The sequence below is a fragment of the Xenopus tropicalis genome, chromosome 4 (assembly GCF_000004195.4).
Source record: "Xenopus tropicalis strain Nigerian chromosome 4, UCB_Xtro_10.0, whole genome shotgun sequence".
Classification (NCBI taxonomy): Eukaryota; Metazoa; Chordata; class Amphibia; order Anura; family Pipidae; genus Xenopus; species Xenopus tropicalis.
The window spans coordinates 57929448-57983943 of record NC_030680.2 but is presented as its reverse complement, the minus strand read 5'-3'; the positions used below and the strand labels follow the sequence as shown (position 1 = coordinate 57983943).

Sequence of the window (54496 nt, the reverse complement as noted above, 5' to 3'; positions counted from 1 at the left end):
ACAACTAAACAGTGCCCATTTATCAATTCACAGCTGCTAGAGTTTGCGCTTCACCAAATGATTTTTCCCACTATCATTCTATCTCTATCATCAAATGTAAATCCATTTAAAGAATTGCTTTTTTAATAGAACTCTGTGTCATGATAATGTGGTACTTTAAGATAATGGACTTCTGTATAAAGGTCCCCATACACGGGCCGATTCTAGCTGCCGATATTGGTCCCTTAGACCGATTCGGCAGCTAATTGGCCCATGTATGGGCACTACCGACTGGCCTGCCCGACCGATATCTGGCCTGAAATCGGCCAGACATCGAACGGACAGGTTAAAAAATCTAGTCGGATCGGGGACCGCATCAGCTCGTTGTTGCGGTCCCCAAACCGACTTTGCCTATACCCGTCGTTATAATTTGATCATTTGACCCCAGGGCCACGCGAGCAGATCTGAAGGTGTATGGCCACCTTAACACTTCCCATACCCATATTATCTCTGCCCTTAGAACTGTGCCAAGACATAAATGTCTATGAGCCTAGCTGTTACGTAGGCAACAGTCACACACTCCCATGCAGCTCAGCATGTAGATAAGGCAGGCTGACAGTGCAGATAGGCTACAGTCCCACAATCATTGTGGCATCTGAGAGCTGCAGTACTACAGCTGGAAAGTTGCATCGCAATGATCTCTAAAAAACCACCAGATTTCAAGTTAGCTACTGTATTCTCACTAAGAGAACATGGCAGGGAAAATTCCCATCCCATCCTTTCCCCATTAACACATTATTTGGTTTCAGCTAAGCTAATATTGCCCACATCCACAACATAATCTCCCTTTGTTATTTTATGTTATTTTATTTGTTTTTGCATAACAGTCAAATCTTCTTAATGGAAAGCATTTATATCCCCATAGCCAGATACCCCTTGTTCTTTGGTACCTAAAAAAAGATAGGTGAGTACAGCATGTCTCTAGATGGTTCTTTCCAATTAAACCTTTCGGTGTAACCACGTGGTTTCCATATGGTGTTTTCTGGCGAACAGTTCAAGTCTTTTCGTGATCTACACTTGCTTAGGCGGGATCTGTTAAACAGGCTGTAGGCAGTCTAGTGCAACTCTGCACAAAAGCATCTCCCAACCTCAAGCCTTGCAGTGTACTGCTAGGGACCAAAACTTGTGTTATCTATCAAAATACTTAAAGGAACAGTAACACCAAAAAATGAAAGTGTATAAAAGTAACTAAAATATAATGTGCTGCTGCCCTGCATTGGTAAAAGTTGTGTATTTACTTCAGAAAGTCTACTATAATTTATATAAATAAGCTGCTATGTAGCCATGGAGGCAGCCATTCAAAGGAGAAAAGGCACAGGCACATAGCAGATAACAGATAAAACACTATTGTATTCTACAGAACTTGTCTGTTATCTGCTATGTAACCTGTGCCTTTTTTCCTTTTTCCCAGCTTGAATGGCTGCCCCCGTTGCTACACAGCAGCTTATTATATAAATTTTAGTAGTGTTACTGTAGCAAACACACCAGTTTTACCAGTGCAGGGCAACAGTGCATTATATTTTTATTACTTTAAAGCTCTTTCATTTTTTGATGTTACTGCTCCTTTAAGGTGGGGCATACCAGGAATTAATCTGTTAGTTTGGTACCCAGTGTGTTTCCATTGGCATCTGTTAAACATTACCTTTGCAATAATATAGTACCCCTCAGACACAGTGTTACTGTACTACTCATATCAAGGGCTACAGCTGCTGACTAGTAGCGCCAGTTATCATCATTGCCTTAACCCTTTAAAACTGCAATACGTTAAATGACAAATGCTACATTGGCTGCAAAATTAAGGCATGTAGAGACAGGGGCGTTTGTGGACTTGAGCAGGTCTGAGAATCTAACCAGGCCCTGGAGTTTCAATAACACAGAGGCCCAAGCATCCCTTCTCCAGACCATTACATAGGGACTGTCCATGGCATCTTACAGCAGCCCCTCTGGCATTTGCCCACAGATTGCTAGTCTGAGACTGGCCCTGTGTCGGCAACCCTTATTTAAACCTCAGCTGATGTTCAGAAAGTTGCTTGTCTAGAAGTCATAGTACAATGCCTTTAAAACTGCCCAGACAAATTTTCATTTGCTCTTCATATTAAAGGTTTAAAGCCTAATGTCAGATAAGACATTTTTGTCTCCATCCACACAGAAATTCCTGACACTCCTTTTACCACGTCACAGCTGGTAAAGATGGTTTTCACCCCGGAAATGCTAATTTGGTTTATTTTTTAGTAAACCCCACTGTTAGGTGCTTTTCACTATACTGAATTCTTAGCAGGACTGGAGGTTACTGTTGTGTTCCACCAGCAGAGTTTTGTCTGATGAATCATATTTATCCTATTATAAATAAAACTTGTTTTCTTGTAAGTGACCTACAGCAAAATGTGGGGAACACAAACTGCAGTTAATCATTTATGGGTTCTGCCTGTATTTTTGTAATTTTTGCTGATATAAAAGTGGACAGAGCAAGGGCAATTGTTGGAGGTTTCAATTTTGGGCTATAGCTTTCCAAAACTGGTCTCTCCTTTTTTTTCCTATTTTATTTAGAGTTTTATTCCTGTTGTTAAAGACCCTTCGGCTTTACATTCTGCCATCAACAAACTAGGGCACACATCAACAATTGATGTAATTGCCTGTAATAAACTCGAATGATGTGTGGTCTTTCTACTTAGCAAAAAAATATTTAACTGGCCCGTGAAACTACCATGCCCAGTTTACAAAATCACACCACTTTTTGAATAACTGAACAAAAAACACCCTGTGGCCCCCAAAGCATTTCATGACAGACACAGAAGTGGCCTCTCGTTCTTTCCACTGCAGTCCACACCCACTCCCTATCCAGGTGACCATGCTTTATACAGTATAAGTATGGATGTTTCAATACTTAGCAAAACAATTGGACTTTCTGGGGCCCAAAAAACAGGGCTGTCTTGGGAAATGTGGGCCACTTGGGAGATATGCAAATTTAGCATTTGCTTGAGGGGTGTTGGCCTATAAATTTGCTGCTGTTAGGCCCTTAACAATATCACTAAACAAGAAATATTGTTCCCATCTCTCTTCTGCGGAAGATGTTACCCACAAGAGGAAGTCAATTTTGAACAGCACCATACTTCTTAGAAATTTAAAATGCCCGTATTGCAGATTTTAGGGCATTACAGCCCTGTTACCTCCAAGGCCAGAGTATAATGATCTTTATTAAAGTAAAGTATAGCCACTGGCAGCTAAACCCAGGACCAATTTTTCATGCTTATGAGCTTTTCTACCTAAGATTCTGTGGTTTCACCAAACTCTGGTTTACTTTTTTGTCAAATTGGGAGAAGAGGCTCGGATGGTGGCAGGTATTGATGGACACCAGAAAAAAATGTCTGGGAACCATCAACACCACTATAACAAAAGGAGCCTAAAAACTACAGATTACTGTTGTAACCCATTATATTCTGCTAAATTAGTCCATATGTTGTCCCTAAATTATGAAAAAAATAGCCCATGTCTTCACATAAACACTGGACCAGAATTTAAAATAAATGAAAGCTTGTCAATGGGTAATTGTGGGTGAAGGTCGCTTGGTCTAACTACTCCATGAAACAGGGGAAACCCCTGCCAGAACCGGTCTTCACCGACGCCCTTTTGGGGCCCCGGAACTTTCTGCTGCGGAACTGACAGGGAACCTGCACACATCAGTTAGGACCAGAGGAAATGGAAATTAAAAATTAGTTTTGGTCAATTTCACCCAGTCTTCTCCTAAATAAGCCCTTTATCTGCCATGTGTTTGCAACAACAAAAAAAAACTATTATTTACTTTCACCTGGCTCTAGTTTGCACAAAAGTTTTGGTCAAAATGGGAAACAGGCTCTGATGGTTGCAGCTACTGTTAGCAACAGAAAAAAAATGAGAATAAAAACGAAATATATTATATTTCTCCCGAAATGATGTCCTTGTCTTCACATTTTAAATAAGAAAGTCTGTTATGTTGCTACCCATTAGATTCTGCTAAATTAGTCCATATGTTGTCCCTAAATTGTGAAAAATATTGCCCTTGTCTTCACATAAACACTGGACCGGAATTCAAAATAACTTAAAGCCTGTCAATTGGTAAAGTGGGTGAAGGTCGCTTGGTCTAACTACTCCATGAAACAGGGGAAACCCCTGCCAGAACCGGTCTTCACCGACGCCCTTTTGGGGCCCCGGAACTTTCTGCTGCGGAACTGACAGGGAACCTGCACACATCAGTTAGGACCAGATAAACAAGAGATTACTTTTTTGTGTCAATTTCACCCACTGTCCTTGTTCTGCACACAAATACTAGGACCCTCAAAGTACAAAAAAACCTAACAAGATGACCTGGCCTGTCCTGGCCCTAGTTTGCACAAAAACAGCTTTGGGTCAATTGGAAAAGAAGATCCAGTTTCTGCAGGTATTGTGGGCAACAATGAAAATGTCTTCTTTGGTGCCTTGGCAGCTAAGGTGAAAGGGGGCACTGCAGCCAACTATCACGAAGGAAAAATATATATGTATATAACAAATGTAGAAGCGCACGCAGAGGGAAAATGGGTTTTAAGCGGACCGACCGCCGCACAATGGGCGAATCCGATTGCATAAAAGGTGAGTTTCGCCACCTTTGCTCGTCACTCCCGCAAGAAGGCTACGTGATGCGTCACTGCGCTTGTGCAGTTCTGACGCCGGTCTGGCGTAAGTAGACTTGTGGAGTCGGCATTTGGCGTAAGATGCTTTTAGTTTACTGTGTTGCGCAAAGGTGTAAACAACGATCTGATGTTTCATTCAGATTGCTGTCTTGGCTAAGGTTGCCTCTGTAAGAAAACCCGCAAAGGCAAAGAGAGTTCAGTAAGTACTCCTTAAAAAGTCTTTGCTCCTCCATGTCAGACTTCCAAAAACAGAGCTGGAGAAAGTGCTTCCAGTTTCTAACTCGCTGAGTATGGGCAAAGGAAGCTGATCTTTTCTTGGCATACACTGTGAATGCTCCAGCTTGACAATCACATTTTAATGCAATTTGGGAAAGGGCAACAAGCGAAAATGTCATGGGAGACTTTGTTTTTCTTTAAACAACAGTCATCAGTCAGTTGATAGTATACATAGGCAGCAACAGAGGTGGACAAGGTGGTCACTTTCCCCCCCCTGGAGTTTTTTTCTTCAAGCAGGGAAAATGGCCCACCAAATATTTTTAAATTCAGCAACTTTCTCTGGCTTTTTCCTGATAGCACTTTCGATTGTAAGCTCATATGGGAAGGGTCCTCTGATCTGTTACAGGAGAACCCTAAAATATATATGGCTAGAAATGACATATTTTATATACTGACCTTACTGCACCAACCTAAAGGTTCAGCATCTCCAGGAAAGATCCAGGCCTTCTAAATTGTCACAACAGCTTACCAGCTTGGATTTTATTAGGAAAGTGACGCAGCACATGCACAGTGGGCTCTGAGCATTCGTGAGAAGCTAAGCTTAGGGGTTGTTGCAAATTATCAAGCAAGTGTGAATCTGCTTTCCTGCGTTTGTGAAGTATAGGATCTGTGGCTGTAACAAGTGAATACAACAGATGACAACAGAAGCTCCTCTGTATATATTCTATTTGAAAAACATATTTTTTATTGTATGAATATCACTTCCCACACTTATGTACAGTTGATTTTTTTTTTGTCATCTCAACTATAGTTTGTATACAATGCTGTTTTTTGCATATTGCATAAAAATGCTAATTTCGAGTGATTTTATTTTTTGGGTAAATTTAATTGCAGTTGAAAGCAATATGTGTTTATACCTTTCTATTCTCTAGGCCTGATTTAAAACAATGCAACACTTCTTATGGCAGTTTTCTAAAGGTAATGTTCACCTTTTGCAGCAGCAATCTGTAAATGAAACCCTTACAAATACAGGTATGGGGCCCCTTATCCGGAAACCCGTTATCCAGAAAGCTCCGATTTACGGAAAGTCCATCTCCCATAGTCTCCATTTTAATCAAATAATTTAGAATTTTAAAACTGATTTCCTTTTTCTCTGTAGTAATAAAACAGTACCTTGTAATTGATCCCAACTAAGATATAAATAATCCCTATTGGATGCAAAACAATCCTATTGGGTTTAATGTTTTGATTTTTTTTAGTAGACTTAAGGTATGGAGATCCAAATTACGGAAAGAGCCCTCATCCGGAATACCCTTGGTCCTGAGCATTCTGGATAACGGATCCTTGCATCAGCAAGGCAGGAATATCATGTTTAAGCATGGGTGCAAATATTTGGCTGCAGGAGGAAACTTTGCTCAACTTTTTTGCAAAGCAACTCCTATGCCTTTCCACTGGCGATTTAATTTGTTGTAAGTGAAAAGGCATTTCAGGGAGATCAGTTGCCCGTGGTACCAGATATTTATCGCAGGTGACTAATCTCTTTGTGGGGCATTAGCGTAAGGGCTCTGGCACACGGGGAGATTAGTTGCCCACAACAAATCTCCCTTGTCACGGGCGACTAATTTTCCCGAACTACCATCCCACCGGCGAAAATGTAAGTTGCCGGTGGAAGGGCACACGCTGCGCAGGCGAATTCGGTAAATCGACGAAAATGCTTTGCGAGGCAACTTCAGCGATTTGCCAAAATCACCTGCTCAGCGTGTGCCATCCCACCGGCGACTTACATTTTCGCCGGTGGGATGGTAGTTCGGGGAGATTAGTTGCCCATGACAAGGGAGATTTGTCGCGGGTGACAGGTTTCAGGTGACAGGTTTCAGGCTCAGTTGCAATTACAACATACTGCTATCAAGAGAAGTTTCCAATGAAACTGTAAAGGGCTGCTGGTTCCGTACATTATGACAAGGAATTTTAAATGAAACAACTCAGATGCAGTTGAAGTGCAGACTTTCAGCTTTAATTCAGTGGGAGGCAGCTAAAGCTTTTCTTTTAACAGAGTAAAAAAAAGACTATAAAATAGATGACTGTCTGGAAAGTATACTATTCCTTCAGGAAGTGGGTCCTTCAAAACTTGCGTTACACAATAAAGAGATATTTGATGCCCCATATCCAACCTACAAACAAAAACAACAATCAAATATCTAAATACTAACAAAATCCCTGGTTCAATAGGATTGTATTCAGAAATATATAATATGTTTGCCCTGGAAGTTCCCCCATCCTTCTGAATCTCTCCAGCTCTTTTCTACAGGGCAGCCCATTGTGGAGTAGAGCTAACAAAGGTAAAATTAGATTGATTTTGAAGATGGGGAGGGTCCCCATGGAGATCCTCATACAGGCTGATATATTTGCTAAATCGGGACATTAAATCTTTGCATACATAATGACTGATGTTTTATAGTCTATCTTTCCGTACTTACAATGAATCAGGTAGGTTTCCTATGAGGTAGACATCCCCTTCAAGCTATTTGCACAATAATAACCGCACTATACTACTACAACCTGAAAAAGAAAACACACAGTTTCTTACTAAATCTAGATGCATATAATGCCTCAGTCAGATATTCAACACACATGTGGGCAGGATCTTAACATTCCAACATTTTGGCATTCGGGTTTTTAATAAAGAGAGGAACACAACAGGGATGCCCTTTCTCTTCATTACTGCAAATGTTTGCTATTTTGCGAATTTGTTTCCAAAATGAGGCAGATTTGCTCATCATTAATCAGTAATCTTGCATATAATAAATACATTTGTGGCTATAGCTGGCTTTGAAATATATTTACTCAAATATGAAGATATCAGCTTTTATACTGCTTTAAAAAATGGCTGGAAAGATAACCTCTGTTCAAAAAATAACATACATATCAAAATACCTATGAATCACAAAATCCATTACTTATTACCTTCAGTAGAACCAGAAATATCTAATGGCACAACACCTGCTTATCTATTTTAAAGAAAGCCTTCCTCTTATCAAACTTTTATAACTCATTACCTTTGTCTGAAAGACCTAAAGCCAATCAATAAAATATTTATAACTTCTGATCTGGGGAGGGGTGACAAATAGGGGTCTTCTCTTCTCTGATGAATGCTTAAAACCTCATGCCTCCAAAGCTACCCTAAAGCATTTCCTATACACTTGTCCCCTTTGTAAAAGAAATTTGGTTAGAAGTGAAAACATATTGGGAAATCATGTCTGCAAATGTCTCAGGAATGGGCAATATTTAGCAAATGCAATCAGCAGTTTAATTCAAACAAATCTGATAAAATTCCAGCAGAAACATTAATAACAAAATTTTCTCTATTTCATTAAGTATTTGCCCAGTGCTTTTACATTCCCTATCTGATCCCCCATGTCCCTCTATGAGGGGGCTGCCATATTTGTACAGCAGGAGGCCGTTAGCATTAGAAGCTATAACTGACAGGCTGAGAAGGGACAGTCAGGTTGGCAAAACAGTCAGGCTTAGGAACTTTAAGTAACTGCATTTCTCAAGTTTTTGCTGTTTGGGGAATTTTCCTGAAGTTTCACAAATTTTACAATTGGACAGTGAACATTTGCTCATCGCTACAAAATAGCATTTCTCTTCTTACAGGTCAACTGTCAATCATCTATTCATAAATACATGCTAAGTATTTTAATTCATTGCTGTATTTTGTACACTGTGAGAAGAGGAAAGAACTAAAAGCTTCCATTTGCATCACCTTGTGTACAGTATAACAGTTTCCCAAATACTTTCCATCAGCCGTATCATTTTGTGTGCTGCAGTGATTTTCATTGCTGCTTCATTTACAGCCTTGTCAAATGCTTTCTTTTATTGCCATTGAAAACTACTTGTTTCCCTTAGGGCTCTGGCACATGGCGAGATTAGTCGCCCGCAACAAATCTCCCTTGTCACGGGCGACTAATCTCCCCGAACTACCATCCCACCGGCAAAAATGTAAGTCGCCGGTGGGATGGCACACGCTGAGCAGGCGATTTCGGCAAATCGCCGAAAATGCCCCGCGAGGCAAACAGCCCTCCTCTAGAACTTCTGGTTAAGAACTAGTCTAGGATCTTGTTTGGATACTGTAGCATTGGGAAAACGTTTTGTTGCATTAGGCGGCAGTGTACCCATGTCCCAGTGATATAATGTCCTTCCATCCCCTGAAGGACAAAACAAACTAAGCTATGGTGCACACCAAGAAAAGAGTGCTAGAAAAGATCTGCAAGTGAATTCTGAAGGAGGACATACTTGCACATGTAAGATTTGTCCAAAATGACAGTAGCTTTCAGACCTTTCAGAATTCCCCTTTAAACACTACCAGTTAATTGAGGGCAATGATCTGCCAGTACCCCTCCTGAAATAACTACATGCCCTCAACTCAGAATATACGATGAAAGTGGTTACCCAAAAGTAAGGGAGGATGGGTCGGACAGAAAATAATGGACTAGAGATGAATGCTTATTTTAGGGTTTCTAAATACAGGCATTTCTCATGTGTTTCCCTGTTATGGATTTCTCCTGCTTCCTACAGGGTAGCGCAGGAAAAAACAGAGCCCATTATTTCCTATAAGCCTCATTCAGGCACATGCAAACACTGAATGCAGCTGGAATGCACCTGCGTTTTGCACCTGCACGCACCTGAATGTGTACAGGCCGATATAAAAAATGAAATGGCTGTATTTGTTCCTGTGTGTGTAAAAAGCCCCAACCCTTAATAATTATTAATTCTCAACTGTGTTTTTGCTTTTTGACCAAGTTTAAAAAGATAGACAAACTGCTAGGTATTCAGTGTGCAGCCTGTTACAAACCTAGTACATTACCTTCCCATTGATGGTACCACACTGCCTTATTAGTATGCGAGTGCAGACATAAGTGGGAGTACAGATAAGTAGCTTACAAAAAGGGTATTATTATTTTAACATGTTTCGTGCCACCAACAGCAACGTGTCCTTTCTCAACTGTAAATCTCTCTACTAGAGAGAGGGCATTTTGGGTGCCTCAGGCATGTCATGTAGGCACAACAATCAAGGCGTATGCTGCTGTGCTCCGCTTACATTTGTACATGCATGCCATGGAGACACTGCACTGAAACTGGACACTGCAAGTGAAACTGAAAAAGAACTTGTGTTATTTTAAAGTCAAAATGATGCACATGTGGAGGAGCCATGCTTTAAATGCAGACACTTGTGATTTAATAGTCTCCTGTGTGTGCTACTGAGCTTGCCTTACAGATTTCTTCAGAGGCACTTCCCATCATTTTGTCTGGATGTTTTATTTTCCTTTGGAAAAGTCTACACTTTTCTCACAGATATTTCCTCTCTGTCCTGGTGTATTTTTCCTTGAAAATCCACAGACCAAATTCCCATGGTGCCTTTCTATTACAGAAATGAGATGTACAGGGTTAGCAATGCTGGGGATTTCTATAGCTATCAGTGAAAATAGTGGACTTTGCCTAGGGTAGGGTGGTTACATTTCTTGCCATAAAATATATCCTGCCATTTAAGTTATCTGCAAAACACACCAGCTTTGAGTACACAATTGTTTTGGAATGGAATTTAATTTTGCCAAATTTTCTACTTTAGTCAAACTAACTTTTATAAACTCAACAAAATACAGAGAAAACACACAAAATTTGGGGGAGAAGTAAATTCTTTTTCACATGTTTATACATAGTCCAAGACTATATTATTATTAATATTTATTTATAAAGCGCCAACATATTCCGCAGCACTGTAAAAGTGTTACTAGTTAGAATATTTAGGCAGAGACCTCTTGTATCTCTTGTTTTAGTTATAGGCTGTATTTAATAATGTATGTATGTAATAACAACAACAACAGCAATAATAATTATACAGAAATATTTGTGAAACCTTCCCCCCCCCCCCCCCCCCCCAGTCAGATCTTCATGACCGGGAGCCCTAAAAGAGGTAATGCTGTGGGGCCATTAATGCTGGGAGAATGTGCCCAAAGAAGTTACAAATAAAATCCCAATATTCAAACTTGACCATCCAAATAATAGAATTTGCCTTTAAACATGGGATTAAAATAACTGCCATATACTGTGCTGTAGGGCAATGTCCACTTTAACAGCCAGTGTTTCCAGTAATGTTTTCCCCATTAACTGCATGATAAGTGAATGGATTTCACAGCAGAACTAACCCAGGGGAAAGCAAGAAACATACCATCTCTGATTTAAACAAATGGACATGTACTGTACGGTTTAAGGTTACTATAACTCATTCCTGACCTTATAGTTACATTTACTAATGTTTTCTTTCTGAAATGTAACTCAAACCTCCTTTAAAAATTAGGATTGCTGGGATTCTAACAAAAAGATTTACATATCCAAATAGGAGTTTTTTTTTTTAATGGTACAATCTTCTAACATATGCTAGCTAGGAGCAGATGGGGATTTAGTGCTTCATCATAAACACTCAGAATTGAGTGTTCTTTCTTTGTGCCATGAGCATGACCTGCATCAGTTTCATGTTCCCAATTAACAACAGGTTGGAGCAGACTAGATAACAGAGTTATATTGGACACCTGGCACCGGACAGACTATAGGACATAATTCCCTGGGGTCACGTTATGACAGAAGAGCTGAAAGAACCTCTGGTAACCAGATACACGTCTGGTATTTCACTCTGAAGAACAACATATGTTACAGATGCGTGGCTCTTAGGGAGCAGAGAATAAACACACTGAAACTGAAGATACTGTCAAGATATTAAGAAATATATTTTGAAAAATAATGAGCCTGATTATTCTGATTATATACCCTGTAATAGAAACACAGGACCTGTGTTATGGGCTGAGACAACATGTTTGCTAAATGAGCAGTTAAAATATTTTTTGCAATTCGTAGTTTGGCTCAAGATCAGTTTTATTCTGACTCCAATTGCTGTGATAATGGCTGAGTTTCTCCTGAGACCCCTCTCCCTGGGCCTGTATGGAGCTGGGCACAGTCACTGTGGGCAATCTTTGCCAGATAGCAGAACTCACCAGACACTTGGGATCCACAAAAGGTTGTTTATTTGTTGTGGGTTAACAAACGTTGGGGGTGGATGGACAAATGCTGGAGGTCAAAAGAAATATGCTTTCCCAACCCCTGGAGTAGCTCCTCACACATAGAAAGCAGGAACATGAATGGCATGATGGGAGGAACTGACATCACACATAAGGAAGGGAATGGGAGGGTATACAGGCTTAGAAGTAAACAAGTTGTAATGCTACCTTGGTCACTAGGTGGCAGCATAACAATGAAAACACATATAACCCATTAACTTTAAAACATGATATACATTATTAACTGCTGGGGCAGCACACTCCCCGTCTGGTATCTTTAGGTACCACTATATCATAAACATTACAGTAGTTATGAAATTGCAAAATAAACATAAGTGCAATTTTGCTTGAAGATCCTTCCTGTGACCTGGAAGACAAAAGAGAGAAACAAGCATGCAATGCAACAAACATGGCATTTTAAACTGTATGTCACAGCAGGTTCCCTTGGGTATCAATGTAAGTCTCTTACTTCAAGCACATTAAGAGTTCAATGCTCAAAAGGTAAGAGCAGTATAAGTTCAGTGATGGGACGACTGAAAGTCTTTATGGTACCATCCTTGCAACTTGCAAAAAAATGATGAGGTGAGGCTTTGGAACCTTGTAATAGCATGCTTAAGTCTTGTCCGCTTGGAGAAGCATTTAAATAGCTGACAACCTAAGTTGAATCCTTGCTCAGCTCTTGTAGCAAGTGTTGAAACTTCAGGTCGAATTTCGGGGTCTCTGTCAGGATCTAGGAGACTGAAGACATCTGCAGTAGTTGTAGCCTCTGAGTGATCCAGTAAGAATTCAGGACCCATTAGCCAGGAAGTACCTGCAAAGACAGCTGTGGACACTGGCCTGGTTGCATGGTCTGCAGGGTTAATTTCAGATGGTACATAATGCCACTGTTCAGGTTTGGTAGATTTCCTGATTCTTTCTACTCGATTGCTCACATACACATAAAAGCGTCTTGTCTGATTGTATATGTAGCCTAGAACAACCTTACTGTTTGTGTAGAATTTAACAGCATCAATGTGAATATCCAGCTCACACAAAATAAAGTCTGCAATCTCAACTGCTAACACAGCTCCGCAAAGTTCAAGTCTTGGGATGGTGTGCTCAGGTTTTGGTGCTAACTTAGCCTTGCCAAAGAGAAAACCTATATGAGGTTGACCACAGGTGTCTCTTACCTTCAGGTAGGCCACAACTGCTATGGCTTCAGTAGATGCATCTGAGAAAATGTGGATCTCTCTCCTCTGACTTTCAGCAAGGGAAGTTGAAGTGTAGCACCTAGGTATGTGGAGTTCCTCTAGGTCCTTTAGAGATTGCTTCCAAGACTCCCATTTTGTTTGTTTATCAGTTGGTAAAGGAGTGTCCCAGTCTTTAACAGTCTCTGATAACTGTCTTAGTAAAGATTTACCTTGTATGGTGATGGGTGCTACAAACCCCAGTGGGTCATACAGGCTGTTCACTACTGACAGGACACCACGCCTTGTAAACGGTTTGTCTGCAGTGGTAACCTGGAAACCAAATGTGTCGTTCAATAAGTCCCATCTTAAGCCAAGGCTTCTTTGAATGGGTGGATTGTCTATTCCCAAATTTAAGTCTTTAAATTCTGTGGCATGATCATCAGTTTGAAAGGCTTTCATTACGGTAGTGCTGTTTGAAGCAATCTTATGGAGTCTCAGGTTGGCCTCAGAGAGCATGCTTTGTGTCCTCTTAAGCAGGTCGATAGCCTCTTCATCGGTTGGTAAAGATTTTAGGCCGTCATCCACGTAGAAGTCTCTTTCTACAAAATGCTGTGCATCTGCACCATACTCATTTTCACCTTCGCAAGCAGTCCTTCTTAGGCCATATGTTGCAACAGCAGGTGATGGACTGTTACCAAAGACATGCACTTTCATGCGATATTCGATTACTTCACTGTTGATGTTATTGTCGTGGTGCCAGAGGAATCTGAGGAAATTTCTGTGATCCTCTCGTACGATAAAACAATGGAACATCTGCTGGATATCAGCCGTGATTGCAACTGGCTCCCTTCTGAACCTCATGAGCACTCCCACAAGGTTGTTAGTTAGGTTGGGACCAGTGAGAAGAACATCATTGAGAGACATACCTTGATACTTGGCACTTGAGTCGAATACCACCCTGATTTGTTTTGGTTCGCGGGGGTGATACACGCCAAAGGAAGGTAGGTACCAACACTCATCATGCTCTTGTAGTGGTGGAGCTGGTTCTGCGTGATCATTTTCAAATATTTTCTTCATAAATGCGACAAAGTGGTCTTTCATTTCAGGCTTGCTCTTAAGAGTTCTCTGTAGTGAAGCAAATCTGGAAATGGCTTGCTCACGATTGTTTGGAAGTTTGGTTCTGGTAGTACGGAATGGTAAGGGTGCAACCCAACTGTTGGAATTGTCTTTGAAGAATTCATTGTCCATTATTCTGATGAACTCTTTATCCTCAATGGAAGGTGCAATTTTGTTGTCATCATTTGTAGTATGAAAAACTGTAATCCCAAAGCTGTCATCACAAGAAGTAGGAGTGACACTGGTTGCTGGGATCATATCCTTAGTATTCTCTTTCACCTCAAAATGATGAGGGCATGGTCTGAAGTGAGTAGTGCGTCCGCTTCTCAATACATGAGTTTTGTAGGAGTCTACTTCAGATGGCCTGTGCATTTTGTCAAGGCACACATCACCCACTATTACCCAGCCTAAGTCAAGTCTTTGTGCATAGGGAGCATCATGAGGACCATTGCACTGCTGGCGTACCTTATGGACCCTAAGAATGTCTCTACCCAACAAGAGCAGGATATCAGCATCTTTGTCCATGGCAGGAATTTGGTTGGCCAGGTGCCTTAAGTGGGGTTGGTAGTATGCAGCTTCTGGTGTAGGAATCTCCTCCCTGTTGTTAGGGATTTCATCACATTCAATTAAAGTAGGTAAAGGTAGATGAATGTTACCTTTGATTGAAGAGACGACATACCCGTTAGCCCTTCTGCCCAGAGTCTCTATGCGACCGGCACAGGTATTGAGGGTATATGGTGATGCATCTCCCTTGATGTTGAAAATCTCAAAGAACTGTGGTCTTGCAAGAGATCTGTTGCTTTGGTCATCAAGGATGGCATAAATCCTGATCGCCTTCTCTGGTTGTCCTTCAGGATATACTTGTACTAGGCATACCTTGGCACAGCATTTGGCACTGCAACCTTCCCCGCAGACTTCAGTGCATGAAGTTGAAATCTTTGGTGAAGCTGGAACATGCCCCTGTTCCTCCCCGCCATGAGTTGAGGCAGGGGTTGGAGGCTGCAGATTATCAGGAGGAGGAGTTGGATGCATTGCCGCAACATGCTTGTCACTATTGCACTCTGCACACTTAATAACCGCCTTACAGTCTTTTGCAAAATGGTCTGAGGAAGCGCAGCACTTATAGCAGACCCCACACTTCTGGAGAATCTCCTTGCGCTCCTGTAAAGACTTTGCCCTGAACCCACGACATTTTTTAAGCGGGTGTGGTTTCTTGTGAATTGGGCACTGACGATTGGGATCCTCAGTTTTCCCAAAAGAGGAAGATTTGTCAGTGTAAGAGACTGTGGTTGGAGGAACTTCTGTCTTTCTGACTGACACTGTTCTCCGCAACTCTTTGTGTTTAGCAGCTGCATTGTCGTGCTTTGAAAATGATGAAGCAGGAGGGTTAGGCTCACTGAAGCTAAAACTGGGATCATTCTTGGTCCAGGCATAGTCACTGATGAACTTGCAGAAATATGAGAATGGAGGAAACGATACATTATATTGTTTCTTGTACCTTGAGCCCGTTGTGGCCCATTTCTCTTGCAATCCATAAGGCAGCTTCAATACTACTGGGTTTACACCATGTGCAGTGTCCAAGTAGCTGAGCCCTGACAGGCGAGGATCTGCCTTAGCTAACTCTAGCTCCATCAGAAGGTCACTAAGTTCTTGCAGCTTGCGATTGTCTTTGTTAGTTATTTTTGGGAAGTTTTGCAGTCTCTTAAACAAGGCATTTTCTATGGCTTCAGAGCTCCCATAGGTTTGCTCAAGCCTTCCCCAGGCCGCAGCAAGGCCTGCATCTGGGTAGTCAACATGTACAGCTCTAAGTCTCTTTACACGATCAGCAGACTCTGGACCAAGCCACTTAATAAGTAAGTCAAGTTCCTCCTTGGCAGTGAGGTTGAGGTCAGCAATAGCAGCTTTAAAGGTTGATTTCCAGGCTCTGTAACTCTCTGGACAATCGTCAAACCTTGAGAGACTGATATTTATGAGCTCACGACGTATCATATACCTGGCGAAGTCAGATAAGTCTGATCTCTCACTCTTTGGTGCCTGAGTAACTTGTGGAACCCTGGGGTTGTATAAGCTTTCTGGCGTATAAAGGTGAGATGAACCAGGATAGAATGAAGTGGCATGAGCATTCAGCAGTGGTTTAGTCTCTAAGGCCTTTGCTGGCTGTAGCTTACTGCTGCAGTCCACCTGAGTGATGGTAGGAGGCAGTATTTTGTGCTGTGTGACAATGTCTGTGTGGCTGACCTGTTGCTGTGCCGGCATTTGCAGCTCTGCAGGTTGGGCACTGTAAGGAACAGCGGTATTAGAAGTGACAGGTATAAGAGACTGACCTGTACTGTGGGTTGCAGGGGTTGTCCCTGGACGTTGCAAGCTTGGTTCTTTGGCATTAGATGCATCCTGGTTTAGTACATATTTACTTGTGCGTTCAACAGGATCTTCAGACTCTGTTGGAATAAGGCAGTCCTGATCATGTACTCCTCCCAGTGCTTGTTCAAGAACCTTTAACCTCGCAATAGCTGAAGCCTTTTCTTTCTCCATTTGAAGAATTTCTAATTCGGCTTCCATTTCTGCCTTTTTACGGGCAGCTTCTGCTTGCTGGCGTGCGGTCTCAGTTGCAGCTTCAGCCCTAAGACTTGCCTCTCTTTTAGCAAAGGAAACTTGCACCTTAGCTGCTTCTGCATTGGCGCGGGCCTCTATAAGCTTGTCACTCAGTGCTGATTTCCTAGAGTGAGAGGTTTTAGAAGATCTTGATGTAAGCTTTGATGACGTGGATCTGTGAGACCTGGTCTCTTGCAGGTGTGCAATCCTGAGCTCTGCCTTCTCTTTAGCACTTAGCACCAGAAGGTCTCTCTCTTGATCTAAGGCCTCAGTTTTGCTCAGCTCTGCTAAGGATTCCACTATATTAGTGTCCTTTAAGAAGGAAGTATACTTAGCGGACAGACGCTGATAACGCTCATAGGTGGAAGATAAGCGATTTATACAGTCTCTTAAATCAGCTGCGTCATTATTAGAATATGAAAGAACTGACATGCAGCGTACAGTTCTATTCCATAGGTCTGATAAACTGCTTGACAACTCATCCCTTGTAGCCTCATAGTTTTCTCTAGACTTTTGAGATGGTTTTATTATACGCTTGGATCTAACACTTTGCTCTGCAGTATGTATGGGATTTTCTCCCTGGATGTCTGTGAGCTCTGGTTCATGGGGTACTTGCTCAGATTCACCTGCAAACGAATGCACAGAGCCTTGCTGGGACATTTTGCACTTTTGGTGAAAAAGGTTACTGTCTCTTTAAGATGCTTATAGCAGTGGTAGGTGTGCAGGACAAACTGCAGTAGTGTTATAGCAGGACCAAGATAATGTGTTTAGCCAGTTATAAAGGATATACGGCACCTTAATATTCACAGGGTACAGACTGCGCTTGTACAATCAGGCGCTTGCAGGGAGTTGTGAGCTGGCATTAAGCTTGGGTGCAGACTGAATATAAACAGCTGCCTGTGAGTGGGGACTTGATGGAACAGGCACTCTGACAGCAGGTTATGGAATTCTATTTCTTTTGACTATTCTGACTCCAATTGCTGTGATAATGGCTGAGTTTCTCCTGAGACCCCTCTCCCTGGGCCTGTATGGAGCTGGGCACAGTCACTGTGGGCAATCTTTGCCAGATAGCAGAACTCACCAGACACTTGGGATCCACAAAAGGTTGTTTATTTGTTGTGGGTTAACAAACGTTGGGGGTGGATGGACAAATGCTGGAGGTCAAAAGAAATATGCTTTCCCAACCCCTGGAGTAGCTCCTCACACATAGAAAGCAGGAACATGAATGGCATGATGGGAGGAACTGACATCACACATAAGGAAGGGAATGGGAGGGTATACAGGCTTAGAAGTAAACAAGTTGTAATGCTACCTTGGTCACTAGGTGGCAGCATAACAATGAAAACACATATAACCCATTAACTTTAAAACATGATATACATTATTAACTGCTGGGGCAGCACAAGTTTGTTAATTCAGACAGGCCCATCCCATTCCAAATCTCTAAGGATGTTATTGATACTAAGCAACAAGTGGGGCAGAATGAGAAACAGGGAAACACCCTAACAGCACCGAACCTGAATGGCTTGTATTATACAAAGGGAAATAAAGGTTCTTTCCAAGGCGAGTGCTTCCCCCCCCCCCCCCCCCTTCTTTAGTTCTAGATTTGAAGGATATCTTTTCATATCTTCCCACAAGTGTTTAATGAGATTTACATCTAGAATCATTGTTTCAAACACATGATCTATGATGGAGACACTGGGTTCAATATTGTGATCCAGAATGCCTGGGTAAGCTCTTGATTTCATGATGCCCTGCACAGACACCCAGTTCGAGGTACAGCAAGGCAACCCCAAAACATGAGCAAACCTCCATGTTTGACTGTGGGAATGTTTTTCTTTCCACTAAAGGCTTTTTTATTTCTGCAAACAGATGTCATGTGAGACTTGGTGAATGCTAGTTAGCCTTTTTTTGTGATTTTTTTATGTTTCTCTGTGAGGAGTGGTGTCTTCTTGGGTTTCCTATTAAGCCCCTTTGGTTAATAAAGTTGAAACTGTTGTACCTTGAGTCTAACTGAGATTGGATTGACTTTTTCATCACAACTTGAACAGACTTTGTCTTTTTCTCTTGCATCCATGCCTAAGGAGATTGGCTACAATGCCACAGGCCACAAACCTTTTGATAACATTGCATATGGTGGACACAAAAACTTTATAGGTCTCTAGAGATGAACTCGTAGCCTTGAGATGCTTTCTGTAGCCTTGCTTTCTTACAACACAAGCATGAAGACATTCCTGGGGATTGCCAAATAAGGGCTGTGATTGGTTCTTTGGTAGCCCTATGTCAACAGGTTCTGTTTGGCAGTACACTTGGTTTCCAAGTGATTGGTGAGCAATGTGTTGCTTGCAAGCTACTAGTTGGGGAACACTGGCTTAGACAGTTATCTGCTTTACCTTTCCCAGTCTGTTCTCAGTGTGTTGCACAGGCACAATACCACATAATGCCGGTTAATAACTCATTGAATGTGTACTTCTATTGCGCGCACCACATCATAGATGAGTTTACATACAAACTAAATGAAAATAACCTTTGAAATCCAAATATTTCTTACAGCTTCTAAAATGTGCCACAAATCATGCCCAATTGATTTTAGGATCTTTGCGTGGAACAAGATAATTAGATTTAGTACTTTCCAGCCTTTTGCAGAACTGGTGCATTGTTTGAAAACAGTGCCAATATTTTTGGCTACGTTTGTACATGTGGTATATTCATGATTTTCAACTTTCTATTCTAGATTTCTCTAGAAAGTTTGAACAATTTTATCACATGACAGAGCAACCCAACACTTTATGTGTTGTCACCATTGTTCCTTAAACATAATCACACTTTCTGTAACCGTGAAGACATGATACAATCACACAAAGGGAGGCTGTTTGCAAATGTTTACTTCATAAAATCTGGAGATCAAAAGAAGCACCAATTAGCGGGAGAATTAACAGCTAAGCAAGGCGTAATGAACAACGCACCTTCATTTTTCACTTAATTCACAGTAAACAAATTTGATCTTTTTAATAATCACACCGAAACTGTACGTTTACAAGAGTTCTATAGATAAATGTCTCACACTTGTCTGTGACAGTAAGTGGTAAAAATACACATTACAAAATAGTTGACTGGAGAGATCTACAAAACACTGAGATTGTAAAGTAAGAAATTCACAATATACAGACTACTCCATTTCTTTGTATGTTTGACAAGTGCAGATTCCTATGAAAGGCACACAAGGTGGAAGAAACAATTATTATTTGTTACATAATGTTACAGAGTTAGCAATGGAAAGAAGCCAAAGTTTCGGAGAGACATAATTTACAAGTTGCAGGGCAATACAAAATCACTATGGGGTATATGATTTTCTAATAAGAATACAAATGAGAAATGCCCCGATGCTTCCATTAATGCACCTCTATATCATCTTGATAATCAGAATGCAAAAATTTAAAGAATTTTACTGAACCCCACAGTCTTCTAGGTTTATGGCTAATTCCCCATGGAGAGATTAGTTGCCCATGATAAATCTCTGCTACAGCGGGCGACTAATCTCTCCAAAATGCCTTTCCATCGTCGGCAAAGTAAATAACCTTTGGAAAAGCATACACGTCACCTCATTTTCCAAAGTCACGCAAAGTTGCCAGCAGGAGGAAATTTGTGGCTTCGGACAAACAATGCGATTTGTATGCCTTTCCAACGGCAATTGGTGGTGGAAAGGCATTTTGGAGAGCTTAGTCGCCCACAGTAGCAGAGATTTATCACAGGCTACTAATCTCTCCATTGGCATTTGCCTAAAACAGTAATTATAATCCATACAGTGTTGGGGATTATCAGACGACTACATGAAGAAAGCCCAGTACAGGCTACATGGGATCTATTATCCAAAAACCCTCTGTGCTGTATTCCATCTGAAACACAGCACTGTCATTTGACATAGAACCATATTTAAAAAGCCAATCCTTTATTTTTGTATGTATTTGCTATTTCTACACCTGACCCCCCCATGCCCACTTAGAGTGCCTTGTACTTAATGATAACTAAGCTGCATATATTCCTACTGATAACAAAACAATCCATTTTTTGTTTTAAGACTTTTTAGTAGCTTTAAGTCATGACTACAGTACACCCCTCATATCTGGAAATCCCCACATCCCAAGCATTTGGCAAATAGATCCCAAACCTGTAGTCAGCTGTCTGCCATATTCAACTCCTCTCTCTTGCCATATTCTGGACAACTCCCCTACCTACTGTTGGTGGTAGAAATTATCTTTGGAGACAAACACATAGATTACAGAGCAGTGCAGTCCATCTTTCTTCATTATTACAATTCCTTCATGTATATAGTGCCAAAATGATATACAGTGCTTTACATAGATTGTTCGATCACTCACGTAAATCCTTGCCCCCACTGGAGCTTACAGTCTCCCTACCATGAACTCTATGGTCCATTCCACCAGCCAAACCTACCAATTTCTATCTGGAATGTGAAAGAAAACAGGAATACCCACATGCAAATACACAGAGAACTACATGCAGATATTGGGGCTATGTGTAATACATTATTATGAAAAGAAAGTCTATGTAAAATGACTTGGGCGCTGCATCCCATCAGTGGGCTTCCAGCTGTACAGAGTAATATTGACAATTTACATGAAGGGAAGGAGTGACCAAATATTGGCTGGTGCATAGGACACAGGTTTCATGGAACAGTAGGAATGGAAATAGTTTCCTATTGCTTTAAAGCCAATCAAAGCAGCATACAATTCAGCAGTGTATAGCTTTAGATTTAAGGCAAATATAAGTGTAAAACGGCAGTTTGCATCCTTAGTATTAGATACTATATTCCTTTAATGCTTGCTTTTAACATTGCAAAGCTTTGACACACGTATCTGATGTTAAATACTTGAGATTATAACATAATAAATGACAACATAAAGTAACAAAAAGCAAAACAAATGAAATTTGCTAAAAAAAACCCCAAAAAGTTAGCCATCTCCAGCCTGAACACTGGTTTGTACCATCTGCGACCTTCCCCTTTAAAGAGAACAGACTGATGCTCTAAAACAATAATAAAGAACTACATACCATTAAATAATTTGTGCCTTTAGAATCCTTAGTGACTAATGGTACTTTAAATATGCTTCCACTGTATGTATAATCACTTATACATTGTCACACACACATGGGGGAATTAATATTAATCTTCTGGCCTAAATACCTACCAAGCAATCATACTAGGAGACCAGGCCTTCCATTAACGGTGATATGTACACTACAGCTTCTCGGTAATTGTAAAGACTGCAGCCTATATTTGCCATTAAAGTCTCACAATAGTTAACCTTAAAATAAATCTTAGACAAACCAGAAGCTGAGGTGCATTAAAAATAAAGAACACATACAAATTGCTACACAGGCTGTTGAATTGCAGATTTCATCATGCATCAGGCTATAGGGTAAGCTACACAAGCAACAGTCACTCCAATATTTACAGCCTCCACTGATTTGAAGCTGTTGTCTGTTTCGCTCCTTTTCACTGATGCAATTGTTTAGCTAGCATCACTCTAGGGAAATGGGGTACCCACCCAGTATAACAGTATATTGTTAGGCCAAACAGGTCTGGAATGGCAAACTGTGGATTCTAGCAAAAGCCAGAGGGGTTGCTGCAAGATGCCATAGACAGTCACTATATAGGGGGCTGCTGGGGGCAGTTTAGGTTTCTGTGTACTTGAAATGCCAGGGCCTATTTTAAATCCCAGTCCAGCCCTGAGCCCAAAACCCCCTGACCCAACTCACACACTACTACCTGCTACAGTCCGATCTGTTGCAACTTGCTAGTCCATAGCTTGCAGCACAGCTTAATAAGCATGATTGAGCCTCTATATCTTTTTTATGGCCTGGGTAGATACTAGCCTGTGTACCATCTCTCACAAGATGCTACGGCCATCTTAGAAGTGTTTTTTGACAAGAATTAATTGCACCACAAAAGTCAACATTTGCTATAATTCAAGATCCCCACTGGAACTTGGTCCTTACAATGACTCGATTAAGTGCTGTAGTGCTATAGCAGATATTTACAGAAACAATAATGTGGAAGCAACAATGGCTGTGGAAATTTGAAGCATCGCCTTATGCTCACCTTTATGGACCATATGTTAACATATAAGGACATTGTTTTATCAGTCCTTCAGCCATAGACTTAAGACAATGTAGGATATAATTTGGACATTCTCCCATGCTAGACCTTCCTCTAACTAGAATTTAGGTTCCCAAAAAGGCCCTGAGCCATAGGAAGCCAGACCCAGTTTGGAAGCCACTGCAGGGTACAGACATTTAATAACCTTGAACAAATTAAATTATGAGGTAGAACATATTTTAGCAAGGGGTCTTTGATGGAGAACTAAAGCCAAATATGTCTTCATTTGTTTGTACTTTATTTTCTAAACTTACAGCACCAGTCTAGAGTTTCAGCAGCCCTATAGCAGTAAGGATCTAGGCCTGTCCTGCAGCACCCACCCCCCATCTAGTGATTTTGTTGTGCCAGTGGCACTGCACACGCTCAATGTAACCTGTGCAGCAATAAGTTTAGGAAATAATCAAAACATAAAGCAGAAAGTGAGGGAACATCTGTGATAAAAGCTCATGTCACTTAATCAAGCCTGGCGTAGAATGCACTGGTTTCTACCTGTATATTCTTGAGTAAGGAACCTGCACTAGCCCTGCAATAATTGCACACAATGCTAATACAACAACAGTTAGTTATTGCTATGATTCCTCAAGGGAACCATATTAAAATCAATGTTCCAACCTTTAAAAGGATCTACTTATTGTGATAGAACCCTAGTTTTAAAAACAGGTGCCTTTAATGCTTCATCCCAATTAGTTTGTCAGGACCTGTATGGCTCTTCCATTATTCAATCAATTTTGGATGTATACTTTTAGGATCATCCTTTCTCCTCTTCTTCAGAATAATGCCTCTGTTGCTAGATAGGCTAATGTCACTCCAGCTTGCAACATGTCATTATTGTTATGCAGGACTTCACTAAGGCCCATGTTAACCAAAACAGGCTTACTGTTATGTGCCACTGAGGTGCCTTGCTCCAAAGTGGGCAATTCTGAGCATCTTCCATTGGAATTTAATTTAGAAAGGAAACTAAACTAAAGGGAATTGAAGGCTGGTGGCCTACTTCCTAGCCTATATTAGGCTATATTTGTACATGAATTGCATTGGTGCAGTAAGTGGACATTTAGATCAGTTCCAAAACTCTAAACTGATAACACACACAAGGCTTCAGGCCAGGGTTTCCCCATACAGACGGTTGCCAGGGCTATTTGGAGTAGGTGGCATTTTCCTTGCTGGTATGTGTGACATTAGCCTTAAGACAACTTCTCCCTTCACCCCACTGGGGTGTAGGGCCCACTGCAGTTGGCCCTACACCCCCCAGTCCGACCCTGTATTCTGCTATTGTAATAATAGGATTTCAGTTAGATTTTACTACTTTGGTGAAATTTACATCAAAAAACGAATTTTTACAGAAACATTTTTAAGCTTTATAAACAGGTAGTTCCAATATGTGCTATTTGTGTTAATGCAAGTATTACACTGCTGTTCTGTTGCTCTAATTAATATACCTCATAAAAAAGATAACCACACGCAAACACACGCTTCCTAAGAAATGTCACAATAATAAATTGGCCAATGGTCTAGGAATGTTAAGAAGAACCTTTAGTGAAATGCATAGTTTAATAGTAAATAAGGTTAAGAAAGGGCATGTGTCCATCAAGTTCAAACTGAAGTCTAAAGGTGGCCATACACGGGCCGACTATAGCTGCCGATATCGGTCCCTTGGACCGATTTGGCAGCTAATCGGCCCGTGTATGGGGAGAGCAGAGCGGCCTGGCCGACCGATATCTGGCCTGAAATTGGCCAGATCTCGATCGGCCAGGTTAGAAAATCTGGTCGGATCGGGGACCGCATCGGCTCGTTGATGCGGTCCCCGATCCGACTGCCCCATTGCCGCCCACATAATCCGATCGTCTGGCCCCATTATTATTTTTTTTACCTAAATGGTCCCCGATATCGCTCACCCGTAGGTGGGGATATCGGGGGAAGATCCGCTCGCTTGGCGACATCGCCAAGCAAGCGGATCTGCTCGTGTATGGCCACCTTAACTAGTTTATTTCCGCCGCACTTCCTAAAAAGGCAACCAACTTCTCCTTGAAACTACCTTTGCACTGATGATCATCATCAGTGCTAGAAACAAACATCAACGGTGATGTTGCCCATAGCAACCAATCAGTAATAATATTTGAAGGGTCACCTACAAGTTAAAAAAACAAGAGCAAAAATCTGATTGGTTGCTATGAGCAGCATCACTAGTAATATTTGTCTCCAATGTTAATGAATATGCCCCTAAGTGTTGAAGGTGAAATCAGTCTCAATCATGTGGTGGGGATTATACATTGCATATATATTCTGTGGTGTGATATATTGCTAATACAAGTGATACACCAAATTAAAAAAATCTTTAAGGGGATGCAGCTGTAACCTAATCCCTAAAGTCATGACTTTAAAGTACAAAACAAATATATGTTTTCATTTATATTATATAAAAAAAACACATACGATTTCCTTATTCAAAGACCACGGGAGGGTTTTTAAATAAATTAAGAATTTGATGAAACAGCCTTCTTCAGTTTCGCCCCCCCTCAGGGAGATTGTAACAGTTTTATTGCCTTATATTGTACAACGCACAGCTCTGAAATGGGTTATTTTCTCAAATGGTTAAATTAAAACAACAACCCTGCATAATTAAGTTAAAGTGATTTTTACCTTACTATTTACTTTCTCTTACCTAGTATATCACCCTCCATGGCCAATGCATAGTCCCAACAGCAAAAGCATGTGCTTTACGATCACTAAAATTGCTGTCTATGGAGCACGCCCAGCCAGGAGAGGCAATATAGCTGCAAATACCCTTACCAATAGATTGCACGCAAATTACTTTCTAATTAAAGAGGGATTTACAATTAAAGACCATAACTAAAATTAGTGTCACTTTTTCATTTCACATAAAGTTTCAACAATGATTAAAAATATTATGTTGTAAAATTAGTGATAAAACTTAATTCCCAGTCTTAATTCTAAGTACATTTCCAAACAAATGAATGTATGCAAAGTCATACTTGCACACGGTCACTGTTAGTGATGAGTGAATCTGTCCCGTTTTGCTACCTGGAAATATCTGCAAAACGGCGCAAATTTGAGTAACACATTAAAGTCAATGGGTGTTTCTTTACAGCGACTTCTGCACAACTTTTTTTTTTTGCACCCACTGAAGTCTATGGGCTTTTTTTGTGTGCAAAACCTGGCAAAGAGATTTGCTAATCACTAGTCGCTGTACAATTCTGCTCCACACACAGTCTATGCCTCTAGTTGTTAACATTCACTGACTTATAGGGTACAGTTTTCTGGCGGATCATCTCCTTTTGTTATTGACTGCATTAGCACACAGATGGCCTTGACAATTCCTAATTCCCACGAATGAGGGCAAATCCAGATATGATCACAAACTCAATAGGAAACTCAATAGAAAAGTTGTGGCCCCTCGTGGCAACATAACTTGCACAACCATGGGTACTGTCGCACAGCAACCCTCTGCAAGTGAACATTCCTAAAAGCAAACATTTTTTGTATCTTTAATTGCCTTTAAAATAATCAGAGTGCAGCTTTTCCTCTGATTTAAACCCATACTGGACCCATAGAGAACTACAATCCTTACAAAAATGTCCTTGTTGCTAATAATTGCACCAATCAATAAATAACTTCCACATAACATATTTTTGGGAATGTTAAAATCAACTTGCGTTACTTAGATATTATGAAATTGTTCCCAAATATAGATTATGAAATTGTCCCCAAATATATAACAAAATGTTTTAGGATTGCCCAAAGCGGGACACACAGAGAAGTTGTAACATGGAACCTTCCATTTGTAGAACATGAAGTGTATCCAGTAAATGTCATAACAATTCATGAAGGGATGCTCCTCTTTTAAACCACTGAACTTTCGGCCCAGGGTTAAATCTTCTGGTTGTCTGACCCTTAAAAAACAACCAGACCAGTTGGGCAGGAGGCCATTTAATTGAGATTTATGTGTGCAGAGTCCTCTCTAGGCGCTACATTTCAGGGCGGCAGTCTACATCACGGGATTCACTGCGGGCTCGAATGTAATCACTTGTCTGACGAATATTCTGTGATCTGTTACCAGCTTTCCACTTTCTAAGTGCCAAGGCAGCATTAATGGCATAGGAAAGAGTGGCTAGGAAGCCAAATACCTTGAGAAAAAGAAAATCACATTAACCTTTAATGCACTCTGCATACTTCTACAAAGCATTGTCTCAAATTACAACATTGTACTAAAAATGTGACTCGCAGCAAAAACCATCACTGATGAGTTTAGAATGCTCTGTCTAAATTATAGCTACACTAATGAAACATGGTTATAGCAACATACATGGTTTGCACATGTGAGTGTATGCAGGTTATATGCTCTGTTGGTTATAGAGTTACCCCATGTGTTTTGACCACTCCAAAAGATACTAATTGTGTAGCTCTTTATTTGTATGTACTGACTTTACACTGTGGTGCTTTGAGCAAGACAAGCTGAGAAGGCAGCTCCCTAAAAGTAAAGAATCCATGTTTAAAGTAACAAAATACTACAATAATACTAAATAAGTGTACCTTTTATAGTGAAGTACCAGCAGAGGGCAGTGGAACTCAGCATAAACTGTGTAGTATGACCCATTTAATGCTCTGGCACTATTTCCATACATTTCCGCACCCTTTCCCAATATAAATGATTACTTCCTCTGCCCCTGTAACTAATTAACTGGTATTGATATAAGACTGGCACAACTGTAATAATTCCAAAATAACATTGTGTGGCTCAGTTATTAAGGAAAACTGGTGAATATATACATATATATGTGGAAACAGGACTACAAATAAGTATGTTTAATTACCTATTACATATTTAGATAATGTGTTCAATATTATGGAGGTAGCACTTCCATCAATAACAATTAATGGTGCCTTATCCATCTGCAGCTGCCGGTACTGGCAGTGTTATGTGGGTCCTATTACAATGAGGCCCTTAAGGCAATTTTCTGGGGCTGAAAAACTAAATCAGAGAAACTGCCCTGTGTGCGCCACCAGCCCAGGTTAAATGGATTGGGAATAGAGAGGTAGGAGTGTTACAGAGACACACAATGCATGTGATTATCATGTAAGGCGTTATATGTATAAGCCTCAAACAAACCAAAAAGCATATTGGCACAAAACACGAGTATGAGTACTTTCTTACCGCTGCAGAAATTTCTGCCCCAGATTTGTGGTTCAAGGAAGCCAGAATCACAGAAGCAATGAAGAAAAACAAAGCACTTATAATTGTGTTCCCCAGGTCCTAAAAAAAAACCAAACAGTTATATACAGTGTTATACACTCCAATATATATGTTTTTGAACGTTTTTGGAAATGGTCCCTGCGACTAGTGATGAATGACATTTTTTTTAAGGTTTTTTCCACAAACACAACTGGAGGCACTAATAGCTGCAAAAAAGAGACTGCATGGAATGGAAAAAGTCACAGCGAAAAAATGGGCAGATAACCTGAGGAATCAAGTATGTTTGTATAAAAAACAGATATATTCTATACTGCGTAATATACTGGTATAGGATCCATTATTAATAAACCCATTATTTTTTAAAAAATTATTTCCTTTCTCTCTATAATAATAAAACAGTACCTTGTACTTGATCCCAACTAAGATATAATTAATCCTTATTGGAGGCAGAACAATCCTATTGGGCTTATTTTATGTTTCAATTATTATTATTTTTTTTTTTTGTAAGTCTTTATTGTTTTAATGATTTTTTAACAGAAGTATGGAGATCCAAATTATGGACAGATCCCTTTTCCTTATATCCCCAAGTGATAAATATTCTGGTCCCATACCTGTATATTTCAAATAGTGTTTATGCACCTATACACACAAACTTGCATATGTTTATATAAAAAAAAAAAAGAAAGGGTGAGCTTTCCCTTTATCTATCATTTCATGGAAGTACCTCTAAACATATAAACGTTGGTAGTAATATCATTTGCACCAGTTTTAGATAATGTCTTCCAATGAATTGTTTATGGAATAGACCCAATATATATATATATACATATATTTTATATATCTTAAAGGGCTGAACCCCTTAGTTTCAGATCTGTGCTGACAAATACACTGGACTAGAGTACTATTTTAGTGAGTGCTGTGCTGCCATATTATTTCTGTCCTGGGATTTTTGCTGCAGCCCCAGACTGGGTGCCTTAGCAGTAGAGCAAAAGTTCTGCTTTTCATATCTAAATTCCAATCTACACAATTGCACATGTATATAGCTCAGGGCAGCTGCAAGGGATCCCTGGGACAGGTAATAGAGGCTTATGCAAAACTTTCAGAAGTAGACCAAATTGAGTGGTGCAGCAGTGTAGAATACAGTTAAAACCATGAGGAAAAAGACATGCAAATGTAGTAAACCTGCATAGATACTGTCAGAGATAGTAAAACTGTGTACGATACTCCTCTTAAAAATGTGAAGGATTGTTCAAAATGGGGGCAGATCCCTTTGCTCAATGCCAAATAGTGGATGTTCTGGCATTCAGTAGCCGTGACAAATAGCTGCTATTTAGATCTTGCTGTGCTCAAAGAGCAACACAAAAACCTAAAACATACAGCGCTGGCAGTCAGGCCATTGAGAGCAGGCTTTGTGGTTGGCACTATCTGTAGCAAGTAAGTTGTTAAAAAAGCATTTCTCTCTCTCTTGCTTTATAAATATTTAAAATGTATATATAGTATAATATATATATATATATATATATATATATATATATATATATATATATATATAATTAGTTTTTTGATTAATAGTCCTTGTCTCACTCTAACATGGAAAGTGTTCCTGATTCCTCTGCTGTGAAAAGGAGAATGTGAAAGGAATGGAGCAGTGCAAATCCTGCTTGGTGTGCACCTCTGTGTGTGTTCCTAGGGGCTGCAGCCGGCACATGGTTTCAATCACATGTCTATCTGCAGGCAACAAAGGCAATATTACACTCTCATTCCAGCAAAAACATCAAAATAAAAGCCCACATCACAGGGACTGGGCACTTCAGTTTCAGCTGACAATGGGAGAACCAAGTCAGCAGATTTTCTGAGCCTATTTCAGGCTCTGCGTTCTTAACTCTTCTATTGCCACAGACCAGCAAAACTCAAATATAAATAAACACAGTAAAAGTGAAACTGAGAACTGCCATAGCTGATTATTAACCTACTAGGAAGTATGTTACTCTAATACCAGGTATTGGCAAAATGTACTTGTATTGTTAACACTGGGCTAGTACAGTGAAAAAATGAAGTTCTACTCTTAGAATTCAAACTTTTTTTTAAAAAGTAAATTAGAAGCAGTGTCATAAATACTAGCTGCAGTGAGCTTGTGACCTATTAAATACTCATGGCCTACCCCCTTTTCAGGTGCTGTGTATCTGGGGCAGTGTTCTGGTAAACATGTATAAGCGGTGTTTGCTACTGAAAGAACTGGAGTGCAGTTATCCTTGTCATCAATCAAGGCAGCACGTCTGCATGTCTTCGCACTGTCATTGTATCATGGTCCATGTGCAGTGAGTCTAGGATCTAAAATGTTCTAGAAGTCCAGTTTTAAGTTGGTAGCCATGATGCCCAAGAATGGGTGCAACACTTAAGACATTCAGCAAATTTATGCAAATATTTTGAGAGGTTTTATACATGCATTTAAAAAAAATGGTGGTAGCAGTAACACCTTACGAAAAATTGCTGAAACCACTGTCTTTTCCTTCTATTAGATTTTAATGGAAATACTGAACTTGTATAAGAAAAACATCTACTTTGAAGGAATACTTCAACTAAAAAAAACCCTAATTTTCCTTGCAAGGCCTGCCAAGGCTGCACAAAACTTCCTAATAAACCTAATACATCCTTTTTCTGCTATTTCACATATTCCAAAATGGGGGAAAAAAAGAATTGTCCTATATTTCCTATGCAACAATACCCACACACTCTTACCTTCCAATTTGTGCCTGTATGTTACCCAACCCCTTAGATTGTAAGCTCTACGGGGCAGGGACCTCCTTCCTACTGTGTCTCATACCACATGGCACTGTGCATTTATATATTTATTGTATTTATTTATTATAACACTTGTCCTCCCAGTGTGTAATTTTGTAAGATTGTACAGTGCTGCGTACCCTTGTGGCGCTTTATAAATATAAAAGTTATACATACATACACAATAGAAACAGACAACAGAATAAAACTTCACCCACTATTACTAAATTCTGTAGTGCCAAGAAATTGTGTCAAAAATTGTCAAATTCTAGACTAAATCAAAATACACATCTTGACAAATAACACCACTTTAACTTTGTAGGAGATTTTGTCTGATGGTTATAGAAATGGCTTAAATATAGGATTAAGGAGAACACTGTGCTGAGGTGCTGAAACAAAACTAAATGGGCAAAAAGTATTCTTGGGATTTAGTTCTCCTGTAATGTTGTTGTATCAACTTTCATATCAAACATAAATATCACATCTGCTGAACATATTTGTATAGGACAAGATAGACCCCATGTGCTAGTCAGATGGGCTCTTTAAAGGAGTTGTTCATCTTTCAAACACTTTTATCAGCTCAGTTTTCTTCTGACAATAACACAAAAATAAAGACTTTTTTTTTTTTACAATTGCTTCCTATTTTTTTTTTTATTTTGAACAACCCCTTTAAGATATGTATTAAGAGGAATATATAGATCTGGGATAACCTCTTTATGCTCATCATGCCTTGAGGTTATCATCATCATAGCCACCTAAGTACACAAGCAACATTAGTACTCACAGTCATGCTCCAGTTAATGTGAGGGATCCTGGTGTGCAGACTAAAACTGAATAGGAACAGAAGAACCCCAGTGACCACAAATGCACTGCAGCTGACAAACTCAAAAAAGTAGAGGCCTTCACAAGGCGAACACTCCATGATAGTCTCAATGCTGATGAATGCAAAGAGAGACAGGACCTGTAAAGTAAATTGAGAACATATTATACAGAAGCCACTACAAAAAACAGTATCAACCTATACTATGAGCAATTAAAAAAGAAAACCCACAGTGGTCAATATTGTTACCTTGCAGCTCTGGAGTCTGGTTTTAGAGTCACATTTTATGGGGCATCTGTTCGACACCCGCCAGTGACTAATAGTTAACGACTTAAACCAGGCACATACTCTTTCTGGGTGCTTTCCTGTATCTGCATCTTTCTGTTTTCTATAAGTAATGTCTTTGGTCTAAATTACTGTACTGCCCATGTGCCCACCTTCATTAAACACAGGAAATACCCTGGGTCAGAGTTTGCCCACACCTGATGCCCCAGGGAAAGTAGTGGAGCTCCCCCTGACCTCCTACATATTGTGTCAAAGAAAGTATAAGGTACAAGTCAAGTTAGAGTAAATGGTGTATGTGTGTGGGGGGGGGGAGCTCTCATTTGCCAAACCCTAGAGTGGGACTTTTAGGGAATTTATACTATAAACTTCTCTGGGGAAGGAGTTAATGTGAGTGAACATCCTGTATAAAATGCTATTTAGTATATTGGCAACGGTATTAATAGAGGATGATAATACAATTTAGGTATTTTAGGGAGTAAAGGAGAGAGTAATAAGCAAAAAAGAGGAACATGATCATTTGTAATTTCTGCTGGAAGATTTTTGCTATTATGTGACAATATATCTAAACTTTATCATGGCTTACACATTCATTTGGAGAAACAACACAGTGCACTAGAATCCTTTGTATGTACTGTGCCTTCCAAGGATCTTGTCACCTTCCCTTTTGAGAGAGAGGGCTTTATATTTGAGAATCATTTATTCTGGGCTGGCAGCCAATCAGCCATGAAAACAACTAATGGTTTTGTGTTGTCTTAAAATGTTACTGTATGAGCATAGGCGAAAGTGTTAGTGAAAGAACTCATGTTGTTTGCCATTTTTCTCTACCACTAAAAAAATAAATTGGGCTAATTACATAGAAGGAGAACAGATTTAAGGTTGGATGCCACCTTTAGGAAGAGAGAGTGGCACCGGGTAGCACAGAATTTAAAATGATGCCAGTGCGGCAGTGTATAACCTATGTACCACCTTCTGCGAAATATAATTGGAAGGTACATGTAATGGTCCTTCTAGTATTATATGTTGACAGTTTGATTATAGATAGTTTCGAGTTTCATCTCATTTACTATATTTTGGTATGGAGATGCTTTAAGGTATTAAGCATACACTTGTGGTGTTTGCCAATATATAGAGAGGGTCAGGTTGACAATTTAGCGTTATAGACATGGGCAAAAAAAAAATGAAAACAAAACTGTGCCTAGACATCAGTCTAATAAGGTTCACTTTTCTTTTGCTGGTATAAATTCTCCTGTAGTTCATCTGTTTAGTAAGAAAATGTAGATTTCTAAGCTGTTGTATTTTCTTTTTTTGCTTCCAGCCAATGCCCAGTGAAGTACACGCAAGTAACAGCAATGTTTGACAAATCTTCTCCCAAAGATAAACCAACATAGCCTTTTATAAAAAGAACCCTGTTCTGCCTACTTTGGTTAAAGCAGCAACATTAGTGAAGATCACAGCCAAATAAGGGACAGCGAAAAGATGAACTAAAGTTAACCATGAACCAAAGTGAAAGTACTTCTTCGATTCCCCTGACCTAAATGTTAATGCTTGCTTATTTATTAAAATATTCTAATATAAAAAACATCAAATGAATATTCTACCCATCATTTTTAATTGGTCTACAGACTAAAATAAAAACAAGCATACATTTTGCCTAGGACAGCTTCCATTGATTTTTACATGAACTCACAAGCTTTTAAAAGTCGAAGTTTTACATTTATGTTTTTCTGATTTTTTGGCGCTTAATAGATGTCAAACTTTCTACTTTTTAAAACCAAAATATAACAATATAAAATGACCAATGGCCGAACACTGTTCCTTAATCTATTAAATAATACCGCAGGTAACAATAGGACAGGTAGTAAACCCTTGATTAGTCACAAGACTAAATGATAGTTTTACTAACTAAGCACAACAAAATGAGGCACACCCATCTTCAAAATAAACAACCTTGTTATTTCACCACTATATAAGGTATACACCCAAAAATTAAGAAAACATATAATCCATTTAAGTACAATGCATGCTAAGGGGCTGATTTACTTACCCACGAACGGGTCGAATGGAGTCCGATTGCGTTTTTTTCGTAATGATCGGTACTTTGCGATTTTTTCGTATGTTTTGCGATTTTTTCGGATTCTTTACGAATTTTTCGGATCCAATACGATTTTTGCGTAAAAACGCGAGTTTTCCTATCCATTACGAAAGTTGCGTAAAAAGTTGCGCATTTTGCGTAGCGTTAAAACTTACGCGAAAAGTTGCGCATTTTTCGCGTAAGTTTTAACGCTATGAAAAATGCGCAACTTTTTACGCAACTTTCGTAATGGATACGAAAAACTCGCGTTTTTACGCAAAAATCGTATTGGTAACGGAAAATTCGTACAGAATCCGAAAAAATCGCAAAACATACGAAAAAGTCGCAAAATGTTCGTTTTTAAGTCGGAACTTTTCCAATTCGGGTCGGATTCGTGGGTTAGTAAATCAGCCCCTAAGAGTAGTTGCACTTCAGTGGAATAACAGTACTGAATCAAGAACATAGGGATAACCAATCTGCTGTAATTGAAAAAACACATTGTGTACTGGTGCTTAGATTCTGCATATTGTATATACATAAATCATCTGCAACAACATAAAGCTGCAACAGTTGTAAGCCAAATTACGTTCTTTAGAATCATAAATGCAATGGCAGAAAGACAGTAAAGTGATTAACATAAGCAACATAAATAGGACTTGTGTTGAAAATGTATTCAACCTGTTCTTTTAAAGGGCTCTTGTCAAAGCAAAATTGTTTCCCCTACCGGAGGAGAGGGCTAATAGGGCCTGGCTTGGGTAAAACCATACTATTTTTTGCAGAAAATGACCATAGCAAGCACTATTTCACCCACACTAGGAAGGGAGCTTCCTGTGCGGACAGCCATGTTGGGAAGATGCGTGTACATAATGAGTGGAGCTCAGAAACGTACCCATTATGCACATGACCCAAACATGACCCAAGCAGCGTTCTATTAGTCTGCACCTCAAGTAGAAGGAAACAATTTAGCTATGATAGGTGCCTCTCCTTGGTGTTGTAATTTGTTGCCATAAAGCACTAATGGAAAACAGTCTTGTTTTTCACTGAACTCCCTCTCTTTATCAACATGCTAATTTGTTCAAATATAGATAATAAACTCTGTGTAAACAAACTAACAAGAACTAAAGCTTATCAAAGAAATAGGGTAGAAATGGTGCACATTATGTTTTGGGCTTCTGTACCCCAAGGCACCCACAGCCCCTTAGCAGGGAAGATCTGTTCCAAGTGCCCCAGTAGCTCCCCATCTTCTTTTCTCCTGATTCACTGCACATGCTCTGGCTGCTGTCAGTTATCTGAGTTTAGGCTTACCGTAAATATAGAAGATAAGTGTTAAAATATAAGGCTGTTTAAAGGACAAGGAAAGGCTGCTTTTACAAAATTGCTAATTTAATTTGTCTCATTTACCTCTCCCAGATTGCTAACACCATTGCGCATGTCTCTTGGTCTCTGCGAAACTGATTATGCCACTAGGGCACTGGCAGGCGCAATGAGGTACAGCTTTCCCTGGACTTGTAATCTCATTTACACTTTCCTTGTCCTTTAATAAATAATACAGATTTTTCGTGGATGGAAGCTATGAAACCACTGCAACTGGCATAAAAATTAAATAATGTAACAATTTGTTTACTTGATTATTTGCAACAACCCCTAAGCTGATCTTCTCAACAGATACCCAGCAGAGCACACTGAGCATGTCATTGTTGCTATTGAGATGCTGACTCTTTAAGCTGAGGCTGTAAGTTCAGCATTTAAAAACAGCCTTTCTAGTCATATTAATTTTTAGGGTTAGTTCTCCTTTAAACAGTTCTAAGGTGCATTTTGTACCGAGAAATGTTACCAATTTGGTACACCTATTTGTTTGGGATGTATTACCTTGAATGCTTGTAACCTTGGTAACCTTTTCCCCATAATTTGTATCACCATACCTAAAGGTTTGTTTGGCGAGGTCACCAAACTAGTGGATCTTTCCACCGATATGTTCACCTAAGGTGGGTGATATAGAAGTAATCCAGTAAACTGAGCCTAGGGCCAGACAATCAAATTACAATAACGGGAATAGGACCCATTGGAGAGAGGACCACATTAATGAACCAATCCAATGGAAAATCAAACCTGCTTGATCGATATCTGCTCAATTTTAAGATCAGATATAGTTGGGGAGGCCTGTCGGGGGTGCCCATACATGGGCACCTTTAATATGACTAAAACATATTACAACTGGATTGTTTTGTCTATGGATTCATGCAGTTTAGTTACCATAAAGTACTGTTTTATTAAAGAAGAAAATAATTTAATAGAAGAAAAAAAAATTAGAATTATTTGCTTAAAATGTAGGTGGTTTTCCTATAATTTGGAGCTTTATGGATATCAAGTTACTAGATAAGCAATCGCATAACTGTAACAGGTTTTTCATGAGGAGATATTAGAAAGAAAAAATGTTTTTTCCACACTAATAAGGGAAAATTATTTTTTTCTCTACCTTTACTAAATATGCCCCTCAGAGTACCAGTCACTAGAAAATAATTTGCAGGGTTTACTAAGGAATCAAGCCCTTGTGTTTTCCCAAAAAATATTGCTTTTGGATACATTGCTATGCCCCAGTAAGTCTATATATAAACCAGAGCACAGACTTGCTTGCATAACCCTTTGTCGGTCTGAAGGGCTGGTAAATCACTTAACGTTTAACCATATTACCGTACTATAGGAAGCATTTGTATAAAATGCAGGAACTCAAGAGTTAGTAGGCACACAAATGATATGTTTCTGATATAATTATAGGATTCCTTCCCATGCTGATAATTACCCCAAGCCCACAATGGAGGGAGCAGGAGGTGTTAAACAACCCATCTGTTTGCCTCTCCCAAAGCCCATAAGACAGAGTTAACTCTGCTTTGACCAGACAGACCTTAGTACAGATTAATACATAAAGAGTAGTGTCTTCATCTGACACTAAAAACCACAAAGAAGTGCAGAAGAGAAAGGGTGGGGGAAAATCTGTCATATGAAACTCTATAGGATATAAGTCAGTGCTGTTCAACTGTGGCCTACATGGTGGAGGGTTGATAATGGAAGCCAGTTTTGACCACTCCCCTTTTATAAACCACACCCACTTTTAAACAACATCCATGTTATCACAAGAGCTTTAAAGACCATACCCACATTAATGGTAGTAGCGCAGCAAAAACCCAAATGGTTGGTGCTCACTGCAGGGATATCACCATTCATATTTGAAATAAGTTTATTATGTCATATTAAGCCACATTTTAAAATACATATTCCTCCTCCTGCACTGTGGATAGCACAGCAACCCCAGCACATAATTAGGGACCATATAATAACTATTTCCAAATGCTATCAACTCCCAGAGCAAACCCCTGCCAGGTTCACCTCCCACAGGCAGCATAGGGCAGGCAGAGTATGGCATACACAGGCAGCATAGGGCAGGCAGAGTATGGCACACACATGCAGCATAGGGCAGGCAGAGTATGGCACACACAGGCAGCATAGGGCAGGCAGAGTATGGCATACACAGGCAGCATAGGACAGGCAGAGTATGGCATACACAGGCAGCATAGGACAGGCAGAGTATGGCACACACATGCAGCATAGGGCAGGCAGAGTATGGCACACACATGCAGCATAGGGCAGGCAGAGTATGGCACACACAGGCAGCATAGGGCAAGCAGAGTATGGCACACACAAAGGCAGCATAGGGCAAGCAGAGTATGGCACACACAGGCAACATAGGGCAGGTAGAATATGGTACATAGGCCGTATGGCCAGTTGGACAGCGCTTATATAAAGGTTTCCAAAACCATTAATTCCATCCCAGTTTAACCATGCACACAAAACATAATAAGATGTTATCTGCCTGTGGGCAGTGGTCCTTTAGTAAATTACTAAAAGCTGAGCTGATATGGAAAGGTAAAGAGATAATCATTTGCATGTGTTTTTATCTGCTACTTTGTTTAAACAAATTCAGCTACACAGGAGAAGAAAATACTCAAACTCTGCCTTTTTTAAGCAAAATGGGCCTACAACTTTCAGGTGGCCATACACATTAAGATCTGTTCATTTAGCAAGGTTGCCAAATGAGCAGATCTTCTCCCGATGTGTCCACCTAAGGCAGGCAATATGGGGCTAATGCCACCTGTGGCCAAACGATCAATTTACAACGGCGGGCATAGACGTTGTCGGGTTGAAGAGCAATTCAATGAGCTGATTCAATCGCCGATCGGATGGAAATCAGACCTGCCTGATCGAGATCTCTCCAATTTTAGGCAAGATGTCAGGTAGGTCTGTCGGAGGTGTCCATACATGGGCAGATAAGCTGCCAAATTGGTCTGAAGGACCCGAATCTGCAGCTGAAATCTGCCTGTATATGTCCCCCTTTAGGCTCCAGCCAGACATGGCTGATTCTTAGCCTGTGGATAAATACAGGCTGAGAATCCACCCCTAAGCTACAAAAAAGTTTATTTATGTGCCTGCACCTGAAGGCATTCCACCGGCCTGGGTGTTAAATAGGTACCCGGGGTTGTTACCTTCTCTTGCCTGGACCAGTGAAGGCCTTTTACTAGGGCTGGGCGATATACCGTTTAATACCGAATACCGGTGTTTTTTTTAAAAACTATATTCATTTTTCAGATACCGCAATACCGGGGTGTCAGGGTACTCACCCGTGCGGCCCGGTCTCTTGCGCCTCCTTGCGTGTGCGCACGCGCGTCCAGGTGCGTGTGCGCACGCGCGTCCAGGTGCGTGTGCGCACGCGCGTCCAGGTGCGCGTGCGTCAAGGCACACGTACATGTCAAAGCGTGCACGTCCGCGACGCGCTGACAGCGCCGGTTCTGCGCATGCGTGGGGGGTATTTAAAGCTATCAAACGCCTCCTCCTGTGCTATGTTGTCTGCGGCCTTGCCTGGGAAACTAAGCCTGCCTGATTTACCTTACGACTTTCTGTTGCCGATCCTTCGCTTGTCTGACTCTGATTTTCAATACTGCAGTAATTATTCTCTAATTTATTAGGAAATGGGGTTAACACCTAATCATGCATGAAAAAAAAAAATACGGTCAAATACCGTGACACCGATATAATTTTGAAAAATACAGTGATATAAATTTTTGGTCATACCGCCCAGCTCTACCTTTTACTAAGAACAGCAGGCATGACCACAATAAAATGTGTTGAACAAAATATTCAGTTTATAGCAGGCTTCTCAAATTGCAGGACAGGCAGACTGGAGTAAACCAACCAGGAAACTTGCTATAAGTTTCACAAGTATGAGTCACTGTACACAGCATATCTCCCTTGAAGCCTCAAGGGCGCCTGTCTCCTTACAGTGCCCAATCTTCACACAGCTCTCTCTCTACAGCTCTTCTGCAAGGCCGTTAACCTAATCCTACATGCCCACAATCCCTATCTGGTGTACAATCACCACTAGAGCTTTACCCCAAAATCTGACTCCTTGTGGGGACCCAAACTGTCCTTACTAGCTAGCCTGTCTAGCTCTTGTTCCTAGAACAAGCTAGTTTCACCTTCTACCTCTCTATCTACCCTAGTAAGGCTTTAGGTAGCCACTTGGACTTACTTAGTGTTATCTGCTGATCTTATCAGGCCTAAAAAGGTCTTATATCGGCTTTCAGGTGGGTCTGGTGTCAACTGCTGGTAGCCCCTGCATATAACTTAACCGCCTATATCATCACTGTCTGACTGGTGCCGCCCCGCCGCCCCACAACTGTCTGCCTGTTGTTACTGCTTACCTTTGTGTAAGTTTTAAATGGTATCAGTATTAAGATTAACTGCCCCCTGCATTGTTCACAATTCAGATTCAGACTGTAAACCCCTGTATCGTTTACACCTGTAAACACTGCATTGTTCACAACTCAGGTTCAGACAGTATGCGCTCACATTGTTCACCTGTTCAGACAGACTGTAGGAGCAGTGTGAGCATTGCGTCACTGTATGTACTGCTTGCCCTATGCTGTCTGTGTGTGCCATACTCTGCATGCCCTATGCTGTCTGTGTTTGCCATACTCTGCCTGCCCTACCCTGCCTGTGTGTGCCATACTCTGCCTGCCCTATGCTGCCTGTGGGTGCCATACTCTGCCTGCCCTATGCTGCCTGTGGCAGTTGAACCTGGCAGGGTTTTGTTCTGGGAGTTTGTTGCCATTTGGAAATAGCCATTATATGGTCCCTAAGGTGTGTAATGTGCTGGGGGTTGCTGTGCTATCCACAATGGAGGAAGAGGCATATTGATTTAAGGGTGTGGCTTAATATAATATATTAAACTTCTTTCATATATGAATGAAGGGTAATATCCCTGCAATGAGCACCAACCATTTGGGTTTTTGCTGCACTACGGGTATGGTCTTAAAAGCTCCTGTGATAACATGGGTGTGGTTTGAAGTAGGTGTGGTTTATAAAAGGGAAGTGGTCTAACATTACTTCCATTCTCTGCCATGTAGGCCAGAAAAATTCCGGCCCTCGGTACCACAGAAGTTGAACAGAATTGGCTTATATTATAAAAGTGTCACTCGGCACCTCTGATTATTTAATCAGACATATACTCCTGATATAGATACTACAACTAGTGCTGCATCTAGGCCTTCATGCAGGAGCTGGTGGGAGATGAGACAGCTGTGTAATGGCTGGGGGATTCTTCCTATTGTACATACATTACAGCTAATCTGCTGACTTCAGACATTTAGAAATAAATATTGTACATTTTTACCATTAAAAGAAAATCCAGAGGCAGGGCATCATGTTGGCGCTGAATCCATCAGGGATCAAACCACACAAATTCTTTAGCACTGGTAAAGCCAAATGAAACTAATGGCAGTCATTACTGATGAAGTAAAACAAGAGGGATGTACAAATATACTTGTAAGTGGAAATATAAAATAAAGCACTTGCTGACAAATAAAAATCACCAAGTTAAGGCAGCATTCTCTGGAATTTCAACATCAGGAGCGAGAGATGCACAGTTTGTCAGCAGAAAAGGAAACGGGACGTTAACTCGTGACCAGATCCAAAAACACATTCCTCCGTCTGGGCTGCTCTTCCCCCAGTTAAACCACAAGCCTATTTATTCTTGCAAATGGAATTTATTTTTTTGTTACAGCGCTTGCAGTTTTGTTTTATGGCTGAATTATGGATATGTGTGCCTGAATAGCATACAGGGACACTAAAGTAAGAGAACTTCCCAGTAAAAAAGTTTTTGAACTAATGGTCGAGCAGAAAACAACCAGTTGTCAATCTACGCTGCTGCAAGCAAAATAAGCACTCTTTATTCTGCCGGTGACCTCCAGAACTCACCTACCTGCTGTCAATTGTTTTTTTCGTTTTTTTTTACCATAAAGAAAAAGGGTTAATCACTGGGGGGTGCCAAATGTCAAGCACCCCCAGTTATTGTAATCACTTCCATTACTATTTATTTATTCCATCCCTTTTACTCACTGAATACTGCACTGGCAAGGGGTACAACTGTAAGAGAGCCATGCCACTATCTTATCTACATTCCGGTCTGTGTGTTCATGTAGAGAAAGATTGTGGTATGGCACTTATACAGAAGTACCCCAGGCCGGTACATTTTTCAGTAAACAGGAACACTGGCCCAGGGTTTCAGGTGAGTTATTATAATCACTGCGGGGTGCTTAACATTTTGGCAACCCCCTGTGATTGTATATTGTCTTTTCCTTAAAGGCTAATGTCCCACAGGAGATTAGTCACCCACAATAAATCTCTACTACCGTGGTCAACTAATCTCCCCAAAAACCTTTCCACCAGCAATAAAGGGAAATGCCTGTGCATCCCTTTGGTTTTCCAGTTGCCTGCAGGACTGTCTTTAGGAGCCGAATTTCCGTTTTAAAAGGAAAACTCAGCTTTGCTAAGCAATAGCGCTCTCTGCAATTGGCTCTGCTAGAGCAATAGCTCTCTCTGCACTAGAGATGTGGTCCCCTCTGGACCTGCTCCGACGCTAAAGTTCTAAACGCGGAGCGGGAGGGCAGCATTGGGCTGCTGCCTCGGCTCCAGCAGCCCCAGAATCAACGCTGCTGTGAGCACATATGGAGGGGATATTGGCACAAAAATGCATTCTAAAAAAACTGAATGGTCTTGTCTATGCATGCGTTTTTACAACGGTGGAGAAACATCCCCTGTAAGCCTGTAGCACACAAATAGATGTCCTACAAATAACCGGCAACTACAAACCACAGCAAAATCTGAACTCCATGAATTCATGTTAGTTAGCTCCTGTCAAGGAACCCAAATCTACCAAAATGTTTTCATTTGTACCAATTAATGAACACTTCCTGCTACAGTGTATAAGACCTAGAGCAAACACTGCAGGTTGCTACTTTTTGACTTTACCTATTAGAAACATAATGTAAACATCAGAAATACGTGGATCAAACACTGACCTTTACTAACCACCATCCAAAGCCATGTATTCATACTTTTGTAACTGACTGAATAACAGGTTAAAAATCTAAATTAATTCATGTAAATGTGTTAATAAAATAAAAACATTTGTTTTATTTATCAAAATCTATCTAGTAGTAAAATATAGTACAGCTGAAAAATTATTTCTAAAGCAGAACCTCCTGTTTATAAAAGTTTCACTATGCACTATTATCACAGTGAGAATGTATAAGAGAAATAGTTTCTACCTACAACAGCAGAATGTAATTTCAAAGTGACCTCTATCAAGGGCACACATTTTTCAGGCTATCAAAACTGGCAGAGTTAAAGGGGAAATATATCCCACAAGCCCATTATGTAGAAGAGGTACATACTGTAAACACTGTCTGGGCTTAAAAAAACCCAAGTACATATACTGTACAGTGTATATGTATTTTATTTATGAATTTATTTATATTACACAGATATGCACAATTCCATAGATTTAAAGGAAAAAGGATTGCCACCTGTCTGATTTTGACCTAGACAACCCTGTTTTAAGGCTATCAGCCATGCCATGTTATAGCACCATTCCGGATGTCATTCCATGCCCTTGGTGATGCCCATGCTGCCCATGTAATTCGCACTGCCCCCTGCCCAAAAAGGTGCCAACCCTTAAAGGAAACCATGTTACTCTGAACCACTTCCCAACTTTGCTTAGGCTGACATTGTAATGCTTCCTCACCTTATTCCATGGTAAAGTGATAGATTCTGGGACTTAAACTCCCTCTGCTTTCCATAGAGGGTGATAGAGAGATTTTTAGGAAAGCAGGGGAATTTCATTTATTTATGTTTAACAATTTATGCACCTTTTCTATCTAAACCCAAGTGAATGAGCTCATGTCTAAAAGAGGGGTATATTTTTCCTTAAAGGACAATGAAAGGTTAATATAAATTAAAAGTAAGTCTAAAGGCATTCTTTTAAAGTACTTACTGCATATCTAAATTCCCAGATCCCTGCTTGCTTCTCTGAGATATGGTGCTGGCAGCCTACAGCAGTGTGAAGACTACAGTGACATCACTGAAATCTCTCTGTCCTTCCTGTAGGCTGCCAGCGGCAGCCTTCCTATTCTCTGAGCATGAGTGTAACTTGATCCTGTCTCCTGTTCTGAGCTACACATGCCCACCAGCCAATCAGAAGCGGATCTGCCAAAGGGGGGGGGGAGGGAATGAAACACATGTGCAGTATGAAGCAAGGAGGGAAAGGAAGGGAGAATACCTTTTTAGAGATGGCTACCTGATTTAGAAAATGTGAAGTAAGTGTGACTGAGTAAATATTTGATTAGGTGAGCCAAAAGTGGGGCGTTTTTACTAAACAATAGGAGGAGTATTGGGCAGTATGCTTTTTAAATTTTGACTTGCATTCTCCTTTAAGAGCAGAAAACATGCACTAAAATCATAAAAGGGATAATGATTCTATAAATCCTTTGCAGGGTACAGTCCAATGATGCAGCACTTGGGGGGGCTTGAATGCTCGGCTTGCAAACTTCACTAAACATAACCAGGAAACAACAAAATTGGCTTAGGCTGCCACAGGCAGAGAATAATGAGGATTAAGGAGGCTCAAAGGCCTCAAAAAAGAACTAACTGCTATATATTCATAGTTCTACAATGGAAAGCCAACAATTGGTAGCTTCACCAAACAAATGATCACCCTCCTCCTCTGCTGGCTGTTCAATTGCAGTGATCACAAAAACAAAATGTCAACTGGGGCAGGAGAATATAATGCAAATACACATCAGCATTATTTATATTTAGAACAGGGTTGTTCTTTAAAACATTTGAAATGTAAGCAATGTTTTTAACTGGCCCAGTAAGAATGGTTTTCCCTTAACACTGGTAACTTTATTATCTCAGACAATTCCCACTGTGCTTTCAATCCCCCAAAGGACACCAGAAGCAGCTTTTGTTCTGCTGTGCAATATAAAAATAAATGCTTCCAGTGGAATAAAGTTATGATAAAAATGCACTTTTCTTTGAACAGATTAAGCGTCAAAGCATACTGTGTGGTAGCATCCACTCATATATGTAGATGCAAATACAAGAAGCTTTGCTGTGTCTGCCCAAATTGATTTATTGTACCCAGCCTGTTGAAGAAGTCCATAAACTGCTGGGACATCTTAACATTCCAGCCCACAAACACGTGGTATGTTGCAAATAAACTCACTTTACAGAAAAGCAGTGTTGCTCTATGCCATATGTTAAAGGAAAACAAATCCCTGTTTCCTTCACAATAAATGATTATTAGGATATATTTTGTACTTTTGTTATGAGGCAACTGTACAAATCTAGGGGGTTTATGGACCCATGAACTTCCATAAGTCTCCACACCTGGCCATCTCCTTCAAGTTGTTTGTGCATGCTCTGTGCTGTATGGATGCTTTTTTTTTATATATTTTAAGAGTACCTAAGCTAAGGTTTTGTAGGTTTGTTTGGGGTTAACAGAATGCATCACACAAGTCAAATGTAGTTGAATGGGTTAAAATATAATGGAATTGATTGAAAAAAACTCATGGAAGCAAATCTGACCCACAAAATCTGATCAAAATCTCCAGAATGGTTTAGCCTTTAGACTCCAATATAAAAGCCAAAACCTAGTTAACAGAACAAGTTAATTATAGTGAAGAATAAAAAAGATCTGGTTGTTTAGGCTGCTAAAGAACACACACATTGCAGTACAGTATTGACAGAAGACATCTGACCAGTCAATACATAGAAAGGTTCCATGTGATGTGGGGTCCATAGAATAACAGAACCTCAGTATTGTTTATAGGAATAGAAATCTGACAAACTGAACAGCATTAAATGTGCAAAATTCATATGGTCATATGATCGAGCCTGCTGGATCTGGAATTCAGGTTATGGACTTTATCCTACAGATTCACTAGCATGATCAAGGTCAGTAAAACCTTCTATTCAAGCACTGACTGCCAGAAGGTTAAAGGGGCTGTTCACCTTTACATTAACTTTTAGTATGATGTAGAGAGTGCTGTCCTGAAAGAATGTTATTTTTTTATTTGTGGCTTTTGAATTGTTTACCTTTTTGTTCAGCAGCCCTCCAGTTTGGCATTTCAGCAGCTATTTGGTTGCTAAAGTCCAAATTACCCTAGCAACCAGGCAGTGCTTTGAATGCGAGACTGGAATATGAATAAGGGCTTGAAAAGAAATCTAATCAATAAAAGTAACAATAATAATAAAACAGTCAGTGATCCCGATTTCAAAACTGGAAAGAGTCAGAAGAGAAAAGCAAATAATTCTAAAACTCTAAAAATGGACAAAGTGAAAAGTTGTTAGGAAATGGCAATTCTATAACATCCAACAAGTTAATTTAAAGATTCATGTTCATACCAAAATAATCCTGACTTTTTGGTTGTTTTTTGGAAAGGAGCAACTTTTTCTGTAAGGAATGGCTAATCCGTGTAGCCAATCAAAATCTTCTCTGGTTACTCAAAAAAACAAATGAAATCCAAGTGCCTGAGCAGGGTACCCTAGGATTAAGGAAGTGCTTAATTAAAAGCAAATATTAGAAAACTGAGCATTATTTAAGTCTGTAGGAGCAAAATGTTCACTTTGGCAAAAGAGACAGCTGCTAAAGAAGTTCATTAATGGTCAACATCTTTTCAGTTTCACTATTCCTAAAGCACCCCATCATGTTTGAATGAAAGCATGAAGAAAAGGTATATTAGGTGTGCCTTTCAAACCATTTATGCACAGGGTGTGACCACAACCATTAAAACATGAAAAAAAAACCTAAACCCCTTTAATCTGCCAAATCGGTGGCTTCTGCTGTGCATAAAAGTTGTTAACTTCAAAGAGGGTTCAAATACCCTCTGATGATAACACTGGTGTCTAGGAGCTTCTAGCCATACCTGCAATATGTGTGCCAATCAAAACCGGTCACACGGAGGGAAAAATAGAAAATGTACCAAATAGTGCAACTCACAGCGGAGCAAAACCACTAAGATCTAAATAGTGGTGTGCCTTTAAAATCTGAAGAAATATTGACATACATGAGCAAAATACTTTCAGAAAGTCTGAAACTTTTTACATTAAGGCCATGAGAAAAATACCATTCTAAAGTAGCATAAAAATATTCCAGAGTAATTAACAGAAATTACCCAGAAATATTAACAAATGCTATCTAATGAAACATGGAAAATGAGCAAGTCGTAGCTGTATTATTTGTATATGAACCTAGTTCACTATATGTGGCCATACACACACAGATATTATTGTACAAAACAAGTTTCGTAAAATAACAGTGTGTGTATGGTGGGAAATGAGGGACCAATATTGGTAAAAGCCTTGGATATCAGTCGTCTCGTTGATCAGGCAGGATTGAACATTTGGTTGGGCACCTTCAAGGGTGCCTGAACATCATAAAAACGTGACACATTAGCCTTAGGTCCCTACCACATTCAAAGATAGTGTCAATTTAACTGGATCCAATTAAATTAACTTTATATTTTTGAAGGAACCCAAGGCAGACGCGCGGGGGGGAATATAGGAGAAACTTTTGTAGGTCCTGATAACGTTGAAATTGAATCAGGACCCATGTGCTCTAAAGGGCTACTCTACCCTCCAAAAAATGTGCATTATGAAAAAAGTAACTTTTCAATATACATTAATACAACATTTCCATTGGTTTTAAAACTATTTGTAAATTGTAATTGTTATTAAAAGCAATACCTGTCTGACTGCTTACATTCTTACATTACTGGTTCTGCCTCCTGAAACAATGTTGCAGAACAAATTGAAACCTTCTAATTAAATTAAAAACCTGGAGATGTCTACTACATTGTTTCAGAACCAGAAAAACAAGAGAGAAACTAATACTGCTTATTGTAATTACAAATAAAGTTAAAACCACTAGAATTTAAGTGCCTTAAAATGACATTTTCTTTCATTATGCAAAAACCCTTTTTTGGGTGGAGGCTGCCTTAAAGCAGTATTGCTAACCAATAAACCCATTGTGCCACCAAAACAAAAGCTTGTTAATTCCACCTGGTCCTTCTTGTGTCACTTCTTTCTCAGCATGAAGGAGCTGGAATTTAATTTAAAAAACAAGCCAGTACAGCCTTTGCTTATAAATAATGAATATACTACTAACAAGTTTCACGTGCACACCCTGGCTTTGACTCAAGAAAGTGCCCCAATGCTCAGCATTGGGCACGAACACCTAAATGTTGTTGTTTGTCACTAATTAACCATAGAGACTTGTCTCTGTTTTGCAGTTATTCCACGTGCCGCCATCATTTTGATTTTTATAAATAATGAAGACAGCCCCACTTCTGCCCACACCTTCAATACAAAAAAAATATTTTATAAATGTAAAAAAAAAATTAAAAAATGACTGCGGCCCTTGGCTGAAGAGGATACAAGTATGTATAAGATTGAAATAGATTTCCCCGCCCCCTAAATATAGGACAAAACTTTGGACTTATCTGATCTATTTTTTCATAGTTCTATTCCACACTTATCTGGTGGTAGAACAGGCATAGGAAACATTTGCCCGTACATATAGTAAGATCTAGCAGAACAATTCCCAGCAATCCTCAATATGGCCTATTTCTTATCTACATTGTTATAAAATTTCACCACATGTTCTAAATTAGTTCTTATATACAGTTGTTATAGGCATGTAAAGCCTACTATAAAAGTTGTACCACGCGTTACTATTCCTTGGTATATATACTTGCATGCACAGAGGCACTCCATAAGTTTAATACATACCTTATTGGCACCCTCTGTCCTTGGTTCCACCCCCATGTGGTGCTGGAGCCTTAAACATGCACTGCTGAGACCCTGACAATCACTGAATATTGTGCTCATTCCAGAGAGCAAGACTGGGCATGTAGCAGATGCAGGTACAGCTGGCACTGCACATTCCTGCCCTCACCTTTATGCAGCCATACATTCACATGCCCAAACTTTCATCCTAGGTTGTGTTAACCTTTAGATATAAAATGCCTGTGGTTTATTGTTACATTATTAGTGACATTAGCCGGAGGACAGACAGCAGCTAAAAAACATAACGATATTGTTGAATATGTACCATGAATTTAAGAGACTCTTAAATCCAATACAGCTGTAGCAGCAATAAGCAGCCCTATTTAGAATCTTGTACATAAGTGCTCTCACTAAGTAAATCGCTTATTAAATGTATACAGGTGATCCCATTTGTGTGTACAGGTAAAAATGCCTGCTAATAGATAGAGTATATCCCAAAACATTGTTTGCATTCAAAACAGCACATCTTTTACATAGCTGGGATGCTACATCAATATCATTCTCAGAAAGGCAGAGAAATAAACAGTACCAAGAATGTCAGACAATAATTTGGCCTGGTACGTGAAAACAGGTCATGTAAAAGGTGAGGCGTGAGTGAGAAGCTGTGTACCAGCCTGCATCTAAAATCATATTTAAATAGCAAGACGGATACTGAAACCATCAAATCATCTGAGCAACAGTATATAATTGTTATTGTACGTCATGTTATCACCACATTTCCAGGTAACAATCCTAACAAGCTCTTGCAAAACTAACTACAGGTGACTAGAATGCAAGTCATGGAGTGCTAAATCATGCTACTGTTTTGGGCTGCTTATAACACTGCAATTAAATCGCCTAACTGCAACTAATTTGCATTGCCCTGGTTCCCAAACCTGATTTAGTTAGGCACCTCCAGTGATTGCAGTCACTAACCTAACGTATTGGCTTTCCCCAATGGTAAATCACTTTCCTTGTCCTTTAAAGGAGCAGTAATGTCAGTACATGAATGCTGAATGTGACTATAACAAATTAACAGTTCTCTTGTCTGTTCTTTGTGTTTAATGTTACCCTGTCTAATCAACAATTGCTAACTGTAAGCAATCTCTGTGGGAACAATTCAAATTTTAACATGCAAGAGATACTGACACCTGAAATTACTGTTTTTTTAACAGGCAATTAACATAGTCTTTGCATGAGCTTTCTAAAATTTGCCATCAAAATATTTTCTGATGTTTTTACATTACCTATGAGATCCCCATGTTGCTCTATTAGACTTATGTCCCACGGAGCGTGTTAGTCACCCGTGATAGATCTCTGCTATCGCAGGCAACTAACCGCTCCAAAATGCCTTTCCACCAGCAACAATAGGAGCCACCAGTGGAATTGCCTTTGCATCGCTTTGGTTTTCTGAAGTTGCGCACAGTTTCCTCCTGCCAGTGGAAAGGCATTTCATAGAGGTTAGTCACCTGCAATAGCAGAGATCTATCGCAGGCGACCAACACTCTATGGGACATCAGACTTAGGGGGCTGCCACATTTGTGCAGCAGTAGACAGTATTAGAAGCTATAACTGACAGGCTGAGAAGGGACGGTCAGGTTGGCAAAACAGTCAGGTTTAGGTACTTCAAGTAACAATTACTTACAAAAGTAGCCCAATCAATAAAAAAAAACATCAACATAACTTATAGGCAACTTTTAATGTACATTCATAATTTGAAGAGTAGTTTTTTATTGTCAGTGTCACTTTAAAGCAGTGATGTCCAACCTGCACCTGTCCACCTGTTACTTAACAGCAGCTCCTAGATCTTGGCTGTCAGTGGATCCTGGGAGAATTAGCAAAACAATGGAAAGGCAGTTGATTGATTGTCTTATAGCCTTCGATTATTATACCAAATCCATGTACACACACACACAACTTTCTTGCAATTACTCACCACTTGAATGCATTTCAGTATCCCGAAGAGAGAGCGAATATAAGCCAAGTCGCAGCGTATGCTCCGAAGTCCCCGACCTTGCATCACTGGTTCAGTGGTGGGCTGGTATGGGCTACTAGCCCCTGATACCATAGATGTGCTAGATGCTTCTCCCTCAAAGCCGTCCATGTCATCCCCAGTCACCCTCATGTCTAGTGCCTTTAGAAAGAGGTAAATCAACGTCGGGTGGCACTGTACCAAAAAGGCATGGCACTGGCCTAGGGATTATGTCACCTGGCTCAGCAGCAGATGTTTCTCAGGCACCTAGGGACTACCACGCACATCAGTTATTATTCCTCTTCACCTCCCATGGGGTTCTGTGAATACCAGCAACCTGTTACATAGTCACACTATTACCCTTAACTGATACAATAACAGACAAGTTCAAGCCTCCTGAAACCCTTTGTTGTCAGTAACTTCCTACAAAATTCCACACTCTACAGCTTTTAGTCCAAACCTCACCAATTCAAGTAGTCTCTGTTTGCAAGGCAAGGACTGGCTACCTGGAGGCTCGGTACAGCTGAAAGAGTAGTGGGCAACCTAGCATACTCCGCACCATGCACACGCAGCCCTCTTCTTCAGTGACGTGCTCTGCAGGCAACCATACGGTGTCCATTGTAGGACATTTGTGTGCAAAGTGACAATGTATCCTGCTCCCTCCCCAGTCCAAAACCTCTGTGTTACTGAAGATTCTTTATCGTGCCTCTCCTAGTAAAGCTCTTAGTAATCTCCCTATGTGTAAGCGATTGTTCCAGGCTGCAGCATACTTTCTCTATCCTGCTCCCTACTCCCTCCGCCCACCTCCCTCCATCCTGTTCCCTACTCCCTCCCCCACCTCCCTCCATCCTGCTCTCCCTGGCCACCTCCCTCCATCCTGCTACCTGATTCCTCCATGCTGCACCGTTCTACCTGCTTCCTACTCCCTGATTTGTTCCTGCTACAGCATTCTACCTGATACCTCCGGCCTGTCCCTTGCACAACATTATCTCCAAAGCCCTTGTACTTAAGTTGTTTAAAGGGGTCTCATTTATAAACACTGGGCAAATTTGGACAGTAACCCATAGCAACCAATCTTTTTCCAGCCAGCTGCAGGTAGAACAACGAAAGCAAACTCCTCTTCGGTTGCCATGGGTTACTGCCCAGGTGCAAATTTGCCCATTGTTTATAAATGTGATCATACCCTTGTCATACTATATTATGTTTTCTTTTTCAAAACATGTTATTAATTTATGTAATAAAGCAATCGCTAAATACTGCTAGTGAACAGATCTTTTTTTCTTTAATGGTGACAGTGTTAGTTTCGAATTATAAGTTATTTTATACTCTCAAAATAAAAGTTATAGGTAAATTTTAATGTAAGGTCATATACTAACTTATAGATAGAAATGTAAAAGTATCCCTATTAAAACCACAAATATCCATTCACTTCTGAACCCTAGGGAGCTCAGGGTGGTGGGGACTAGGTAGAATGTAGGAAGAATCAGAGAGTAAGGAGCGGGTAGCATGCTTCAGTATGGTCAAATCAGGGAGGAGGGCAGGCAGATGAGAATGAGGTATGTGACAGGGAGGAGAAATGAGGGAACAGAATGGAGGGAGTAGGGAGCAGAATGGAAGGAGGTGGGCGGAGGGAGTAGGAAACAGGACAGAGGGAAGTGGGGGAGGGAGTAGTGAGCATGACTGAGAAAGCATGCTGCAGCCTTGGACGAACCTTACATGTAGGGGATGAAAAATAAGCTGAACAGGGGGACGCACAATAAAGATTTATTAGTAACGCAGAGATTTTAGACTGAGGAGGGAGCAGGACGCATTGTCATTTTGCACACAGACGTCCTATAATGGACACCGTATAAACAGCACAAGATGCTGTGCGTCTCAGCCAATCAGCCACCATCTTCCTGCGTGGTCACAAGTGTGGTCAGTGCACTGGTTCCACCCTTTGGCTAGTGAGTTAACCCATTTGGTACTGCTGTGGGTGGAATATCTACACTTCTGTAACGCTGCTTTATGATTTCATGTCTTGGTGCCATGGACGTTATTCCAGAAGCACTGTGATTTATTACAACGCTTGCTATTATAACGTGCAAACATATCACATGATAAGCAGACGATAAAAAAAGTGTAAAGTAAAACAATGTCCTTGTATAAGGAACGGGTGAAATACGTGTGGCACATATAATTTGGCAATATGAAAAAGGCAGCGTTTATGGATTAGAGTATATCAATAAATACATACAGTTCTGCAGGCTTAAATACCAAAATGTCCAGAAGAGGCCCTATTACAGCGTTTTTCAACCGCTGTTCCGCGGCACACTAGATGTTGCCTGGTGTGCCGTAGGCAGGGCAGCAATTTTTACTTTCAAAGGGGGCCCGGCGATGCTACAGTTTTTCTTAGTAGCTCGGGCCCCCTTTAATAAAATCCGGGCCCTGTCATTGGTTGCGCCCCGTGTGTACGGGTGACGTCAGTACGCACGGGGCGCAACGTTATAAAAGGGCCTGTGTGCGGTCGCGTGTAGGCAGAAGTGCAGATGCGGCGCGCGTGAGGGGAAGATGCTGCTGAAGCCGCCGAACAGCAGAAGTAAAATGCTGCTGGGCACCAATGTATTAGGGGGGGCCACGGGGCACTGCTGCTGGGCACCAATGTACTAGGGGGGCTGGCTCTTGGCACCAATGTACTGGGGGGCACTGCTGCTGGGCACCAATGTACTAGGGGGGCACTGCTCTTGGCACCAATGTACTAGGGGGGCACTGCTGCTGGGCACCAATGTACTAGGGGGGCACTGCTGCTGGGCACCAATGTACTAGGGGGGCACTGCTGCTGGGCACCAATGTACTAGGGGGGCACTGCTCTTGGCACCAATGTATTAGGGGGGCACTGCTGCTGGGCACCAATGTACTAGGGGGGCACTGCTCTTGGCACCAATGTACTAGGGGGGCACTGCTGCTGGGCACCAGTGTACTAGGGGGGCACTGCTCTTGGCACCAATGTACTAGGGGGGCACTGCTGCTGGGCACCAATGTACTAGGGGGGCACTGCTCTTGGCACCAATGTACTAGGGGGGCACTGCTGCTGGGCACCAATGTACTAGGGGGGCACTGCTCTTGGCACCAATGTACTAGGGGGGCACTGCTGCTGGGCACCAGTGTACTAGGGGGGCACTGCTCTTGGCACCAATGTACTAGGGGGGCACTGCTGCTGGGCACCAATGTACTAGGGGGGCACTGCTCTTGGCACCAATGTACTAGGGGGGCACTGCTGCTGGGCACCAATGTACTAGGGGGGCACTGCTGCTGGGCACAGAGTTAAATTTTTTAACATTTTCTAATGGTGGTGTGCCTCGTGATTTTTTTCATTGAACAAGTGTGCCTTTGCCCAAAAAAGGTTGAAAAACACTGCCCTATTAGATACAAATATTGATGCCATTCCACATATTTTCTCTGCCACTAAACAAGTAATCCCGAGGGTTTGAATCACACCCTGTATATCCTTTCTGGGTGTGAAGTCTAGGAATGATAATGTTATAACTATGGAAAAACTCTTATATTTCCAACTTGATAAGCAAAAGCATCCATCCCATTTTCCTTACAATTTCTTGTGATTTAACTGCTCCACCATGTTTTATGCCATAGTAATGCATAATTAGATGTATGATGTACATATGTATATGGTATGTATGATGACATATTTGTAAGCTTTTGTGCTTGTTAATAACTACAAAAATTCTTTATTAAAACAAACAAACATTGAAACGATGAACCTGTATTAGCTGATTTAGCAGCTAATACAGGTTAAACCCCTCAAGATGGGAATGTTAATAAAACAAAAAATGATACAAAGCAATAATATGGAGCCAGTGGTCCTCAAAGTGATGTTCTAATCCCAGTTTGTCCATAAGAAATATATTTTTTAAAACATAGACCTAATTAGCATTATTCATTAGCATATCTACTGTTCATCAAAAAGCAAGACATTCAAAAGAGCCATAAACAACCGTGCTAAATGTGCTATGTCTCACTGAAACTTGTGCATTTTGTTGTACTGTATAGACTTTGGTTACGAGCATTATATGGTT

At 40.5% G+C, this 54496-nt stretch overlaps 1 protein-coding gene across 1 annotated transcript; it reads right to left on the bottom strand.

The window, feature by feature from the left end:
- Window positions 1-25561: 25561 nt before the first annotated feature.
- Window positions 25562-51241, bottom strand: cmtm4 (CKLF-like MARVEL transmembrane domain containing 4). The gene is made up of 4 exons (XM_002933649.5): window positions 50388-51241; window positions 31840-32016; window positions 28236-28334; window positions 25562-27207 (listed from the first exon to the last, which is right to left on the bottom strand). Exons 1-4 carry the CDS (start codon window positions 50574-50576, stop codon window positions 27049-27051), a joined length of 624 nt encoding a protein of 207 aa, XP_002933695.1. The 5' UTR covers window positions 50577-51241; the 3' UTR covers window positions 25562-27048.
- Window positions 51242-54496: the final 3255 nt, after the last annotated feature.

Bases quoted from the DNA above. Each gene is read 5' to 3' on its own strand.
- cmtm4 (XM_002933649.5), bottom strand. From the start codon at position 50,576: ATGAGGGTGACTGGGGATGACATGGACGGCTTTGAGGGAGAAGCATCT. The intron at 28,335-31,839 runs GTGAGTACTAAT...GTTTTTTTTTAG, and splicing joins ACATTAACTGGAGCATGACT to GACCTGGGGAACACAATTAT. The intron at 27,208-28,235 runs GTAAGAAAGTAC...CTTTTTCTCAAG, and splicing joins GGGCAGAAATTTCTGCAGCG to GTATTTGGCTTCCTAGCCAC.